At 43.4% G+C, this 67,672-nt stretch overlaps 2 protein-coding genes across 3 annotated transcripts; both read right to left on the bottom strand.

Moving 5' to 3' along the window:
* Nucleotides 1-7,009: 7,009 nt before the first annotated feature.
* On the bottom strand, nt 7,010-34,841 carry slc25a11 (solute carrier family 25 member 11). Of its 2 annotated transcripts, none has more exons than XM_046319356.1 (7): nt 34,653-34,840; nt 27,143-27,295; nt 23,366-23,572; nt 19,198-19,288; nt 10,522-10,612; nt 9,717-9,868; nt 7,010-7,578 (listed from the first exon to the last, which is right to left on the bottom strand). In XM_046319356.1, the coding sequence occupies exons 1-7, from the start codon at nt 34,718-34,720 to the stop codon at nt 7,426-7,428; spliced, it is 915 nt and encodes a 304-aa protein (XP_046175312.1). In that variant the 5' UTR covers nt 34,721-34,840; the 3' UTR covers nt 7,010-7,425. The 2 variants fall into 2 exon arrangements, with proteins under 2 accessions (XP_046175312.1, XP_046175313.1); XM_046319357.1 differs by lacking the exon at nt 7,010-7,578 and adding an exon at nt 7,946-8,026 and having other exon boundaries at nt 34,653-34,841.
* An 11,274-nt stretch (nt 34,842-46,115) lies between these two features.
* trappc1 (trafficking protein particle complex subunit 1) lies at nt 46,116-56,750 on the bottom strand. Its single transcript, XM_046320124.1, has 5 exons — nt 56,533-56,750; nt 56,045-56,143; nt 49,427-49,497; nt 48,358-48,496; nt 46,116-46,361 (listed from the first exon to the last, which is right to left on the bottom strand). Exons 2-5 carry the CDS (start codon nt 56,141-56,143, stop codon nt 46,233-46,235), a joined length of 438 nt encoding a protein of 145 aa, XP_046176080.1. The 5' UTR covers nt 56,533-56,750; the 3' UTR covers nt 46,116-46,232.
* Nucleotides 56,751-67,672: the final 10,922 nt, after the last annotated feature.

Raw genomic sequence — 67,672 nt, 5'->3', positions numbered from 1 at the left:
TGTCTCTGTCAGCTACGGCCTGCGCCTACCCGAAGCGACCTGCAGTCTGTGGCCGCTTATCCTGTTGTTCCCCTCTACAAACTAGAGGATTTATGTTATTCCCCGTTTGGACATTTCCTGTTAAGGATTCAGGATTTGTTATTTTCTGTTTGGACTTGAATAAACTCTGTTTCTGTTAAGTCGCTTTTGGGTCCTCACTCACCTGCATAACAAACATCTGCATTGCTTGCTGTTTGGGGTTTTAGGCTGGGTTTCTGAACAGCACTTTGAGATATCAGCTGATGTACGAAGGGCTATATTAATAAATTTGATTTGATAGTCAATCGATCAATAATATAATAATACTTTTAGCAAAAAATGGTTCTTTAATTTACAATCTGTAGAAACTATGTGAATAGAAAGCTTCAGAGCACAGTTAAAATATAAAATAGAAATGGCAAATAGAAGCTGAAGGACCAAAAACAAACTAAATCTAACTATTGTAAAATAGACTTGTCTGTTAAATGTATATACACTGCTCAAAAAAATAAAGGGAACACTAAAATAACACATCCTAGATCTGAATGAATGAAATATTATTATTAAATACTTTTTTCTTTACATAGTTGAATGTGCTGACATCAAAAATCACACAAAAATGAGCAATGGAAATCAAATTTATCAACCCATGGAGGTCTGGATTTGGAGTCATACGCAAAATTAAAGTGGAAAACCATACTACAGGCTGATCCAACTTTGATGTAATGTCCTTAAAACAAGTCAAAATGAGGCTCAGTAGTGTGTGTGTGGCCTCCACGTGCCTGTATGACCTCCCTAAAACGCCTGGGCATGCTCCTGATGAGGTGGCGGATGGTCTCCTGAGGGATCTCCTCCCAGACCTGGACTAAAGCATCCGCCAACTCCTGGACAGTCTGTGGTGCAATGTGGCGTTGGTGGATGGAGCGAGACATGATGTCCCAGATGTGCTCAATTGGATTCAGGTCTGGGGAACGGGCAGGCCAGTCCATAGCATCAATGCCTTCCTCTTGCAGGAACTGCTGACACACTCCAGCCACATGAGGTCCAGCATTGTCTTGCATTAGGAGGAACCCAGGGCCAACCGCACCAGCATATGGTCTCACAAGGGGTCTGAGGATCTCATCTCGGTACCTAATGGCAGTCAGGCTACCTCTGGCGAGCACATGCAGGGCTGTGCGGCCCCCCAAAGAAATGCCACCCCACACCATGACTGACCCACCGCCAAACCGGTCGTGCTGGAGGATGTTGCAGGCAGCAGAACGTTCTCCATGGCATCTCCAGACTCTGTCACGTCTGTCACATGTGCTCAGTGTGAACCTGCTTTCATCTGTGAAGAGCACAGGGCGCCAGTGACGAATTTGCCAATCTTTGTGTTCTCTGGCAAATGTCAAACGTCCTGCACGGTGTTGGGCTGTAAGCACAACCCCCACATGTGGACGTTGGGCCCTCATACCACCCTCATGGAGTCTGTTTCTGACAGTTTGAGCAGACACATGCACATTTGTGGCCTGTTGGAGGTCATTTTGCAGGGCTCTGGCAGTGCTCCTCCTTGCACAAAGGCGGAGGTAGCAGTCCTGCTGCTGGGTTGATGCCCTCCTACGGCCTCCTCCACGTCTCCTGATGTACTTACCTGTCTCCTGGTAGCGTCTCCATGCTCTGGACACTACGCTGACAGACACAGGAAACCTTCTTGCCACATCTCGCATTGATGTACCATCCTGGATGTGCTGCACTACCTGAGCCACTTGTGTGGGTTGTAGACTCCGTCTCATGCTACCACTAGAGTGAAAGCACCGCCAGCATTCAAAAGTGACCAAAACATCAGCCAGGAAGCATAGGAACTGAGAAGTGGTCTGTGGTTATCACCTGCAGAACCACTCCTTTATTGGGGGTGTCTTGCTAATTGCCTATAATTTCCACCTGGTGTCTATTCCATTTGCACAACAGCATGTGGAATTTATTGTCAATCAGTGGTGCTTCCTAAGTGGACAGTTTGATTTCACAGAAGTGTGATTGACTTGGAGTTACATTGTGTTGTTTAAGTGTTCCCTTTATTTTTTTGAGCAGTGTAGTATGTATAAACTGGAAGTAGAGGCCTAAGTTTTGTTGTTCATTAGTTTACTCCAATTAGGGGAGGGGTTGTAGGGTTAGGGGAAATATTATATATATATATATATATATATATATATATATATATATATATTTACCCCCAGAAAATATATGAGGATTGGAAATGATGCAATTACATTGATGGAAACCATATGGAAACATGTAGATTTCCATCTAAATAGACGTACCCAAAAGTACCTGCTATTCATGTGTAATTACATGATTCTGACATGCCTGAATTGGTATACTTGGAAAGACGACATCTGGGAGATAATGAGGAAATTCTCAGAAGATAGGCGTTACATAGTTCAGAATACACAAGATCAAGCACACAGAAAACTGTTTTGTCAAAATGTTTATTTTATACTCTCGGGGCTGGTGATTAATAACAGGCAGATAAATAAGACATCGTCATGATCTGTGTCGTTGCGTGTGTATCAACGCATTCCGTGTTTATTTCGTCTAACTTCACAACGCTAACCGGAATGTAGGTAGCAGCCATCTTGAAATGACGGTCATCGGCTCGGCCTGCCGTCATCAATCTGTATGGCCATATATGGTAGTAAATCCTACCAAAGATTTTAAGGCTCCGGTCAATAGCCAAGATACTGAGCTTTCCGCAGACATCTTGCTTTTGCAGATAGGGGCTTCCGTTCTGGAATTTTTGTTTTACATTTAAGATTAAAGCTGATCTTCCAAAAAAATAAAACGCTTTGCGTCATCAGCCCCTTCATTTGAGGAAGACAACCAATGAAATATTTGATTAAATGTTTGTGTTAAAAAAATGTGATCCCAACTTTCCCCATTTTCGGATGGAGTTGCACCCCAATATGAAGGTGTTCCTAATGTTTGGTATAGTCAATGTAGCATATTGAAGATCGGAGTCTGCACTTTGATCCCCCAAAAAATTTAAAACGTTTTGGAACATAAAGATCAAAAATGTGGGAAGCATTGGACCCTATATCATGATATATCATGAGATCCTATGTAAAACATTATCTAGATCTATATCATGAGATCCTATATTATGATATATCATGAGATCCTATGTAAAACATTATCTAGATCTATATCATGAGATCCTATGTAAAACATTATCTAGACCTATATCATGAGATTCTATATCATGAGATCCTATGTAAAACATTTATTTAGATCTATATCATGAGATCCTATATCATGATATATCATGAGATCCTATATCATGATATATCATGAGATCCTATGTAAAACATTATCTAGATCTATATCATGAGATCCTATATTATGATATATCATGAGATCCTATGTAAAACATTATCTAGATCTATATCATGAGATCCTATGTAAAACATTATCTAGACCTATATCATGAGATTCTATATCATGAGATCCTATGTAAAACATTTATTTAGAGCTATATCATGAGATCCTATATCATGAGATCCTATGTAAAACATTATTTAGAGCTATATCATGAGATCCTATATCATGAGATGCTATGTAAAACATTATTTAGAGCTATATCATGAGATCCTATGTAAAACATTATTTAGAGCTATATCATGAGATGCTATGTAAAACATTATTGAGACCTATATCATGAGATCCTATGTAAAACATTATTGAGACCTATATCATGAGATCCTATGTAAAACATTATTGAGACCTATATCATGAGATCCTATGTAAAACACTATTTAGACCTATTTTTTTTTTTTACCTTTATTTAACTAGGCAAGTCAGTTAAGAACAAATTCTCATTGACAGGAACAGTGGGTTAACTGGTCTAGGAACAGTGGGTTAACTGGTCTAGGAACAGTGGGTTAACTGGTCTAGGAACAGTGGGTTAACTGGTCTAGGAACAGTGGGTTAACTGGTCTAGGAACAGTGGGTTAACTGGTCTAGGAACAGTGGGTTAACTGGTCTAGGAACAGTGGGTTAACTGGTCTAGGAACAGTGGGTTAACTGGTCTAGGAACAGTGGGTTAACTGCCTGTTCAGGGGCAGAACGACGGCAGCTCGGGGGTTTGAACTTGCAACCTTCCGGTTACTAGTCCAACGCTCTAACCACTAGGCTACCCTATCATGAGATCCTATGTAAAACACTATTTAGACCTATATCATCAAATCAAATGTATTTTATGCGAGTGTAGCGAAATGCTTGTGCTTCTAGTTCCGACAATGCAGTAATAACCAATAAGTAATCTAACTAACAATTCCAAAACTACTGTCTTATACACAGTGTACGGGGATAAAGAATATGTACATAAGGATATATAAATGAGTGATGGTACAGAGCAGCATACAGTAGATGGTATCGAGTACAGTATATACATATGAGATCAGTATGTAGACAAACTAAACAAAGTGGCATAGTTAAAGTGGCTAGTGATACATGTGTTACATAAGGATGCAGTCGATGATGTAGAGTACAGTATATACATATGCATATGAGATGAATAATGTAGGGTAAGTAACATTATATAAGGTAGCATTGTTTAAAGTGGCTAGTGATATATTTACATCATTTCCCATCAATTCCCATTATTAAAGTGACTGGAGTTGAGTCAGTGTGTTGGCAGCAGCCACTCAATGTTAGTGGTGGCTGTTTAACAGTCTGATGGCCTTGAGATAGAAGCTGTTTTTCAGTCTCTCGGTCCCAGCTTTGATGCACCTGTACTGACCTCGCCTTCTGGATGATAGCGGGGTGAACAGGCAGTGGCTCGGGTGGTTGTTGTCCTTGATGATCTTTATGGCCTTCCTGTAACATCGGGTGGTGTAGGTGTCCTGGAGGGCAGGTAGTTTGCCTCCGGTGATGCGTTGTGCAGACCTCACTACCCTCTGGAGAGCCTTACGGTTGTGGGCAGAGCAGTTGCCGTACCAGGCGGTGATACAGCCCGCCAGGATGCTCTCGATTGTGCATCTGTAGAAGTTTGTGAGTGCTTTTGGTGACAAGCTGAATTTCTTCAGCCTCCCGAGGTTGAAGAGGCGCTGCTGCGCCTTCTTCACGATGCTGTCTGTGTGGGTGGACCAATTCAGTTTGTCTATGATGTGTATGCCGAGGAACTTCTTACTACCCTCTCCACTACTGTTCCATCGATGTGGATAGAGGGGGGTGTTCCCTCTGCTGTTTCCTGAAGTCCACAATCATCTCCTTAGTTTTGTTGACGTTGAGTGTGAGGTCATTTTCCTGACACCACACTCCGAGGGCCCTCACCTCCTCCCTGTAGGCCGTCTCGTCGTTGTTGGTAATCAAGCCTACCACTGTTGTGTCGTCCACAAAGTTGATGATTGAGTTGGAGGCGTGCGTGGCCACGAAGTCGTGGGTGAACAGGGAGTACAGGAGAGGGCTCAGAACGCACCCTTGTGGGGCCCCAGTGTAGAGGATCAGCGGGGTGGAGATGTTGTTGCCTACCCTCATCACCTGGGGGCGGCCCGTCAGGAAGTCCAGTACCCAGTTGCACAGGGCGGGTTCGAGACCCAGGGTCTCGAGCTTGATGACGAGCTTGGAGGGTACTATGGTGTTGAATGCCGAGCTGTAGTCGATGAACAGCATTCTCACATAGGTATTCCTCTTGTCCAGGTGGGTTATGGCAGTGTGCAGTGTGGTTGAGATTGCATCGTCTGTGGACCTATTTGGGCGGTAAGCAAATTGGAGTGGGTCTAGGGTGTCAGGTAGGGTGGAGGTGATATGGTCCTTGACTAGTCTCTCAAAGCACTTCATGATGACGGGAAGTGAGTGCTACGGGGCGGTAGTCGTTTAGATCAGTTACCTTAGCTTTCTTGGGAACAGGAACAATGGTGGCCCTCTTGAAGCATGTGGGAACAGCAGACTGGGATAGGGATTGATTGAATATGTCCGTAAACACACCAGCCAGCTGGTCTGAACATGCTCTGAGGGAGCGGCTGGGGATGCCGTCTGGGCCTGCAGCCTTGCGAGGGTTAACACGTTTAAATGTTTTACTCACCTCGGCTGCAGTGAAGGAGAGACCGCATGTTTTGGTTGCAGGACGTGTCAGTGGCACTGTATTGTCCTCGAAGCGGGGAAAAAAGTTATTTAGTCTGCCTGGGAGCAAGACATCCTGGTCCGTGACTGGGCTGGTTTTCTTTTTGTAATCCGTGATTGACTGTAGACCCTGCCACATGCCTCGTGTCTGAGCCGTTGAATTGAGATTCTACTTTGTCTCTATACTGAGATCCTATGTAAAACACTATCTAGACCTATAACATGAGATCCTATATCATGAGATCCTATGTAAAGTATTATCTAGACCTATATCATGAGATCCTATGTAAAACACTATTTAGACCTATATCGCGACATCCTATACCGCGACATCCTATACCGCGACATCCTATACCGCGACATCCTATATCGCGAGATCCTATATCGCGAGATCCTATATCGCGAGATCCTATATCGCGAGATCCTATATCGTGAGATCCTATATCGCGAGATCCTATATCGTGAGATCCTTATGAACTAACTCAGTAAATTCTTTGAAATTGTTTTATGTCGTGTTGATATTTTTGTTCAGTGAGAGTCGGGTTAAAAGAACTATTCCTTTTAAATCATTTTTTAAAAACCAGTGTAAAAGCAGGTGTGAGCTGGTTCTTTCCGGCAATTATCTGGTGGTAAAATCCCTGTTGAATCCATCCACTAATCTCCAAGATCAGCTTTTCCCAACCTCGGTCCTGGGGACCCCAAGAGGTGCACATTTTGTTTTTTCACCCTCGCACTACACAGCTGATTCAACTACTCATCAAGCTTTGATCATTTGAAATCAGCTGTGTGGTGTTTAGGTAAAACCCCAACCTGAGGACAGAGCGCGGGAAAAGCTGATATAGGAGATTCTGAAAATTGTTATCAACAGCAGGTGATATAAACAAAAAACAAAACCTTGTTTTTCAGAAATCAGTTTTTAATCTGTTTGTCATCATCAAGGTTTTCCAGCCAGCCATCTGTTCCATAGTGGGGGGAGGGGACGACTGTACCAAGTGTCAATATGCCCTGTGCAGGGGGGGGGAGGCTGAGATGGTACATTCTGAGGTTCTGAGTCATTCAGTAAAAATAACAGAACATACACAATGGGGTCAGGTCACATGACAGAGGTTAAAGGTCACTCACATGACACATGAGGGAGTGTCTGTCCGTGTGTGTAGTGTGCACCTGCTTCAGTCTGTGTGTGTGTGTGTGTGTGTGTGTGTGTGTGTGTGTGTGTGTGTGTGTGTGTGTGTGTGTGTGTGTGTTGCTCCGGGGTGAAGTTTCCCAGAGAACTAGGATCAGCTTCCCTTCCTCCCAAAACATCTCCTGTCTCTAATCCAGGAAGTAGACTTTATAAGCCTTGTTCATCTGTTCCAGGAAGATGAATGTGAGGACGGTGTGAGGTCCCAGTCTGGCGTAGTATGGAGTGAAACCCTTCCACAGAGAGAAGAACCCTTCATTACGGATCACCCTCGCCAACACGTCCTGTAGGGGGAGACAGAGAGAAACCCTTCATTAAGGATCACCCTCGCCAACACGTCCTGTAGGGGGAGACAGAGAGAAACCCTTCATTAAGGATCACCCTCGCCAACACGTCCTGTAGGGGGAGACAGAGAGAAACCCTTCATTAAGGATCACCCTCGCCAACACGTCCTGTAGGGGGAGACAGAGAGAAACCCTTCATTAAGGATCACCCTGGTCAACACGTCCTGTAGGGGGAGACAGAGAGAAACCCTTCATTAAGGATCACCCTGGTCAACACGTCCTGTAGGGGGAGACAGAGAGAAACCCTTCATTAAGGATCACCCTCGCCAACACGTCCTGTAGGGGGAGACAGAGAGAAACCCTTCATTAAGGATCACCCTGGTCAACACGTCCTGTAGGGGGAGACAGAGAGAAACCCTTCATTAAGGATCACCCTCGCCAACACGTCCTGTAGGGGGAGACAGAGAGAAACCCTTCATTAAGGATCACCCTGGTCAACATGTCCTGTAGGGGGAGACAGAGAGAAACCCTTCATTAAGGATCACCCTGGTCAACACGTCCTGTAGGGGGAGACAGAGAGAAACCCTTCATTAAGGATCACCCTCGCCAACATGTCCTGTAGGGGGAGACAGAGAGAAACCCTTCATTAAGGATCACCCTGGTCAACATGTCCTGTAGGGGGAGACAGAGAGAAACCCTTCATTAAGGATCACCCTGGTCAACACGTCCTGTAGGGGGAGACAGAGAGAAACCCTTCATTAAGGATCACCCTGGTCAACACGTCCTGTAGGGGAGACAGAGAGAAACCCTTCATTAAGGATCACCCTGGTCAACACGTCCTGTAGGGGGAGACAGAGAGAAACCCTTCATTAAGGATCACCCTGGTCAACACGTCCTGTAGGGGGAGACAGAGAGAAACCCTTCATTAAGGATCACCCTGGTCAACACGTCCTGTAGGGGGAGACAGAGAGAAACCCTTCATTAAGGATCACCCTGGTCAACACGTCCTGTAGGGGGAGACAGAGAGAAACCCTTCATTAAGGATCACCCAGGTGTGCTTCATGAGGTAGTCACCTAGAATGCATTAACAGGTGTGCTTCATGAGGTAGTCACCTAGAATGCATTAACAGGTGTTAATTCCTTCTTAAAAGTTCATTTGTGGAATGAGTTGGACTGCAGAGTGAAGAAAAAGCAGCCAACAAGTGCTCAGCATATGTGGGAACTCCTTCAAGACTGTTGGAAAAGCATTCCAGGTGAAGCTGGTTGAGAGAAGGCCAAGAGTGTGCAAAGCTGTCATCAAGGCAAAGGGTGGCTACTTTGAAGAATCTCAAATATATTTTGATTTGTTTAATACTTTTGTGGTTACTACATGATTCCATGTGTGTTATTTCATAGTTTTGATGTCTTAACTATTATTCTAGTAGTCAAAATAAAAACCATGGAATGAGTAGGTGTCCAAACTTTAGACTGGTGCTGTATATGAATATATATATATATCTTATATATGAAGTGATAATGCCCGAGAAGTCGGTGTTTGGAGGATATATTGCCAATGTTGTTAGCCCCGAGACAAAGTCCGCTTCACTTTTATACAACATATTACCAACATATTCAAATAATGGACGTTTTCATTAGAAACGTTATTTTGAAGAATTTATTCATACTATTTCATCCAGTTGGTCTTTCGTTCTATTGGTCGGTGGCCAGAGACTTGACCCAAGTCGTTCAGTCTTTTTGTTCTGGCCCATTGTTGACTCCAACGCTTCTCACTGTTGTGTCAAGTTGTCTGGATGTTCTTTGGGTGGTGGACCATTCTAGATACACACAGGAAACTGTTGAGCGTGAAAAACCCAGCAGCGCTGCAGTTCTTGACACAAACCTGGAACCTACTACCATACCCCGTTCAAAGGAAGGTAAATATTTAGTCTTGCCCATTCACCCTTCGAATGGCACACACACACACAATCTAATGTCCACAAAAATCCTCCTTTAACCCAGTCTCCTCCCCTTCATTTACACTGACTGAAGTAGATTTAATAAGTGGCCTCAATAAGGGATCATAGATTTCACCTGGTCAGTCTGTCATGGAAAGAGCAGCTGTTCTTAATGAATGTTGACTCAGTGTAGTTATAACTTACCAGGCCATTCTTAAACTCTGGTTTTCCATCTATCATTCTCATGTTCTGAATTCTGGTCTTGACGATGTCGACGGGCATGGACGCTGCCGTGGTTACCAGGCCGCTGATCATACTGGCACAGAAATGGAGAAAGATACCGTCCACAAAATACCCTGGGGGCGGAAGAGAAGTTATTCAAAATGAATGGATTTCTGTAGGAAACACACCCTAACCCATCTAGGAGAACCACACCCTAACCCATCTAGGAGAACCACACCCTAACCCATCTAGGAGAACCACACCCTAACCCATCTAGGAGAACCACACCCTAACCCATCTATGAGAACCACACCCTAACCCATCTATGAGAACCACACCCTAACCCATCTATGAGAACCACACCCTAACCCATCTATGAGAACCACACCCTAACCCATCTAGGAGAACCACACCCTAACCCATCTAGGAGAACCACACCCTAACCCATCTAGGAGAACCACACCCTAACCCATCTAGGTGAACCACACCCTAACCCATCTAGGTGAACCACACCCTAACCCATCTAGGTGAACCACACCCTAACCCAACTAGGAGAACCACACCCTAACCCATCTAGGAGAACCACACCCTAACCCATCTAGGAGAACCACACCCTAACCCATCTAGGAGAACCACACCATAACCCAACTAGGAGAACCACACCCTAACCCATCTAGGAGAACCACACCCTAACCCATCTAGGAGAACCACACCCTAACCAGCTTATAACTAAACCATCGGTTGTTGGGGACTCAGAAGAGGGTTAGAATTAGAGGTCAGGGGTTACCTGTCTCTATAAGAGCCTGTTTGCTCTGAGAGTAGGAGGCCAGCTGGGCAGCGTTGACCACTACAGCACGGGCCATGGTGGGAATACAACCCTGGAGGAACACACACACGGTTACTGTTTTTGTTAAGCTCAGCAGTCTCTCAGAGGTCTGTACTGGAAAATAATATCAGCGGTACAGTGGTAGTATAGTAGCAGTGGTACAGTGGTAGTATAGCGGCAGTGGTACAGTGGTAGTATAGTAGCAGTGGTAGTATAGTAGCAGTGGTACAGTGGTAGTATAGTAGCAGTGGTAGTATAGTAGCAGTGGTAGTATAGTAGCAGTGGTAGTATAGTAGCAGTGGTACAGTGGTAGTATAGTAGCAGTGGTACAGTGGTAGTATAGTAGCAGTGGTACAGTGGTAGTATAGTAGCAGTGGTAGTATAGTAGCAGTGGTAGTATAGTAGCAGTGGTACAGTGGTAGTATAGTAGCAGTGGTAGTATAGTAGCAGTGGTAGTATAGTAAGCAGTGGTAGTATATTAGCAGTGGTATAGTGGCAGTATAGTAGCAGTGGTACAGTGGTAGTATAGTACCAGTGGTAGTATAGTACCAGTGGTAGTATAGTACCAGTGGTAGTATAGCAGCAGTGGTATAGTGGTAGTATAGTAGCAGTGGTAGTATAGTAGCAGTGGTACAGTGGTAGTATAGTAGCAGTGGTATAGTGGTAGTATAGTACCAGTGGTAGTATAGTACCAGTGGTAGTATAGCGGCAGTGATACAGTGGTAGTATAGTAGCAGTGGTAGTATAGTAGCAGTGGTACAGTGGTAGTATAGTAGCAGTGGTATAGTGGTAGTATAGTAGCAGTGGTATAGTGGTAGTATAGCGGCAGTGGTACAGTGGTAGTATAGTAGCGGTGGTATGGTGGTAGTATAGTAGCAGTGGTAGTATAGTAGCAGTGGTATAGTGGTAGTATAGTACCAGTGGTAGTATAGTACCAGTGGTAGTATAGTACCAGTGGTAGTATAGTACCAGTGGTAGTATAGTACCAGTGGTAGTATAGCAGCAGTGGTATAGTGGTAGTATAGTAGCAGTGGTAGTATAGTAGCAGTGGTACAGTGGTAGTATAGTAGCAGTGGTATAGTGGTAGTATAGTACCAGTGGTAGTATAGTACCAGTGGTAGTATACCAGTGGTAGTATAGCGGCAGTGGTACAGTGGTAGTATAGTAGCAGTGGTATAGTGGTAGTATAGCGGCAGTGGTACAGTGGTAGTATAGTAGCAGTGGTAGTATAGTAGCAGTGGTATGGTGGTAGTATAGTAGCAGTGGTAGTATAGTAACAGTGGTATAGTGGTAGTATAGTAGCAGTGGTAGTATAGTACCAGTGGTAGTATAGTACCAGTGGTAGTATAGTACCAGTGGTAGTATAGTACCAGTGGTAGTATAGTAGCAGTGGTATAGTGGTAGTATAGTAGCAGTGGTATAGTGGTAGTATAGTAGCAGTGGTAGTATAGTAGCAGTGGTATAGTGGTAGTATAGTAGGAGTGGTAGTATAGTAGCAGTGGTAGTATAGTGGTAGTATAGTAGCAGTGGTAGTATAGTAGCAGTGGTAGTATAGTGGTAGTATAGTAGCAGTGGTAGTATAGTAACAGTGGTAGTGTTGTAATAGTATAGTAATAGTACAGTAGTAGTGTTGTAATAGTATAGTAATAGTACAGTAGTAGTGTAGTAATAGTACAGTAATAGTACAGTAGTAGTGTAGTAATAGTACAGTAATAGTACAGTAATAGTACAGTAATAGTACAGTAATAGTATAGTAATAGTACAGTAGTGGTGTAGTAATAGTATAGTAATAGTACAGTAGTAGTGTAGTAATAGTATAGTAATAGTACAGTAGTAGTGTAGTAATAGTATAGTAATAGTACAGTAGTAGTGTAGTAATAGTATAGTAATAGTACAGTAGTAGTATAGTAATAGTATAGTAATAGTACAGTAGTATAGTAGTAGTATAGTAGCCGTGGTACAGTGGTAGTATAGTAGCAGTGGTAGTATAGTAGCAGTGGTAGTATAGTGGTAGTATAATAGCAGTGGTATAGTGGTAGTATAGTAGCAATGGTAGTATAGTAACGGTGGTATAGTGGTAGTATAGTAGCAGTGGCCGGAGAGTATAGTCATTTTAAGTATAGTAATAGTATATTTATTAGTAATATAGTATATGTATTAATAGTATAGTAATAGTAGTGTATCCATTAGTAGTGTAGTATATGTATAAGTAGTATAGTAGTGTAGAAATAGTATATTAGTAGTATAGAAATAGTATAGTAGTCGTGTAGAAATAGTATAGTAGTCATGTAGAAATAGTATATTAGTAGTAGTGTTGTAATAGTATAGTAATAGTACAGTAGTAGTGTAGTAATAGTACAGTAGTAGTACAGTAGTAGTGTAGTAATAGTATAGTAATAGTATAGTAATAGTACAGTAGTAGTAGTATAGTAATAGTACAGTAGTAGTGTAGTAATAGTATAGTAGTAGTGTTGTAATAGTATAGTAATAGTACAGTAGTAGTGTAGTAATAGTATAGTAATAGTACAGTAGTAGTATAGTAATAGTATAGTAATAGTACAGTAGTCGTGTTGTAATAGTATAGTAATAGTACAGTAGTCGTGTAGAAATAGTAGAAATAGTATAGTAATAGTACAGTAGTATAGTAATAGTATAGTAATAGTACAGTAGTAGTGTTGTAATAGTACAGTAGTAGTGTTGTAATAGTACAGTAGTAGTGTTGTAATAGTACAGTAGTAGTGTAGTAATAGTACAGTAGTAGTAGTACAGTAATAGTAGTAGTAGTAATAGTACAGTAATAGTGTTGTAATAGTACAGTAATAGTGTAGTAATAGTACAGTAGTAGTGTAGTAATAGTACAGTAGTAGTGTTGTAATAGTATAGTAGTCAGTGTAGTAATAGTATTAGTAGTAGTGTTGTAGTAATAGTACAGTAGTAGTGTTGTAATAGTATAGTAATAGTACAGTAGTAGTGTTGTAATAGTATAGTAGTAGTGTAGAAATAGTATAGTAGTCAGTGTAGTAATAGTGTAGTCATAGTATAGAAATAGTATAGTAGTAGTGTTGTAATAGTATAGTATAGTGTAGTAGTAGTGTAGTAATAGTATAGTAATAGTATAGTAGTAGTGTAGTAATAGTATAGTAATAGTACAGTATAGTGTAGAAATAGTATAGTAGTCAGTGTAGTAATAGTATAGTAGTCATGTAGAAATAGTATATTAGTAGTATAGTAATAGTAATAGTACAGTAGTAGTGTTGTAATAGTATAGTAATAGTATAGTAGTGTTAGAAATAGTATAGTAGTCAGTGTAGAAATAGTATAGTAGTCATGTAGAAATAGTAATAGTATGTAGTAGTAGTGTTGTAGAAATAGTATATTAGTAGTAGTGTTGTAATAGTATAGTAATAGTACAGTAGTAGTACAGTAATAGTATAGTAATAGTACAGTAGTAGTGTTGTAATAGTATAGTAGTCATGTAGAAATAGTATATTAGTAGTATAGTAACAGTATTGTAATAGTACAGTAGTAGTGTTGTAATAGTACAGTAGTAGTGTTGTAATAGTACAGTAGTAGTGTTGTAATAGTACAGTAGTAGTGTTGTAATAGTACAGTAGTAGTGTTGTAATAGTACAGTAGTAGTGTTGTAATAGTACAGTAGTAGTGTTGTAATAGTACAGTAGTAGTGTTGTAATAGTACAGTAGTAGTGTTGTAATAGTACAGTAGTAGTGTTGTAATAGTACAGTAGTAGTGTTGTAATAGTACAGTAGTAGTGTTGTAATAGTACAGTAGTAGTGTTGTAATAGTACAGTAGTAGTGTTGTAATAGTACAGTAATAGTGTTGTAATAGTACAGTAGTAGTGTTGTAATAGTACAGTAGTAGTGTTGTAATAGTACAGTAGTAGTGTTGTAATAGTACAGTAGTAGTGTTGTAATAGTACAGTAGTAGTGTTGTAATAGTACAGTAATAGTACAGTAGTAGTGTTGTAATAGTACAGTAGTAGTGTTGTAATAGTACAGTAGTAGTGTTGTAATAGTACAGTAGTAGTGTTGTAATAGTACAGTAGTAGTGTTGTAATAGTATAGTAATAGTGTTAGTAATAGTGCAGTAATAGTATAGTAATAGTACAGTAGTAGTGTTGTAATAGTATAGTAGTAGTAGAAAGTAGTAGTAGTCATGTAAGAAAGTATAGTAGTCAGTGTAGTAATAGTATATTAGTAGTAGTGTAGTAATAGTATAGTAATAGTACAGTAGTAGTGTAGTAATAGTATAGTAATAGTACAGTAGTAGTGTAGAAATAGTATAGTAGTCATGTAGAAATAGTATAGTAGTCATGTAGAAATAGTATAGTAGTAGTGTAGAAATAGTATATACAGTAGTAGTGTTGTAATAGTAGTAGTAGTAATAGTACAGTAGTAGTAGTATAGTAATAGTACAGTAGTAGTGTTGTAATAGTACAGTAGTAGTGTTGTAATAGTATAGTAGTAGTGTAGTAATAGTACAGTAGTAGTGTAGTAATAGTACAGTAGTAGTGTAGTAATAGTACAGTAGTAGTGTAGAAATAGTATACAGTAGTAGTGTTGTAATAGTATAGTAATAGTACAGTAGTAGTGTTGTAATAGTATAGTAATAGTGTAGTAGTAGTATAGTAATAGTGTAGTAATAGTATAGTAATAGTATAGTAATAGTAGTAGTAGTAATAGTAGTAATAGTATAGTAGTAGTGTAGAAATAGTATAGTAGTAGTGTAGAAATAGTATAGTAGTCATGTAGAAATAGTATAGTAGTCATGTAGAAATAGTATATTAGTAGTAGTGTTGTAATAGTATAGTAATAGTACAGTAGTAGTGTAGTAATAGTATAGTAATAGTACAGTAGTAGTGTTGTAATAGTATAGTAATAGTATTGTAATAGTACAGTAGTATGTAGAAATAGTATAGTAGTCAGTAGAAATAGTATGTAGTAGTAGTGTAGTAATAGTATAGTAATAGTACAGTAGTAGTGTTGTAATAGTACAGTAGTAGTAGAAATAGTATAGTAATAGTATAGTAATAGTATAGTAGTAGTGTAGTAATAGTATAGTAATAGTACAGTAGTAGTGTTGTAATAGTAGTAGTGTAGAAATAGTATAGTAGTCATGTAGAAAGTATATTAGTAGTAGTGTAGTAATAGTACAGTAGTGTTGTAATAGTACAGTAGTAGTGTTGTAATAGTACAGTAGTAGTGTTGTAATAGTACAGTAGTAGTGTAGTAATAGTATAGTAATAGTACAGTAGTAGTGTTGTAATAGTATAGTAGTAGTGTAGTAATAGTATAGTAATAGTGTAGTAATAGTATAGAAATAGTATAGTAGTCAGTGTAGAAATAGTATAGTAATAGTCATGTAGTAATAGTATATTAGTAGTAGTGTTGTAGAAAGTATAGTAGTCATGTAGAAAGTATAGTAGTCATGTAGAAATAGTATATTAGTAGTAGTGTAGTAATAGTATAGTAATAGTACAGTAGTAGTGTTAGTAATAGTATAGTAATAGTAAAGTAGTAGTGTTGTAATAGTATAGTAATAGTATAGTAGTCGTGTAGAAATAGTATAGTAGTCATGTAGAAATAGTATAGTAGTCATGTAGAAATAGTATATTAGTAGTAGTGTTGTAATAGTATAGTAGTATAGTAACAGTAGTAGTGTTGTAATAGTACAGTAGTCATGTAGAAATAGTATAGTAGTCATGTAGAAATAGTATATTAGTAGTGTAGTAATAGTATAGTAATAGTACAGTAGTAGTGTTGTAATAGTACAGTAGTCGTGTAGAAATAGTATAGTAGTCATGTAGAAATAGTATATTAGTAGTAGTAGTAATAGTACAGTAATAGTATAGTAATAGTACAGTATAGTAACAGTGTTGTAATAGTACAGTAGTCATGTAGAAATAGTATAGTAGTCATGTAGAAATAGTATATTAGTAGTAGTGTAGTAATAGTATAGTAATAGTACAGTAGTAGTGTAGTAATAGTACAGTAGTAGTGTAGAAATAGTATAGTAGTAGTGTAGTAATAGTACAGTAGTAGTGTAGTAATAGTAGTAGTAGTAAGTAGTAGTATAGTAATAGTACAGTAGTAGTGTAGTAATAGTACAGTAGTAGTGTAGTAATAGTACAGTAGTAGTGTAGTAATAGTACAGTAGTAGTGTAGTAATAGTACAGTAGTAGTGTAGTAATAGTAGTAGTAGTGTAGTAAGTAGTAGTGTAGTAATAGTACAGTAGTAGTGTAGTAATAGTATAGTAATAGTAGTAATAGTACAGTAGTAGTGTAGTAATAGTACAGTAGTAGTGTAGTAATAGTACAGTAGTAGTGTAGTAATAGTACAGTAGTAGTGTAGTAATAGTACAGTAGTAGTAGTAGTAATAGTAGTAGTAGTAGTAATAGTACAGTAATAGTACAGTAGTAGTGTAGTAATAGTACAGTAGTAGTGTAGTAATAGTACAGTAGTAGTGTAGTAATAGTACAGTAGTAGTGTAGTAATAGTACAGTAGTAGTGTAGTAATAGTACAGTAGTAGTGTAGTAATAGTACAGTAGTAGTGTAGTAATAGTACAGTAGTAGTGTAGTAATAGTACAGTAGTAGTGTAGTAATAGTACAGTAGTAGTGTAGTAATAGTACAGTAGTAGTGTAGTAATAGTACAGTAGTAGTGTAGTAATAGTATATTAGTAGTAGTGTAGTAATAGTATAGTAATAGTACAGTAGTAGTGTAGTAATAGTATAGTAATAGTACAGTAGTAGTGTAGTAATAGTATAGTAATAGTAGTAACAGTAGTAGTAGTGTAGTAATAGTATAGTAATAGTACAGTAGTAGTATAGTAATAGTATAGTAATAGTACAGTAGTATAGTAATAGTATAGTAATAGTACAGTAGTAGTGTTGTAATAGTATAGTAATAGTATAGTAGTAGTGTTGTAATAGTACAGTAGTAGTGTTGTAATAGTGTTGTAATAGTACAGTAGTAGTGTTGTAATAGTACAGTAGTAGTGTTGTAATAGTATAGTAATAGTACAGTAGTAGTGTTGTAATAGTACAGTAGTAGTGTTGTAATAGTACAGTAGTAGTGTTGTAATAGTACAGTAGTAGTGTTGTAATAGTACAGTAGTAGTGTTGTAATAGTACAGTAGTAGTGTTGTAATAGTATAGTAATAGTACAGTAGTAGTGTTGTAATAGTATAGTAATAGTACAGTAGTAGTGTTGTAATAGTATAGTAATAGTATAGTAGTCGTGTTGTAATAGTATAGTAGTAGTATAGTAATAGTACAGTAGTAGTGTTGTAATAGTATAGTAGTAGTGTTGTAATAGTATAGTAATAGTATAGTAGTAGTGTTGTAATAGTACAGTAGTAGTGGTGTAATAGTGTAGTAATAGTACAGTAGTAGTGGTGTAATAGTGTAGTAATAGTACAGTAGTAGTGTTGTAATAGTACAGTAGTAGTGTTGTAATAGTACAGTAGTAGTTGTAATGTAATAGTAGTGTTGTAATAGTACAGTAGTAGTGTTGTAATAGTACAGTAGTAGTGTTGTAATAGTACAGTAGTAGTGTTGTAATAGTACAGTAGTAGTGGTGTAGTAGTATAGTAATAGTATAGTAGTAGTGTAGTAATAGTATAGTAATAGTACAGTAGTAGTGTTGTAATAGTATAGTAATAGTACAGTAGTAGTGTTGTAATAGTATAGTAGTAGTGGTGTAATAGTATAGTAATAGTACAGTAGTAGTGTTGTAATAGTATAGTAATAGTACAGTAGTAGTGTAGTAATAGTATAGTAATAGTACAGTAGTAGTGTAGTAATAGTATCTTAGTATAGTAGGTGTATAGTAGTTCTATAGTAGTAATGGTATCTTACCCTCCATAGTGTGGTGACCCCCCCTCTTTAGTGATGCTGTAGTATAGTAGTAGGTGTATAGTAGTTCTATAGTAGTAATGGTATCTTACCCTCCATAGTGTGGTGACCCCCCCTCTTTAGTGATGCTGTAGTATAGAAGTAGGTGTATAGTAGTTCTATAGTAGTAGTAGTAATGGTATCTTACCCTCCATAGTGTGGTGACCCCCCCTCTTTAGTGATGCTGTAGTATAGTAGTAGGTGTATAGTAGTTCTATAGTAGTAATAGTAATATAGTAGTAATAGTATCTTACCCTCCATAGTGTGGTGACCCCCTCTTTAGTGAGCTGTAGTATAGTAGGTGTATAGTAGTAGTAGTTAGTAGTAGTAATATAGTAGTAGTAATAGTCCATCTACCCCCTCTTTAGTATGCTGTAGTATAGTAGTTCTATAGTAGTGTAGTAGTAGTTATATAGTAGTAGTGACACCCTCTTCTTTAGTGATGCTGTAGTATAGTAGTTCTATAGTAGTAGAGTAGTAGTAATATAGTAGAAATAGTATCTTACCCTCCATAGTGTGGTGACCCCCTCTTTAGTGATGCTGTAGTATAGTAGGTGTATAGTAGTTCTATAGTAGTAGAGTAGTAGTAATATAGTAGTAGTAATAGTATCTTACCCTCCATAGCGTGGTGACCCCCTCTTTAGTGATGCTGTAGTATAGTAGGTGTATAGTAGTTCTATAGTAGTAGAGTAGTAGTAATATAGTAGAAATAGTATCTTACCCTCCATAGTGTGGTGACACCCTCTTCTTTAGTGATTCTGGCCAGAGCATTGAACACATTAGAATATCCTCTCTTCTGGTCTGCAGGGAGACTGGGGGAGAGAAAGAGAGCGAGGAGAGGGGGAGAGAAAGAGAGCGGGGGGAGAGAAAGAGAGAGAGGGAGAGAAAGAGAGCGGGGAGAGAAAGAGAGCGAGGGAGAGAAAGAGAGCGAGGGAGAGAAAGAGAGCGAAAGAGAGCGAGGGAGAGAAAGAGAGAGAAAGAGAGCGAGGGAGAGAAAGAGAGCGAGGGAGAGAAAGAGAGCGAGGGAGGGGGAGAGAAAGAGAGAGAGGAGGGGGGGAGAGAAAGAGAGAGAGGGAGAGAAAGAGAGCGAGGGAGTAAAAGAGAGAGAAAGAGAGCGGAGAGAGAAAGAGAGCGGGGGAGAGAAAGAGAGCGGGGGGAGAGAAAGAGAGCGGGGAGAGAAAGTAAGAGAAAGAGAGCGAGGGAGAGAAAGAGAGCGAGGAGAGAAAGAGAGAGAAAGAGAGCGAGGAGAGAAAAGAGAGCGAGGGAGGGGAGAGAAAGAGAGAGAGGGAGGGGGGAGAGAAAGAGAGAGAGGGAGAGAAAGAGAGAGAGGGAGAGAAAGAGAGAGAAAGAGAGCGGGGGAGAGAAAGAGAGCGGGGAGAGAAAGAGAGCGGGGAGAGAAAGAGAGAGAAAGAGAGCGAGGAGAGAAAGAGAGAGAAAGAGAGCGAGGGAGAGAAAGAGAGCGAGGGAGAGAAAGAGAGCGAGGGAGGGGGGAGAGAAAGAGAGAGAGGGAGGGGGGGAGAGAAAGAGAGAGAGGGAGAGAAAGAGAGCGAGGGAGAGAAAGAGAGCGAGGGAGAGAAAGAGAGCGAGGGAGAGAAAGAGAGCGAGGGAGAGAAAGAGAGCGAGGGAGAGAAAGAGAGCGAGGGAGGGGGGGAGAGAAAGAGAGAGAGGGAGAGAAAGAGAGCGAGGGAGAGAAAGAGAGCGAGGGAGAGAAAGAGAGCGAGGAGAGAAAGAGAGAGAAAGAGAGCGAGGGAGAGAAAGAGAGAGAAAGAGAGCGAGGAGAGAAAGAGAGCGAGGAGGGGGAGAGAAAGAGAGAGAGGGAGAGGGAGAGAAAGAGAGCGAGGGAGGGGGAGAGAAAGAGAGCGAGGGAGGGGGAGAGAAAGAGAGAGAGGGAGGGGGGGGAGAGAAAGAGAGCGAGGGAGGGGGAGAGAAAGAGAGAGAGGGAGGGGGAGAGAAAGAGAGAGAGGGAGAGAAAGAGAGCGAGGGAGAGAAAGAGAGCGAGGGAGAGAAAGAAGCGAGGAGAGAAAGAGAGAGAAAGAGAGCGAGGGAGAGAAAGAGAAAAGAGAGCGAGGGAGAGAAAGAGAGCGAGGGAAGAGAGAAAGAGAGAGAGGGAGGGGGAGAGAAAGAGAGAGAGGGAGAGAAAGATAGCGTAGGGAGAGAAAGAGAGCGAGGGAGAGAAAGAGAGCGAGGGAGAGAAAAGAGAGAGGAGAGAAAGAGAGAGAAAGAGAGCGAGGGAGAGAAAGAGAGCGAGGAGAGAAAGAGAGAGAAAGAGAGCGAGGAGAGAAAGAGAGAGAAAGAGAGTAGGGAGAATAGAGAGCGAGGGAGAGAAAGAGAGTGAAAGAGTATAGGGAGAGAAAGAGTAGCGAGGGAGGGGGAGAGAAAGAGAGAGTAGGGGGAGAGATAGTAGAGAGGGAGAGAGTAAGAGAGAGAAAGAGAGCTCCATAGGGGAGAAAGAGAGCGAGGGAGAGAAAGAGAGAGAAAGTAGCGAGGGAGAGAAAGAGTTCGAGGGAGTAGTAGAGAGAGAGGGAGGGGGACCCCTCTTTAGAGATGGGAGAGAAAGAAGCGAGGGGAGAGAAAGAGAGCGAGGGAGAGAAAGAGAGCGAGGGAGAGAAAGAGAGCGAGGGAGAGAAAGAGAGAGAGGGAGAGAAAGAGAGCGAGGGAGAGAAAGAGAGCGAGGGAGAGAAAGAGAGCGAGGGAGAGAAAGAGATAGGGAGAGAAAGAGAGCGAGGAGAGAAAGAGAGCGAGGGAGAGAAAGAGAGAGAGGGAGAGAAAGAGAGAGAGGGAGAGAAAGAGAGCGAGGGAGAGAAAGAGAGAGAGGGAGAGAAAGAGAGCGAGGGAGGGGGAGAGAAAGAGAGAGTAGAGAGAGTAAGAGAGTAGGGAATAGAGAAAGAGAGCGAGGGAGAGAAAGAGAGCTTTAGGGATGGGGGAGAGAAAGAGAGAGAGGGAGGGGGAGAGTAGAGAGAGAGTAGAGGGGGGGGAGATAAAGAGAGAGAGGGAGAGAAAGAGAGCCATAGGGGGGAGAGAAAGAGAGAGAGGGATGGGGGAGAGAAAGAGAGAGAGGGAGGGGGGGAGAGAAAGAGAGAGAGGGAGAGAGAGAAAGAGAGCGAGGGAGAGAAAGAGAGCGAGGGAGGGGGGAGAAAGAGAGAGAGGGAGGGGGAGAGAAAGAGAGAGAGGGAGGGGGGGAGAGAAAGAGAGAGAGGGAGGGGGGAGAGAAAGAGAGAGAGGGAGAGAAAGAGAGCGAGGGAGGGGGGAGAGAAAGAGAGAGAGGGAGGGGGAGAGAAAGAGAGAGAGGGAGGGGGAGAGAAAGAGAGAGAGGGAGGGTGGGAGAGAAAGAGAGAGAGGGAGGGTGAGAAAGAGAGCAAGGGAGGGAAATTACACAATTAAACATAATTTAACTCCTGTTACCCCCCTCCCTCGCTCTCCCTCCCTCTCACTGTCCGTCAGCGGTCACCCTCCCTCTCACTGTCCATCAGCGGTCTCCCTCCCTCCCTCTCACTGTCCATCAGCGGTCTCCCTCCCTCCCTCCGTCCGTCAGCGGTCTCCCTCCCTCCCACCGTCCGTCAGCGGTCTCCCTCCCTCCCTCCGTCCGTCAGCGGTCTCCCTCCCTCCCTCCGTCCGTCAGCGGTCTCCCTCCCTCTCTCTCTCCCTCCCTCCCTCTCACTGTCAGTCAGCGGTCTCCCTCCCTCCCTCCCATCCTCCCTCTCACCCTCCCTCAGCGGTCTCCCACCCTCCCTCCCTCCCACCCTCCCTCTCACCGTCAGTCAGCGGTCTCTCTCCCTCCCTCCCTCCCACTGTCAGTCAGCGGTCTCCCTCTCTCCCTCCCTCTCACCCTCCCTCAGCGGTCTCCCACCCTCCCTCCCTCCCACCCTCCCTCTCACCGTCCGTCAGCGGTCTCTCTCCCACCCTCCCTCCCTCCCTCTCACCGTCCGTCAGCGTTCTCCCTCCCTCTCACCGTCTCCCTCCCTCCCCTCCCTCCCTCCCTCCCTCTCTCTCTCCCTCAGTCAGCTGTCTCCATCCCTCCCTCATCCCTCCCTCCCTCAGCGGTCTCTCTCCCTCCCTCCCTCCCTCAGTCAGCGGTCTCTCTCCCTCCCTCCCTCCCTCAGTCAGCGGTCTCTCTCCCTCCCTCCCTCCCTCCCTCAGTCAGCGGTCTCCCTCTCCCTCCCTCCCTCCCTCCCTCAGTCAGCGGTCTCCCTCCCTCCCTCCCTCCGGTCTCCCTCCCTCCCTCCCTCCCTCAGCGGTCTCCCTCCCTCAGCGGTCTCCCTCCCTCCCTCCGTCAGCGGTCTCCCTCCCCCTCTCCCTCCCTCCCTCCCTCCCTCAGCGGTCTCACTCTCTCCCTCCCTCAGCGGTCTCCCTCCCTCTCACCGTCCGTCAGCGGTCTCCCTCCCTCTCACCGTCCGTCAGCGGTCTCCCTCCCTCTCACCGTCCGTCAGCGGTCTCCCTCCCTCTCACCGTCCGTCAGCGGTCTCCCTCCCCTCTCCCTCCCTCAGCGGTCTCTCTCTCTCCCTCCCTCAGCGGTCTCTCTCCCTCCCTCCCTCAGCGGTCTCCCTCCCTCCCGTCAGCGGTCTCCCTCCCTCCCTCAGCGGTCTCCCTCCCTCCCGTCAGCGGTCTCCCTCCCTCCCTCAGCGGTCTCCCTCCCTCCCGTCAGCGGTCTCCCTCCCTCCCTCTCTCCGTCAGCGGTCTCCCTCCCTCCCTCTCTCCGTCAGCGGTCTCCCTCCCTCCCTCTCTCCGTCAGCGGTCTCCCTCCCTCCCTCTCTCCGTCAGCGGTCTCCCTCCCTCCCTCTCTCCCCGGTCTCCCTCCCTCTCTCCCTCCCTCTTTCCGTCAGCGGTCTCCCTCCCTCCCTCCGTCAGCGGTCTCCCTCCCTCCCTCCGTCAGCGGTCTCCCTCCCTCTCACCGTCCGTCAGCAGTCATCCTGATCAAGGCGACTTCAGCAGGTGTTCCTACGAAGGCTCCGGTTGCTCCAGCCGTCATACCAATCAGAGCCTTCATGAGGAAGTTGGGCGGAGTCCCGTCCTGTCCCGTCATCTTCTCAAACAACACCGTGTAGATACCTAACCTCGTTGTGGTGTAGGTAGCCTGGCGGAGTAGACCTGCTGACAGACTGGAAACAACAACATGATGTAGATACCTAACCCACACCATGTTGGTAGCCTGGTGGACTGAATTAGTATAATAGTAGAGTAGTATTATCATCATAGTATTAGTAGTATTGTAACAGTATAGTAATATTGGATGATAACTTGTTTTGAACTAGGACAGAGGAATTTATAACAGACTGTTTCCGGACATAACTTAGGTAAAGGAGATCCCTTGATTGTATGGGACACTTTTAAATGTGCCTTTAGATGCAATTCTCTAAAACAAAAGCCATTTATGTTAAAAGGGTGCATGTAAACAAAGGAAATTGAAGGACTAAGAGTACATATCCATTTCAAGTCGGAACTTTACATACACTTAGGTTGGAGTCATTAAAACTCGTTTTTCAACCACTCCACAAATTTCTTGTAAAAAACCTTGTTGGACTAGGTGGCAGAATTTTGACGTCTGGATGAAAATCGTGCCCAAAGTAAACCACCTGTTACTCAGGCCCAGAAGCTAGGATATGCATATTATTAGTAGGTTTGGATAGAAACTCTAAAGTTTCCAAAACTGTTCAAATAATGTCTTTGAATAACAGAACTGATATGGCAGACAAAAACCCAAGGAAAATCCATCCAGGAAGTGCCACTATGTTTTTCCATTGAAAGCCTATCCACCATATAAAAGGATATGACCCAGATTACATTCCATATGGCTTCCACTAGATGTCAACAGTCTTTAGACATTGTTTCAGGCTTTTATTCTGTAAAATTGGAGTTACAGAGTTACAGAACTTTCAATCAGTGGCCAGTGGATGCTGTCCCCTACCCTAGTGAAGTTAACAAACTATAGTTTGGCAAATCAGTTAGGACACCTACGTTGTGCATAACAAGTAATTTTTCCAACAACTGTTTACAGACAGATTATTTCACTGTATCCCAACTCCAGTGAGTCAGAAGTTTACATACACTAAGTTGACTATGGCTTTAAACAGCTTGGAAAATTCCAGAAAATGTGAGGGCTTTAGAAGATTATGTTAGGCGAATTAACATAATTTGAGTCAATTGGAGGTGTACCTGTGGATGTATTTCAAGGCCGACCTTCAAACTCAGTGCCTCTTTGCTTGACATCATGGGAAAAATCAAAAGAAATCAGCAAAGACCTCAGAAAAAAAATTGTAGACCTCCACAAGTCTGGTTCATCATTGGGAGTCATTTCCAAACGCCTGAAGGTACCATGTTCATCTGTACAAACAATAGTACGCAAGTATAAACACCATGGGACCACACAGCTGTCATACCGCTCAGGAAGGAGATGTGTTCTGTCTCCTAGAGATGAATGTACTTTGGTGTGAAAAGTGCAAATCAATCCCAGGACAACAGCAAAGGACCTTGTGAAGATGCTGGGGGAAACAGGTACAAAAGTATCTATATCCACAGTAAAACTAAGTCCTATATCAACATAAGCTGAAATGCCGCTGGGCAAGGAAGAAGCCACTGCTCCAAAACCGCAATAAAAAAGCCAGACTATGGTTTGCAACTGCACATGGGGACAAAGATGGTACTTTTTGGAGAAATGTCCTCTGGTTTGATGAAACAAAAATGGAACAGTTTGGCCGTAATGACCATCATTATGAAAGGAGGAAAAGGGGGAGGCTTGCAAGCCGAAGAACACCACTCCAACCGTGAAGCACGGGGGTGGCAGCATCATGTTGTGGGGGTGCTTTGCTGCAGGAGGGACTGGTGCACTTCACAAAATAGATGGCTTCATGAGGAAAGGAAATGTATGTGGATATATTGAAGCAACATCTCAAGACATCAGCCAGAAAGTTAAAGCTTGGTCGCAAATGGGTCTTCCAAATGGATAATGACCCCAAGCATACTTCCAGTTGTGGAAAAATGGCTTAAGGACAACAAATCAATGTATTGTGAGTGGCCATCACAAAGCGGGAGGGAGGGAGGGAGGCCAGGAAATCTCCAGGGCTGAATGGTTGTTGATCTACTCAGAGGACCGTTATTAGCATGTTTGAACCACTCCTATATAAATGGTAGATTATCAGATAACTCAACAAGAAGGTCTGATTTCATTATTACTGAAACGGGATCTAAGTGGTAAATATAAAGAACATTTAAAAACATGGAGGCCCTTTACACTCTAGTGATCAAAAATTATAGCAAAACAAAATAGCGCATAGAATTTAAAAAGTATTGTTGGATATTATTCATCCTAATCAGACAGCTTTTTTAAATGGACAATACATTGGAGATAATATAATTTATTGGAGATAATATAATTTATTGGAGATAATATAAGTACTGGAAACAATAGAACACTATGAAAAATCTGGGAAACCAGGCCTGGTATTCATAGCTGACTTTGAAAAGGCTTTTGATCAAGTATGACTGGAATTTATATACAAATTCCTGGAATATTTCAATTTAGGAGAGTCTCTTATACAATGGGTTAAAGTTTTGTATAGTAAACCCCGGGTGTAAAATAGTAAATAATGCCAACTTCTCAGAAAGTATTCAACTGTCTAGAGGAGTAAAACAAGGTTGTCCCCTATCAGCGTATCTATTTATTATGGCCACAGAAATGTTAGCTGTTAAAAATCAGATACAACAATAATCAAGGGATTAGAAATCCAGGGTTTAAAAACAAAGATGTCATTGTACTCGATGATTCATGTTGTTTTCTTTTAAATCCACAATTAGAATCCCTCCACAGGACTCATAGAGGATCTAGATACTTTTAGAATCTGAATCCCTCCACGGCCTCATAGAGGATCTAGATACTGTTAGAATCTGAATCCCTCCACGGCCTCATAGAGGATCTAGATACTGTTAGAATCTGAATCCCTCCATGACCTCATAGAGGATCTAGATACTTTTAGAATCTGAATCCCTCCATGACCTCATAGAGGATCTAGATACTTTTAGAATCTGAATCCCTCCATGACCTCATAGATGATCTAGATACTTTTAGAATCTGAATCTCTCCATGACCTCATAGAGGATCTAGATACATTTAGAATCTGAATCCCTCCACAGCTTCAGAGGATCTAGATACTAAGTAAGTATTAGCAGCATAGCAATAGTATGGTAAATAGTATTAGTAGTACAGTAATGGTATAGTAGTAGTATATAATAGCATAGTAACAGTATGGTAAGTAGTATATAATATCATAGTAACAGTATGGTAAGTAGTATATAATATCATAGTAACAGTATGGTAAGTAGTATTAGTAGTATTAGTAGTACAGTAATGATATAGTAGTAGTATATAATATCATAGTAACAGTATGGTAGTAGTATATAATAGCATAGTAGTACTAACCCAGTGTAGATTTAGCAGCATAGTAACAGTATAGTAGTAGTATATAATAGCATAGCAGTGCTAACCCAGTGTAGATTTAGCAGCATAGTAACAGTATAGTAGTAGTATATAATAGCATAGCAGTGCTAACCCAGTGTAGATTTAGCAGCATAGTAACAGTATAGTAGTAGTATATAATAATAATAATAATATATGCCATTTAGCAGACGCTTTTATCCAAAGCGACTTACATATATAATAGCATAGTAGTACTAACCCAGTGTAGATGCCTCCTAGTCCTTCATTCTTCAGTATAGATGCCAGAGCATGGAAGCTGGTCTTGTATTCCCGGGCCTTTCCTCCCTGACCACTCAGCTGCATCCTGTTCTTCACTAGATCTAGAGGCTGGACGAACACTGTCGCTCCCATCCTGGAGAAGGGACACAGAGAGAGAATCCATCTGTTATTTCATAGTGTTGATGTCTTCACTATTATTCTACAATGTAGAAAATAACAAAAAATAAGAACCCTTGAATGAGAAGGTGTGTCCAAACTACTGACCGTTACTGTATAGATCGATGTTTTATCTAGATGTGTTGTATATTGACAGGTACTGTACTGTCTGTCTACGTGTGTGTGTGTGTGTGTGTGTATGTACAGTGCCTTGCGAAAGTATTCGGCCCCCTTGAACTTTGCGACCTTTTGCCACATTTCAGGCTTCAAACATAAAGATATAAAACTGTATTTTTTGTGAAGAATCAACAACAAGTGGGACACAATCATGAAGTGGAACGACATTTATTGGATATTTCAAACTTTTTTAACAAATCAAAAACTGAAAAATTGGGCGTGCAAAATTATTCAGCCCCCTTAAGTTAATACTTTGTAGCGCCACCTTTTGCTGCGATTACAGCTGTAAGTCGCTTGGGGTATGTCTCTATCAGTTTTGCACATCGAGAGACTGACATTTTTTCCCATTCCTCCTTTCAAAACAGCTCGAGCTCAGTGAGGTTGGATGGAGAGCATTTGTGAACAGCAGTTTTCAGTTCTTTCCACAGATTCTCGATTGGATTCAGGTCTGGACTTTGACTTGGCCATTCTAACACCTGGATATGTTTATTTTTGAACCATTCCATTGTAGATTTTGCTTTATGTTTTGGATCATTGTCTTGTTGGAAGACAAAATCTCCGTCCCAGTCTCAGGTCTTTTGCAGACTCCATCAGGTTCTTCCAGAATGGTCCTGTATTTGGCTCCATCCATCTTCCCATCAATTTTAACCATCTTCCCTGCCCAAACCATGATGCTGCCACCACCATGTTTGATAGTGGGGATGGTGTGTTCAGGGTGATGAGCTGTGTTGCTTTTACGCCAAACATAACATTTTGCATTGTTGCCAAAAAGTTCAATTTTGGTTTCATCTGACCAGAGCACATTCTTCCACATGTTTGGTGTGTCTCCCAGGTGGCTTGTGGCAAACTTTAAACGACACTTTTTATGGATATCTTTAAGAAATGGCTTTCTTCTTGCCACTCTTGCATAAAGGCCAGATTTGTGCAATATACGACTGATTGTTGTCCTATGGACAGAGTCTCCCACCTCAGCTGTAGATCTCTGCAGTTCATCCAGAGTGATCATGGGCCTCTTGGCTGTATCTCTGATCAGTCTTCTCCTTGTATGAGCTGAAAGTTTAGAGGGACGGCCAGGTCTTGGTAGATTTGCAGTGGTCTGATACTCCTTCCATTTCAATATTATAGCTTGCACAGTGCTCCTTGGGATGTTTAAAGCTTGGGAAATCTTTTTGTATCCAAATCCGGCTTTAAACTTCTTCACAACAGTATATCGGACCTGCCTGGTGTGTTCCTTGTTCTTCATGATGCTCTCTGCTCTTTTAACGGACCTCTGAGACTATCACAGTGCAGGTGCATTTATACGGAGACTTGATTACACACAGGTGGATTGTATTTATCATCATTAGTCATTTAGGTCAACATTGGATCATTCAGAGATCCTCACTGAACTTCTGGAGAGAGTTTGCTGCACTGAAAGTAAAGGGGCTGAATAATTTTGCACACCCAATTTTTCAGTTTTTGATTTGTTAAAAATTTTGAAATATTCAAGAAATATCGTTCCACTTCATGATTGTGTCCCACTTGTTGTTGATTCTTCACAAAAAATACAGTTTTATATCTTTATGTTTGAAGCCTGAAATGTGGCAAAAGGTCGCAAAGTTCAAGGGGGCCGAATACTTTCGCAAGGCACTGTATGTATGTATGTATGTATGTATGTATGTATGTATGTATGTATGTATGTATGTATGTATGTATGTATGTATGTATGTATGTATGTATGTATGTATGTATGTATGTATGTATGTATGTATGTATGTAGTGGGGCAAAAAAGTATTTAGTCAGCCACCAATTGTGCAAGTTCTCCCACTTTCTCTGTCATAGTTGAAGTGTACCTATGATGAAAATTACAGGCCTCTCATCTTTTAAGTGGGAGAACTTGCACAATTGGTGGCTGACTAAATACTTTTTTTTGCCCCACTGTATGTATATAAATGAGTAGGTGTGTCCATACGATTGACTGGCACTGCAGACAGACGTTGTTTTATCTAGATTTGGACAATAACCTAAACCACAAGGCCAAATATACACTGGAGTTGCCAACCAAGATGACACTGAATGTTCCTGAGAGGCCGAGTTACAGTTTGGACTTAAATCTGTTTTTAAATCTGTAAAGATTTGAAAATTGCTGTATAGCCATGATCCCCACCACCTTGACAGTGTTTGAAGAATATATTTTTTTTTCAAGGGTCAAATACAGTCTGGTACAATCCATATGTGAAAAGCTCATAGACTCAAGAAGACTCACAGCTCTTATAGACTTATTACTCAAGAAGACTCATAGCTCTTATAGACTTATTACTCAAGAAGACTCACAGCTCTTATAGACTCAAGAAGACTCATAGCTCTTATAGACTTATTACTCAAGAAGACTCACAGCTCTTATAGACTTTACTCAAGAAGACTCACAGCTCTTATAGACTCAAGAAGACTCATAGCTCTTATAGACTTATTACTCAAGAAGACTCACAGCTCTTATAGACTTATTACTCAAGAAGACTCACAGCTCTTATAGACTCAAGAAGACTCATAGCTCTTATAGACTTATTACTCAAGAAGACTCACAGCTCTCAGACTCAAGAAGACTCACAGCTCTTAGACTCAAGAAGACTCACAGCTCTCAGACTCAAGAAGACTCACAGCTCTCAGACTCAAGAAGACTCACAGCTCTCAGACTCAAGAAGACTCACAGCTCTCAGACTCAAGAAGACTCACAGCTCTCAGACTCAAGAAGACTCACAGCTCTCAGACTCAAGAAGACTCACAGCTCTCAGACTCAAGAAGACTCACAGCTCTCAGACTCAAGAAGACTCACAGCTCTCAGACTCAAGAAGACTCACAGCTCTCAGACTCAAGAAGACTCACAGCTCTCAGACTCAAAAAGACTCACAGCTCTCAGACTCAGACTCAAAAGACTCACAGCTCTCAGACTCAAAAGACTCACAGCCCTCAGACTCAGAAAAAGACTCACAGCTGTCATCGAGGCCAGATGTGTTTCTAACATGTATTGACTCACGGAGCTGAATACTTATGCTCACGACAACCATATTTTAACTTTTTTTTTTTTTTTATTAAACAATCTTTAAAAAAAATATCCCACTTTGACAGAGAATTTTGTGCAGATTGTTGATGGAAAATTACAATTTAATCCACTTGGTTAAACAATAAAATGTGAAGAAAGCATTGGGGTCTGAAAACTTTGGCAAGGCACTGTAGTCTTCAAGTTGGAATCCACTGCAGTGAAACTGCCACATCTGTTTGTGATATTACAACAACAAAGACAACTTCAAACAAACACTATTTAAGAGTAGAAGAGCAGAGAAGAAGAGCAGAGAAGAAGAGCAGAGAAGAGCAGAGAAGAAGAGCAGAGAAGAAGAGCAGAGAAGAAGAGCAGAGAAGAAGAGCAGAGAAGAAGAGCAGAGAAGAGGAGCAGAGAAGAAGGAGAGAATAAGAGCAGAGAAAAGCAGAGAAGAAGAGCAGAGAATAAGAGCAGAGAATAAGAGCAGAGAATAAGAGCAGAGAATAAGAGCAGAGAAAAGCAGAGTAGAAGAGCAGAGAAGAGCAGAGAAAAGCAGAGAAGAGCAGAGAAAAGAAGAGCAGAGAAGAGCAGAGTAGAAGAGCAGAGAATAAGAGCAGAGAAAAGCAGAGAATAAGAGCAGAGTAGAAGACCAGAGAACAGCAGAGAAGAAGAGCAGAGTAGAACAGCAGATATCAGCTCTGCATGCGTGCGAGGAGACATAAGGGCCTTCAGTGTTATGCCCACAGCACAGACAGAAATACACCAACATCACCATACACAGCCAACCTACTGTCATCACACCACTACAGTACGGGTACTCCCACTATACTGAGAAGAGACCATTCTGAAAAGCACTACTAGCAGTAAAGCAAATATGACCCTCTCTACACTGATAGCGCACTTGGTGTAAACTCTACCTCAAACACCCTTTTGATAGATCAGAGGCTATACTTGACAGGCTAGGGTCCCAGGTCTCTCTCTCTCTCTCTCTGAGAGAACAGGCTAGGGTCCCAGGTCTCTCTCTCTCTCTCTCTGAGAGAACAGGCTAGGGTCCCAGGTCTCTCTCTCTGAGAGAACAGGCTAGGGTCCCAGGTCTCCCTCTCTCTGAGAGAACAGGCTAGGGTCCCAGGTCTCCCTCTCTCTGAGAGAACAGGCTAGGGTCCCAGGTCTCCCTCTCTCTGAGAGAACAGGCTAGGGTCCCAGGTCTCCCTCTCTCTGAGAGAACAGGCTAGGGTCCCAGGTCTCCCTCTCTCTGAGAGAACAGGCTAGGGTCCCAGGTCTCTCTCTCTCTGAGAGAACAGGCTAGGGTCCCAGGTCTCTCTCTCTCTGAGAGAACAGGCTAGGGTCCCAGGTCTCTCTCTCTCTGAGAGAACAGGCTAGGGTCCCAGGTCTCCCTCTCTGAGAGAACAGGCTAGGGTCCCAGGTCTCTCTCTCTGAGAGAACAGGCTAGGGTCCCAGGTCTCTCTCTCTGAGAGAACAGGCTAGGGTCCCAGGTCTCTCTCTCTGAGAGAACAGGCTAGGGTCCCAGGTCTCTCTGAGAGAACAGGCTAGGGTCCCAGGTCTCTCTGAGAGAACAGGCTAGGGTCCCAGGTCTCTCTCTCTGAGAGAACAGGATAGGGTCCCAGGTCTCTCTCTCTGAGAGAACAGGATAGGGTCCCAGGTCTCCCCTCTCTCTGAGAGAACAGGATAGGGTCCCAGGTCTCCCTCTCTCTCTGAGAGAACAGGATAGGGTCCCAGGTCTCCCTCTCTCTCTGAGAGAACAGGCTAGGGTCCCAGGTCTCCCTCTCTCTCTGAGAGAACAGGCTAGGGTCCCAGGTCTCCCTCTCTCTCTGAGAGAACAGGCTAGGGTCCCAGGTCTCCCTCTCTCTCTCTGAGAGAACAGGCTAGGGTCCCAGGTCTCTCTCTCTCTCTCTGAGAGAACAGGCTAGGGTCCCAGGTCTCCCTCTCTGAGAGAACAGGCTAGAGTCCCAGGTCTCCCTCTCTGAGAGAACAGGCTAGGGTCCCAGGTCTCTCTCTCTCTGAGAGAACAGGCTAGGGTCCCAGGTCTCTCTCTCTCTGAGAGAACAGGCTAGGGTCCCAGGTCTCTCTCTCTCTGAGAGAACAGGCTAGGGTCCCAGGTCTCCCTCTCTGAGAGAACAGGCTAGGGTCCCAGGTCTCCCTCTCTGAGAGAACAGGCTAGGGTCCCAGGTCTCTCTCTCTGAGAGAACAGGCTAGGGTCCCAGGTCTCTCTCTCTGAGAGAACAGGCTAGGGTCCCAGGTCTCTCTCTCTGAGAGAACAGGCTAGGGTCCCAGGTCTCTCTCTCTGAGAGAACAGGCTAGGGTCCCAGGTCTCTCTGAGAGAACAGGCTAGGGTCCCAGGTCTCTCTCTCTGAGAGAACAGGATAGGGTCCCAGGTCTCTCTCTCTGAGAGAACAGGATAGGGTCCCAGGTCTCCCTCTCTCTCTGAGAGAACAGGATAGGGTCCCAGGTCTCCCTCTCTCTCTGAGAGAACAGGATAGGGTCCCAGGTCTCCCTCTGAGAGAACAGGCTAGGGTCCCAGGTCTCCCTCTCTCTCTGAGAGAACAGGCTAGGGTCCCAGGTCTCCCTCTCTCTCTGAGAGAACAGGCTAGGGTCCCAGGTCTCCCTCTCTCTCTGAGAGAACAGGCTAGGGTCCCAGGTCTCCCTCTCTCTCTGAGAGAACAGGCTAGGGTCCCAGGTCTCCCTCTCTCTCTGAGAGAACAGGCTAGGGTCCCAGGTCTCCCTCTCTCTCTCTGAGAGAACAGGCTAGGGTCCCAGGTCTCTCTCTCTCTCTCTGAGAGAACAGGCTAGGGTCCCAGGTCTCCCTCTCTGAGAGAACAGGCTAGAGTCCCAGGTCTCCCTCTCTGAGAGAACAGGCTAGAGTCCCAGGTCTCCCTCTCTCTCTGAGAGAACAGGCTAGGGTCCCAGGTCTCCTCTCTCTCTGAGAGAACAGGCTAGGGTCCCAGGTCTCCCTCTCTCTGAGAGAACAGGCTAGGGTCCCAGGTCTCCCTCTCTCTCTCTGAGAGAACAGGCTAGGGTCCCAGGTCTCTCTCTCTCTCTCTGAGAGAACAGGCTAGGGTCCCAGGTCTCTCTCTCTGAGAGAACAGGCTAGGGTCCCAGGTCTCTCTCTCTGAGAGAACAGGCTAGGGTCCCAGGTCTCTCTCTCTCTCTCTCTGAGAGAACAGGCTAGGGTCCCAGGTCTCCCTCTCTGAGAGAACAGGCTAGAGTACCAGGTCTCTCTCTCTCTGAAAGAACAGGGTAGGTTAACAGGCCCATATCTGGGAGGTTATTTGTATTTATTAGGGTAAGGGGCTGAGGGAATTTCTTTGTCTTTGAGGTCTTGACATTTAATAAGACTGGAACAGTACGTGCATGACTGATACGCGACACATTCAGACAGTCATCCTATTAATGTTGGGACTATATACGTAGTACGCAGACAGAGCAACACAAGACAAGTAACACGTAGTACGCAGACAGAGCAACACAAGACAAGTAACACGTAGTACGCAGACAGAGGAACACAAGACAAGTAACACGTAGTACGCAGACAGAGCAATACAAGACAAGTAACACGTAGTACGCAGACAGAGCAACACAAGACAAGTAACACGTAGTACGCAGACAGAGCAACACAAGACAAGTAACACGTAGTACGCAGACAGAGCAACACAAGACAAGTAACACGTAGTACGCAGACAATAATCAAAAGACATAAACGCAACAGTGTTTCCACACCTCACAAGCTACAGACAGCATGGAAAGCGGCAGCACACAGCTAGGGGTTATGTTGGTGGTCATAGAGCTTGAACGTAACCGGAGGCATCGACATACAGTTGTCTGGGCCTAACTAGCGGTCAGTGCGTCTGTAGACAGACCCAAATGTCAATGCGTGTGTGCGAAGGTTGACGCCATTATGCCGGGATAGTAACATCTACCGGGCTGTCAACATGCACCGGAAACACACACGAGCTTATCACTTAATGATTACATTAATTCATTACTAAACACATGTTATTCTCGGTTTCTAACTCCCTCTCTAATTGAGTATGCTGTGCCCCTGACCGGTAACCGAGCACCGCTGTCAGCGGGGCTGCTGTGTGAGTGTGACCGCTAAGAGCGGCCTATAGCCCGGGTACCTACCCTGCCAGTCCCCCAAAGAGGAACTTAATGGCCTTGGGAGAGGTCTTCGGTTTGGAGGCTTCCGACATTTTCTCTTCGGCTCTTTTCAAACCGGACGACAGTCCCTCGGTAAAGGCCTTGATTATGGTCGGTGCTTTACCTCTAGCGATGGAGCAAGGTGACACACGGGGGCGCGCACGCACAGACGAAAGGGGAAGTAGGTGGACCAATGGGGAGGGGCGAAGAGGATGACAGAGAACGAGCACGCTGGGGTTTCAATAAAGCTTCGTAGTTGAAAATAAACTTCCAATGTAATTAATTAAGAGATCAAATAAATTAGATCTGTCGACAACAAAATATTTCTTCTTCATCCAGTTGTTTCAAGAATGAATGATCAAATAGGACACGACAAGACAGGGTCACAGGGGACAGTTGAGTATCTTAGCACCATTAGAATATCTTTGATAAAGACCAATCAAACCAATCAGTGGATAGAAAAGGCGGGCTTTGGTGCTGTCACGGTACAAAACGTAAACAGGGACGAAACACTCCGACGGACTAGAGAAATGACTTGAGAGTCTACGTTGATTGGTTTATCTTGTTAGAGGGCGGGTTCTGAAGTTCTGCCGCGTTCAAGTGCTATTGGAAACTTCGCAACTTCCCGAGTTAAACAGAACATATGTTATTGGCGAAGAGCTATCTATTGATTGATTCTTATACTTCTCAAGAGGGAAATACAGGATCATCTTTCACCAATGATTTAGAAAGTCAGACGGGAAGATTGCGGAAGCTGGTGTTCTGTTTGAAACAGATGGCGTATCGAGTGGAGATGAGAAGGATTGGTTTTCGGTGGTGAATATAAGGACACAAAATAAATCATGTGGTAGTGGACTCTAGTAAATCCAATATAAATTCGGTTTATATTTTGGTCGGAGTGAGGGTTTTGAATCAATGTTGTTACCTGGGAGATCCGTTTGAATTGTGTATGAAAATCGTGTATGCATTAGATGCGGTGGCATCGGTGAGAGTAACGAGGAAGTGAGCTTGTTATGGTTTTCTGTGTATCCGTGAAACGGAAGGAGCGTACTCTGCGCCTCAAGAAGATATCGGATTGGAATGTGTCGTGTGGATCTTCGAAGCAGCACACCTTTTAAGGGGCTTATCTCTTATCTCTCTCTCTTATCTTATTTAAGGGTGGCGCTAAAAGTCAATGCCAAGGAAATGGTTGGTGCACACCGATTGGTCGATGGGTCCTTTCATTTGTTTTTTGAAGAAGAGTCTCTCCCTTCACACATGTGCTTGGGTTCTGTGATATAAATTGCCAGCAGATCCAACTCGCTTTCTTAAAGTTGTACTAGGATCAGACCACATTCTTGTGTAGTTTATAGGTGGCTAAAAGCTCCGTCAACCGATGTGCGTGCAAGGGCGGAGACTGTTTTATTGAGGCAGCTTGCGCTTTTGTCCACGTCGTTGTTGCGTTCCACCCAGAGTAGAAAGTCGCCTTGTGTGGTTTATATCCACTAGGGGGCTGGAGGAGCCAGAGTAGCTTACCAAGCAAGAGCATGCATGGACCAACTGGCAAGTGTCTTCACTGACATATTCAACCTCTCCCTGACCGAGTCTGTAATACCTACATGTTTCAAACAGACCACCATAGTCCCTGTGCCCAAGGAAGTGAAGGTAACCTGCCTAAATGATTACCACCCCGTAGCACTCACGTCGGTAGCCATGAAGTGCTTTGAAAGGCTGGTCATGGCTCACATCAACACCATCATCCCGAAAACCCTAGACCCACTCCAATTCGAAATCCACCCCAACAGGGGTTCCAAGTGGCGCAGCAGTCTAAGCCACTGCGTCTCAGTGCTAGAGGCGCCACTACAGACCCTGGTTCGAATCCAGGCTGTAACACAACTTACCGTGATTGGGAGTCCCATAGGGCGGCACACAATTGGCCCAGCGTCGACCGGGTTTGGCAAGTTAGGACATCATTGTAAATAAGAATTTGTTCATTAACTGACTTGCCTGGTTAAAAAAACATTTACATTTTTTTTTTAAACTGGTCTACAGATGATGGCATTTCTATTCACTCCACACTGCCCTTTCCCACCTGGACAAAAGGAACACCTACGTGAGAATGCTATTCATTGACTACAGCTCAGCGTTCAACATCATAGTGCCCTCAAAGCTCATCACTAAACTAAGGACCCTGGGACTAAACACCTCCCTCTGCAACTGGATCCTGGACTTCATGACGGGCCGCCCCCAGGTGGTGAGGGTAGGTAACAACACATCTGCCATGCTGATCCTCAATACTAGAGCCCCTCAGGGGTGCTTTGTTGACGACATAACTATGGTGGGTCTGATCACCGACAACAATGAGACAGCCTATAGGGAGGAGGTCAGAGAACTGGCAGTGTGGTGCCAGGACACCAACCTCCCCATCAAAGTGATGAAGACGAAGGAGCTGATCGTGGACTACAGGATAAGGAGGAACACGCCCCCGTTAACGGGCTGTAGTGAAGCGAGTCGAGAGTTTCAAGGTCATTGGTGTCCACATCACCAACAAGCTATTGTGGTCCAAACACATCAAGAAAGTCGAGAAGAACGACAAAACCTTTTTCCTTTCAGGAGACCGAAAAGATTTGGCATGGGTCTCCAGATCCTCAAAACGTTCTACAGCTGCACCATCGAGAGCATCCAGACCGGTTGCATCACTGCCCGGTATGGCAACTGCTTAGCATCTGACCATAAGGCACTACAGAGGGTAGTGCGTACGGCCCAGTACATCATTGGGGCCACGCTTCCTGCCATCCAGGAACTACAGTGGCAAGAAAAAAATATGTGAACCATTTGGATTTACCTGGATTTCTGCATAAATTGGTCATCAAAATGGATCTGATCTTCATCAAGTCACAACAGACAAACACAGTGTGCTTCAACTAATAACACACAAATGATTGTATTTTTCTTGTCTATATTGAATACATAATTTAAACATTCACAGTTTTGGTTAGAAAAGGTATGTGAACCCCCTAGGCTAATGACTTCTCCAAAAGCTAATTGGAGTCAAGAGTCAGTTAACCTGGAGTCCAATCAATGAGACGAGATTGGAGATGTTGGTTAGAGCTGCCCTGCCCAATTAAAAAACACTCACATTTGAATTTGCTATTCACAAGAAGCATTTCCCGATGTGAACCATGCCTCGGACATAAAGCTGGAAAGGGTTGCAAAAGTATCTCTAAAAGCCTTGATGTTCATCAGTCAACCGTAAGACATATGGTCTATAAATGGAGAAAGTTCAGCACTGTTGCTACTCTCCCTAGGAGTAGCCGTCCTGCAAAGAGGACTGCATGCGCACAGCGCAGAATGCTCAATGAGGTTAAGAAGAATCCTAGAGTGTCAGCTAAAGACTTACAGCAATTTTTAGTTGAGTTGTTTGCAAGGAACACACAACACTATTTGTAGAGAAACAAAAGGCACAGTAACATCAAAACCTCATCCCAACTGCAATGTCTGGTGGAGGGAGCATCATGGTTTGGGGCTGCTTTGCTGCCTCAAGGCCTGGACAGCTTGCTATCATCGATGGAAAAACAAATTCCAAAGTTTATTAAGATATTTTGCAGGAGAATGTAAGGCCACCTGTCTGCCAATTGAAGCTCAACAGAAGATGGGTGATGCAACAAGACAACAGAAGAAAATACGTCTTCTGCAGTGGCCCAGTCAGAGTCCTGACAATACGTCTTCTGCAGTGGCCCAGTCAGAGTCCTGACAATACGTCTTCTGCAGTGGCCCAGTCAGAGTCCTGACAATACGTCTTCTGCAGTGGCCCAGTCAGAGTCCTGACAATACGTCTTCTGCAGTGGCCCAATCAGAGTCCTGACCCGAACCCGATTGAGATGCTGTGGCATGACCTCAAGAGAGCAGTTCACACCAGACACCCCAAGAATATTGCTGAACTGAAACAGTTTTGTAAAGAGGAGTGGTCCAAAATTCCTCCTGACCGTTGTGCAGGTCTGATCCGCAACTACAGAAAACGTTTGGTTGAGGTTATTGCTGCCAAAGGAGGGTCAACCGGTTATTAAATCCAAGAAGACATGAAAACGTCTGGTTGTTTGTGATTTATTAGTATAACTGTGTTTGTCTCTTGATGTGATTTAGATTTATTTTAAATTTTATGACCATTTAATGCAGAAATTAAGGTAATTCCAAAGGGTTCACGTACTTTTTCTTGCCACTGTACCGGTACCTCCTGTATATACTAGGTGGTGTCAGAGGACTCTACCGGTACCTCCTGTATATACTACGTGGTGTCAGAGGACTCTACCAGTACCTCCTGTATATACTAGGTGGTGTCAGAGTACTCTACCGGTACCTCCTGTATATACTAGGTGGTGTCAGAGGACTCTACCGGTACCTCCTATATATACTAGGTGGTGTCAGAGGACTCTACCGGTACCTCCTGTATATACTAGGTGGTGTCAGAGGACTCTACCGGTACCTCCTGTATATACTAGGTGGTGTCAGAGGACTCTACCGGTACCTCCTGTATATACTAGGTGGTGTCAGAGGACTCTACCGGTACCTCCTGTATATACTAGGTGGTGTCAGAGGACCCTACCGGTACCTCCTGTATATACTAGGTGGTGTCAGAGGACCCTACCGGTACCTCCTGTATATACTAGGTGGTGTCAGAGTACTCTACCGGTACCTCCTGTATATACTAGGTGGTGTCAGAGGACTCTACCGGTACCTCCTGTATATACTAGGTGGTGTCAGAGGACTCTACCGGTACCTCCTGTATATACTAGGTGGTGTCAGAGGACTCTGTATTGATTCCTATATTGATGATGTAAATAATATGTGCTGGTCCGTGGTGTGTAATGAGGAGATCAACCAGACGCTGCTGGTCTGTGGTGTGTAATGAGGAGCAACCAGACGCAGCTGGTCTGTGGTGTGTAATGAGGAGCAACCAGACGCTGCTGGTCTGTGGTGTGTAATGAGGAGCAACCAGACGCTGCTGGTCCGTGGTGTGTAATGAGGAGCAACCAGACGCTGCTGGTCTGTGGTGTGTAACGAGGAGCAACCAGACGCTGTTGGTCTGTGGTGTGTAATGAGGAGCAACCAGACGCTGCTGGTCCGTGGTGTGTAATGAGGAGCAACCAGACGCTGCTGGTCTGTGGTGTGTAATGAGGAGCAACCAGATGCTGCTGGTCTGTGGTGTGTAATGAGGAGCAAATAGACGCTGCTGGTCTGTGGTGTGTAATGAGGAGCAACCAGACGCTGCTGGTCTGTGGTGTGTAATGAGGAGCAACCAGACGCTGCTGGTCTGTGGTGTGTAATGAGGAGCAACCAGACGCTGCTGGTCTGTGGTGTGTAATGAGGAGCAACCAGACGCTGCTGGTCTGTGGTGTGTAATGAGGAGCAACCAGACGCTGCTGGTCTGTGGTGTGTAATGAGGAGCAACCAGACGCTGCACTTGACACATTTATGAAATAGTTTATCCCAGTTACTAATAAGTACCCATTAAGAAAATGACTGTAAAAACGGTTAAATCCCTGTGGATTGATGAGGAATTGAAAAAGCACTTTTTGACCAAGAAGCTGAGTGATGGAGTGCTGCATCAGATGACCTGGCCTCCACAATGTAGAAAATAGTCAAAAGAAAAAACCCTTGAATGAGTAGGGTAAAACTCTGGACCGGTAGTGTATATATAAACACAATGCATTCAGAAAGCATTCAGACCCATTGACTTTTTACACATTTTATTTACGTTACAACCTTATTCTAAAATTGATTAAATTTGTTTTTTTTCCCCCTCATCAATCTACACACAATACCCCATAATGACATCACAATACCCCATAATGACATCACAATACCCCATAATGACATCAGAATACCCCATAATGACATCAACATACCCCATAATGACATCACAATACCCCATAGTGACATCACTATACTCCACAATGACAAAGCAAAAACTGTTTTTTAGAATTTTTTGCTAATATATTAAAAATTGAAAACGGAAATATCACATTTGCATAAGTATTCAGACCCTTTGGCTCAGTACTTTGTTGAAGCACCTTTGGCAGCGATTATAGCCTCAAATCTTCTTGGGTATGACGCTACAAGCTTGGCACACCTGTATTTTGTGAGTTTCTCCCATTCTTCTCTGCAGATCCTCTCAAGCTCTGTCAGGTTGGATGGGGAGTGTCGCTGCACAGCTATTTTCAAGTCTCTCCAGAGATGTTTGGTCAGGTTCAAGTCCGGGTTCTGGCTGGGTCACTCAAGGACATTTAGAGACTTGTCGCCAAGCCACTCCTGCATTGTCTTGGCTGTGTGCTGTGATAGAAACATTACATATTTACCTGGTTTGTTTGATCATTAATAGTTAGCAATTAATACTTAACAAATAGGACATTTCAGTTCTGTTTAATTCTGTGTTTCTGTAAAGAGAAGGTTTCCACTCTAGCTTCCTGCAGTTAGTCTGGGCGTAAGGTCAAGGAAAAATTGGTTTTGCTGGAGATAGTTTGAGCTGACAATGACTTGGTGATAATTACCTACAGCTGGCATTCCATAGACAAGATGTGGTGTGACCCAGATAGAGAGAGCCTGGTTTAGAACAATGCCTTATTGTTTCAACTTCCTGGCATCTGGGAAACTGAGCCGGGTGTAGATAACCAAGGTGGCTTATGGGAAGGTTAGAAATGACTGACTAAGCATTTTTTAGGGCCTACATAACATGTTTTTTTCATTTTCAATTGGGTTCTCAGCCTAACAGTCAAAACTGTTGGGTTGACGATTTGATTATTTTCAATAATGAATTGATATTAAATAAAGATGATTGTTTGAAGAAATTACCAAGTCTCTCAGTACTGAATTTCCATGACGTAATACTATCATCCGCATGGACACATACACAAGTATATTACGTTGTCTTGTGCTTAGGGTCGTTGTCCTGTTGGAAGGTGAACCTTCGCACCAGTCTGAGGTCCTGAGCCCTCTGGAGCAAGTTTTCATCAAGGATCTCTCTGTGCTTTTCTCTGTTCATCTTTCCCTCGATCCTGACTAGTCTCCTGGTCCCTGCCACTGAAAAACATCCCCACAGCATGATGCTGCCACCACCATGCTTCACAGTAGGGATGGTGCCAGGTTTCCTCCAGACGTGATGCTTGGCATTCAGGCCAAAGCGTTCAATCTTTGTTTTCATCAGACCAGAGAATCTTGTTTCTCATGGTCTGAGAGTCTTTAGGGGCCTTTTGGCAAACTCTAAGCGGGCTGTCATGTGCCCTTTTACTAAGGAGCGGCTTCCGTCTGGACACTCATAAAGGTCTGATTGGTGCAGAGATGGTTGTCTTTCTGGAAGGTTCTCCCATCTCCAGATGAACTCTGGAGCTTTGTCAGAGTGACCATCGGGTTCCTGGTCACCTCCCTGACCAAGGCCCTTCTCCCCCGATTGCTCAGTTTGGCCAGGCGGCCAGCTCTAGGAAGAGTCTTGGTGGTTCCAAACTTAATCCATTTAAGAATGATGGAGGCCACTGTGTTCTTGGGGACCTTCAATGCTGCAGAATGATGGAGGCCACAGTGTTCTTGGGGACCTTCAATGCTGCAGAATGATGGAGGCCACTGTGTTCTTGGGGACCTTCAATGCTGCAGAATGATGGAGGCCACTGTGTTCTTAGGGACCTTCAATGCTGCAGAATGATGGAGGCCACTGTGTTCTTGGGGACCTTCAATGCTGCAGAATGATGGAGGCCACTGTGTTCTTGGGGACCTTCAATGCTGCAGATGATGGAGGCCACTGTTCCTTCAATGCTGCAGAATGATGGAGGCCACTGTGTTCTTGGGGACCTTCAATGCTGCAGAATGATGGAGGCCACTGTTCCTTCAATGCTGCAGAATGATGGAGGCCACTGTGTTCTTGGGGACCTTCAACACTGCAGAATGATGGAGGCCACTGTGTTCTTGGGGACCTTCAATGCTGCAGAATGATGGAGGCCACTGTGTTCTTGGGGACCTTCAATGCTGCAGACATTGTTTTGGTACCCGTCTCCAGATCTGTGCCTCGACACCATCCTGTCTCGGACCTCTACAGACAATTCCTTCGACCTCATGACTTGGTTTTTGCTCTGACATGCACTGTCAACTGTGGGACCTTATATAGACAGGTGTTTGCATTTCCAAATCATGTCCAATAAATAGAATTTACCACAGGTGGACTCCAATCAAGTTATATAAACATCACAAGGATGATCAATGGAAACAGGATGCACCTGAGCTCAATTTCGAGTCTCATAGCAAAGGGTCTGAATACTTATGTAAATTAATCTAAAAACCTCTTTTTGCTTTGTCATTCTGGGGTATTGTGTGTAGATTGATTATGAAAACTTGTAATTTAATCAATTTTAGAATAAGTCTGTAACGTAACAAAATGTGGAATAAGAGGAGGAAGGGGAGGACCATCCTCAGTGAATTTCATAAAAATGTGGTGAATAGTTGACTCAGAGAAAGACAATAGTTGAACAGTTTTGAACAAAATAATAAAATAAAAAGATTAGCAAGTCATTTTTTTTCCACTTTCAGTTTCATTAACTTAGCTAGCACATGCAGCTAGCTAGCTTAGCCTACTCAGAGGGATGCTATGTTAGCTAGCTGGTTATAACAGAGGGATGCTATGATAGCTAGCTGGCTATAACAGAGGGATGCTATGATAGCTAGTTGGCTATAACAGAGGGATGCTATGATAGCTAGTTGGCTATAACAGGGGGATGCTATGTTAGCTAGTTGGCTATAACAGAGGGATGCTATGTTAGCTAGCTGGCTATAACAGAGGGATGCTATGATAGCTAGCTGGCTATAACAGAGGGATGCTATGTTAGCTAGCTGGCTATGACAGAGGGATGCTATCTTAGCTAGCTGGCTATAACAGAGGGATGCTATGTTAGCTAGTTGGCTATAACAGAGGGATGCTATGTTAGCTAGCTGGCTATGACAGAGGGATGCTATATTAGCTAGCTTAGCCTACTGAGAGGGATGCTATGTTAGCTAGCTTAGCCTACTCAGAAAGATGTTATGTTAGCTAGCTGGCTATGACTATCCAACACAACACTGGAACCCTTCCAAGTCAAGGTGTGCTTTTTGTTTTATTCATTTATTGCCAGCGGGTTTACTAACACGTTAGTTCTATTAGCTATTTTGACTATGCAGTTACTTTAGCTAATAATGTGACAACTAATTGCTGTGTGTAGCAATTATGACATGGTTTGGCATGGAAAGATTTTTTCTCCTGGCCACATACGGCTGATGTGTTGTGCATTGAAGTCCACAAGAGAAGGGAAAAGGTGAGAGGAGAACGTATAGATGTGAGAAGCAATACAACGTGGCTGCTATGAAAGTGAACTGTATTTCACACGTGATCAGGGGTGTATTCATTTAGACGATTCTGTTACGTTTCTTAAACGGAAACAAAACGGGGATAAACATGCCTGAATTTGTCCAATGGAAACTCTCGTTTGCAACTGTTGCACTAATGATTAACACCCTAGATCAACTAGATGCAGGCTAGAGTGTGAAAGGTCACTGTCACCTCAAATATTTATCTTGTCCTGCGTTGTTGTAAATAAATAAATATGTTGTAAATAAATCGTCCTCCCTCGTCATAAACGGCACTGACCGCCACAGATATATATTCCGGGGGATTAAAGTGATATCCCATTATACGCCCCCTGATCACCACGGTAACACGTCCTGTTACCCAGAACTCCCAAGGTCAGAGGTCAACAGTGACGGTGTTATCACCCTTAATCAGCCAATCAATGACCTGATTTTGACCTGTGTGTGTGTTTGTGTGTGTGTGTTTAGTGTGTGTGTGTTTAGTGTGTGTGTGTTTAGTGTGTGTGTGTGTGTGTGTGTTTAGTGTGTGTGTGTGTTTAGTGTGTGTGTGTGTTTAGTGTGTTTAGTGTGTGTGTGTGTGTTTAGTGTGTGTGTTTAGTGTGTGTGTGTGTTTAGTGTGTGTGTGTGTCTAGTGTGTGTGTGTCTAGTGTGTGTGTGTGTTTAGTGTGTGTGTGTGTGTTTAGTGTGTGTGTGTGTGTTTAGTGTGTGTGTGTGTTTAGTGTGTGTGTGTGTTTAGTGTGTGTGTGTCTAGTGTGTGTGTGTGTCTAGTGTGTGTGTGTTTAGTGTGTGTCTAGTGTGTGTGTGTGTCTAGTGTGTGTGTGTGTCTAGTGTGTGTGTGTGTCTAGTGTGTGTGTGTGTGTTTAGTGTGTGTGTGTCTAGTGTGTGTTTAGTGTGTGTGTGTGTGTGTTTAGTGTGTGTGTGTGTTTAGTGTGTGTGTGTGTTAGTGTGTGTGTGTGTGTTTAGTGTGTGTGTGTTTAGTGTGTGTGTGTGTGTGTGTTTAGTGTGTGTGTGTCTAGTGTGTGTGTGTTTAGTGTGTGTGTGTGTCTAGTGTGTGTGTGTGTGTGTCTAGTGTGTGTGTGTGTGTGTCTAGTGTGTGTGTGTGTCTAGTGTGTGTGTGTGTGTTTAGTGTGTGTGTGTGTGTGTGTTTAGTGTGTGTGTGTCTAGTGTGTGTGTTTAGTGTGTGTGTGTGTGTGTTTAGTGTGTGTGTGTGTTTAGTGTGTGTTTAGTGTGTGTGTGTGTTTAGTGTGTGTGTGTGTCTAGTGTGTGTGTGTGTGTGTCTAGTGTGTGTGTGTGTCTAGTGTGTGTGTGTGTCTAGTGTGTGTGTGTGTGTGTGTGTGTCTAGTGTGTGTGTGTCTAGTGTGTGTGTGTTTAGTGTGTGTGTGTCTAGTGTGTGTGTGTGTCTAGTGTGTGTGTGTGTCTAGTGTGTGTGTGTGTCTAGTGTGTGTGTCTAGTGTGTGTGTGTGTGTGTCTAGTGTGTGTGTGTGTTTAGTGTGTGTGTGTGTCTAGTGTGTGTGTGTGTCTAGTGTGTGTGTGTCTAGTGTGTGTGTGTGTCTAGTGTGTGTGTGTGTGTCTAGTGTGTGTGTGTGTCTAGTGTGTGTGTGTGTCTAGTGTGTGTGTGTGTCTAGTGTGTGTGTGTCTAGTGTGTGTGTGTGTGTCTAGTGTGTGTGTGTGTGTCTAGTGTGTGTGTGTGTCTAGTGTGTGTGTGTGTCTAGTGTGTGTGTGTGTCTAGTGTGTGTGTGTCTAGTGTGTGTGTGTGTGTCTAGTGTGTGTGTGTGTGTCTAGTGTGTGTGTGTGTCTAGTGTGTGTGTGTGTGTCTAGTGCTCCTCACAGAACAGAAACATGTCATCACGTTGTTCAGGTTTACTGAGATGGTTTTATTTAATACAACAACAACCATTCTGTTACTAACAAATAAATACATCATTACACCCCTCACAACCCCAGACAACCCCACCCCCAAATGATTACACCCCTCACAACCCCAACCCCAAATGATTACACCCCTCACAACCCCAGACAACCCCACCCCCAAATGGGTGCGTGTTTGGTTTGCGTGCGGTGTGTGTGTGCGATGCGTGCATGTTTGTCTCCTCTGTGTGTGTGTGTGTGTGTGTGTGTGTGTGTGTGTGTGTGTGTGTGTGTGTGTGTGTGTGTGTGTGTGTGTGTGTGTGTGTGTGTGTGTGTGTGTGTGTGTGTGTGTGTGTGTTATGCAGCGCGGGGGCTGAAGAAGGGCAGGGCTCGGATGTAGAGGTCCAGTCTTGTAGAGAAGAGGTCAGAGGACAGCTGCTCCCCCAGAACACACAAAGGATTCTTCACTATGTACTCTACATACAGCTGGAATAGAGACAGACAGAGGTTATAACACTACATACAGCTGGAATAGAGACAGAGGTTATAATACTACATACAGCTGGAATAGAGACAGAGGTTATAATACTACTGGAATACAGCTGGAATAGAGACAGACAGAGGTTATAATACTACATACAGCTGGAATAGAGACAGAGATTATAATACTACATACAGCTAGAATAGAGACAGACAGAGGTTATAATACTACATACAGCTGGAATAGAGACAGAGGTTATAATACTACATACAGCTGGAATAGAGACAGAGGTTATAATACTACATACAGCTGGAATAGAGACAGACAGAGGTTATAATACTACATACAGCTAGAATAGAGACCGACAGAGGTTATAATACTACATACAGCTGGAATAGAGACAGAGATTATAATACTACATACAGCTAGAATAGAGACAGAGATTATAATACTACATACAGCTGGAATAGAGACAGAGATTATAATACTACATACAGCTGGAATAGAGACAGACAGAGGTTATAACACTACATACAGCTGGAATAGAGACAGAGATTATAATACTACATACAGCTGGAATAGAGACAGAGGTTATAATACTACATACAGCTGGAATAGAGACAGAGATTATAATACTACATACAGCTGGAATAGAGACAGAGGTTATAATACTACATACAGCTGGAATAGAGACAGAGATTATAATACTACATACAGCTGGAATAGAGACAGAGGTTATAATACTACATACAGCTGGAATAGAGACAGAGATTATAATACCACATACAGCTGGAATAGAGACAGAGGTTATAATACTACATACAGCTGGAATAGAGACAGAGGTTATAATACTACATACAGCTGGAATAGAGACAGAGGTTATAATACTACATACAGCTGGAATAGAGACAGAGGTTATAATACTACATACAGCTGGAATAGAGACAGAGGTTATAATACTACATACAGCTGGAATAGAGAGAACAGCTGGTTATAATACTACATACAGCTGGAATAGAGACAGAGGTTATAATACTACATACAGCTGGAATAGAGACAGAGGTTATAATACTACATACAGCTAGAATAGAGACAGACAGAGGTTATAATACTACATACAGCTGGAATAGAGACAGAGGTTATAATACTACATACAGCTAGAATAGAGACAGACAGAGGTTATAATACTACATACAGCTGGAATAGAGACAGAGATTATAATACTACATACAGCTGGAATAGAGACAGAGATTATAATACTACATACAGCTGGAATAGAGACAGAGGTTATAATACTACATACAGCTAGAATAGAGACAGACAGAGGTTATAATACTACATACAGCTGGAATAGACAGACAGAGGTTATAATACTACATACAGCTGGAATAGAGACAGAGGTTATAATACTACATACAGCTGGAATAGAGACAGAGATTATAATACTACATACAGCTGGAATAGAGACAGAGATTATAATACTACATACAGCTGGAATAGAGACAGACAGAGGTTATAATACTACATACAGCTGGAATAGAGACAGAGATTATAATACTACATACAGCTGGAATAGAGACAGACAGAGGTTATAATACTACATACAGCTGGAATAGAGACAGAGATTATAATACTACATACAGCTGGAATAGAGACAGAGGTTATAATACTACATACAGCTGGAATAGAGACAGAGATTATAATACTACATACAGCTGGAATAGAGACAGAGATTATAATACTACATACAGCTGGAATAGAGACAGAGGTTATAATACTACATACAGCTAGAATAGAGAGAGACAGAGGTTATAACACTACATACAGCTAGAATAGAGAGAAAGTACTCTACATACAGTGAGAGTGGGAGAGAGAAAGAGAGAGAGAGAAGAGGGGGGAGAGAGAGAGAGAGAAGAAAAGAAAAGAGAAGAAAAGAAAAGAGAGGGGCAGAGAGAAAAGAGAGGGAGAGAGGGATACTGGGTTACGCCCCCCCATGCTTACCGTGCTGTATATCTGGTGCAGTATATCTTTCGCGTTGGGAACTCCCAGGTCTGTGTTCATGATGATCTTGATGCCAGTAGCTGTCTCATAGTAGTGCAGTTTATACTTGCTGGTCTGAAAGGTCAAGAAACCATCCTTCCTGTGGAGGGGTTAAGGGTAAACAACAGAAGCTGCATCGGCTACTAAACCTTCATATGACTACTCATAGCAAATCTGAAGACTTCCAATCGTTGAATATACGATTCAGGAGGATGACCACGCAAGACTGATGTTAACACATACCATACCCATACCACCCACCCACCCACCCATACCACCCATCCATCCATACCCATACCACCCATACCACCCACCCATTACCACCCATCCATCCATACCCATACCACCCATACCACCCACCCATACCACCCATCCATCCATACCCATACCACATCCATCCATACCACCCACCCATCCATACCACCCACCCATCCATACCACCCACCCACCCATCCATACCACCCACCCATACCACCCACCCATCCATCCATCCACACCACCCACCCATACCACCCACCCATCCATACCACCCACCCACCCCATCCATCCATACCACCCACCCATCCATACCACCCCACCCATCCATACATACCACCCACCCATCCATACATACCACCCCACCCATCCATACCACCCACCCACCCATCCATCCATACCACCCACCCATCCATACCACCCACCCATCCATACCACCCACCCCACCCATCCATACCACCCATCCATACCACCCACCCCACCCATCCATACCACCCACCCACACCACCCATCCATCCATACCACCCACCCACCCATACCACCCACACCACCCATCCATACCACCCACCCCACCCATACATACCACCCATCCATACCACCCACCCATCCACCACCACCCATCCACCCATCCATCCATACCACCCACCCATCCATCCATCCATACCACCCACACCATCCATCCATACCACCCACACCATCCATCCATACCACCCACACCATCCATCCATACCACCCACACCATCCATCCATACCACCCATCCACTCTGAAGGATACATATCCAGGGGAGACATCTTGCTGCAGAAGGATCTAATGGAGAACAGCATCCCATACATCAGCTTAAACTCCTGGGAGAGAGAGAGACATGAGGGAGAGAGAGAGACATGAGGGAGAGAGAGAGACATGAGGGAGAGAGAGAGACATGAGGGAGAGAGAGAGACATGAGGGAGAGAGAGAGACATGAGGGAGAGAGAGAGACATGAGGGAGAGAGAGAGACATGAGGGAGAGAGAGAGACAAGAGGGAGAGAGAGAGACATGAGAGACAAGAGGGAGAGAGAGAGAGACATGAGGGAGAGAGAGAGACAAGAGGGAGAGAGAGAGACATGAGGGAGAGAGAGAGACATGAGGGAGAGAGAGAGAGGGAGAGAGAGAGAGACATGAGGGAGAGAGAGAGAGACATGAGGGAGAGAGAGAGACATGAGGGAGAGAGAGAGACATGAGGGAGAGAGAGAGACAAGAGGGAGAGAGAGAGACATGAGGGAGAGAGAGAGAGACATGAGGGAGAGAGAGAGACATGAGGGAGAGAGAGAGACATGAGGGGAGAGAGAGACATGAGGGGAGAGAGAGACATGAGGGAGAGAGAGAGACATGAGGGAGAGAGAGAGACATGAGACATGAGGGAGAGAGAGACAGAGAGAGAGAGAGACATGAGGGAGAGAGAGAGACATGAGGGAGAGAGAGAGAGACATGAGGGAGAGAGAGAGAGACATGAGGGAGAGAGAGAGAGAGACATGAGGGAGAGAGAGAGACATGAGGGGAGAGAGAGAGACATGAGGGAGAGAGAGACAGAGACATGAGGGAGAGAGAGAGAGACATGAGGGAGAGAGAGACATGAGGGAGAGAGAGAGAGACATGAGGGAGAGAGAGAGACATGAGGGAGAGAGAGACAGACATGAGGGAGAGAGAGACAGACATGAGGGAGAGAGAGACAGACATGAGGGAGAGAGAGACAGACATGAGGGAGAGAGAGAGAGAGAAACATGAGGGAGAGAGAGAGAGAGAAACATGAGGGAGAGAGAGAGACATGAGGGAGAGAGAGAGAGACATGAGGGAGAGAGAGAGAGACATGAGGGAGAGAGAGAGACATGAGGGAGAGAGAGAGACATGAGGGAGAGAGAGAGAGACATGAGGGAGAGAGAGAGACATGAGGGAGAGAGAGACAGACATGAGGGAGAGAGAGACAGACATGAGGGAGAGAGAGAGAGACATGAGGGAGAGAGAGAGAGAGAGAGAGACATGAGGGAGAGAGAGAGACATGAGGGAGAGAGAGAGACATGAGGGAGAGAGAGAGAGACATGAGGGAGAGAGAGACAGACATGAGGGAGAGAGAGAGAGAGAGAAACATGAGGGAGAGAGAGAGAGAGAAACATGAGGGAGAGAGAGAGACATGAGGGGAGAGAGAGAGACATGAGGGAGAGAGAGAGAGACATGAGGGGGAGAGAGAGAGACATGAGGGGAGAGAGAGAGAGACATGAGAGGAGAGAGAGAGAGAGAGAAACATGAGGGAGGAGAGAGAGAGAGACATGAGGGGGGAGAGAGAGAGACATGAGGGGGAGAGAGAGAGACATGAGGGGAGAGAGAGAGACATGAGGGGAGAGAGAGAGACATGAGAGAGAGAGAGAGAGAGAAACATGAGGGAGAGAGAGAGACATGAGGAGAGAGAGAGACATGAGGAGAGAGAGAGAGAGAGAAACATGAGGGGAGAGAGAGAGACATGAGGGAGGAGAGAGAGAGAGAAACATGAGGGAGAGAGAGAGACATGAGGGAGAGAGAGAGAGACATGAGGGAGAGAGAGAGACATGAGGGAGAGAGAGAGACATGAGGGAGAGAGAGAGAGACATGAGGGAGAGAGAGAGAGACATGAGGGAGAGAGAGAGAGACATGAGGGAGAGAGAGAGACATGAGGGAGAGAGACAGACATGAGGGAGAGAGAGAGAAACATGAGGGAGAGAGAGAGAGAGAGAAACATGAGGGAGAGAGAGAGACATGAGGGAGAGAGAGAGACATGAGGGAGAGAGAGAGACATGAGGGAGAGAGAGAGACATGAGGGAGAGAGAGAGAGAGAGACATGAGGGAGAGAGAGAGAGACATGAGGGAGAGAGAGAGACATGAGGGAGAGAGAGAGACATGAGGGAGAGAGACAGACATGAGGGAGAGAGAGAGAGAGAGAGACATGAGGGAGAGAGAGAGACATGAGGGAGAGAGAGAGACATGAGGGAGAGAGAGAGAGAGAGAGACATGAGGGAGAGAGAGAGACATGAGGGAGAGAGAGAGACATGAGGGAGAGAGGGAGAGAGAGAGACATGAGGGAGAGAGAGAGACATGAGGGAGAGAGAGAGACATGAGGGAGAGAGAGAGAGAGAGACATGAGGGAGAGAGAGAGACATGAGGGAGAGAGAGAGACATGAGGGAGAGAGAGAGACATGAGGGAGAGAGAGAGAGACATGAGGGAGAGAGAGAGACATGAGGGAGAGAGAGAGAGACATGAGGGAGAGAGAGAGACATGAGGGAGAGAGAGAGAACATGAGGGAGAGAGAGAGAGAGAGAAACATGAGGGAGAGAGAGAGAGAGAGACATGAGGGAGAGAGAGAGACATGAGGGAGAGAGGGAGAGAGAGAGACATGAGGGAGAGAGAGAGACATGAGGGAGAGAGAGAGACATGAGGGAGAGAGGGAGAGAGAGAGACATGAGGGAGAGAGAGAGACATGAGGGAGAGAGAGAGACATGAGGGAGAGAGAGAGACATGAGGGAGAGAGACAGACATGAGGGAGAGAGAGAGAGAGACAGACATGAGGGAGAGAGAGACAGACATGAGGGAGAGAGAGACAGACATGAGGGAGAGAGAGACAGACATGAGGGAGAGAGAGAGAGAGAGAAACATGAGGGAGAGAGAGAGAGAGAAACATGAGGGAGAGAGAGAGACATGAGGGAGAGAGAGAGAGACATGAGGGAGAGAGAGAGAGACATGAGGGAGAGAGAGAGAGAGAGACATGAGGGAGAGAGAGAGAGACATGAGGGAGAGAGAGAGAGAGAAACATGAGGGAGAGAGAGAGAGAGAGAAACATGAGGGAGGGAGAGAGAGAGACATGAGGGAGAGAGAGAGACATGAGGGAGAGAGAGAGAGAGAGAAACATGAGGGAGAGAGAGAGACATGAGGGAGAGAGAGAGACATGAGGGAGAGAGAGAGAGAGAGAAACATGAGGGAGAGAGAGAGACATGAGGGAGAGAGAGAGAGAGAAACATGAGGGAGAGAGAGAGAGAGAGAAACATGAGGGAGAGAGAGAGAGAGAGAAACATGAGGGAGAGAGAGAGACATGAGGGAGAGAGAGAGACATGAGGGAGAGAGAGACAGACATGAGGGAGAGAGAGAGAGAGAGACATGAGGGAGAGAGAGAGACATGAGGGAGAGAGAGAGACATGAGGGAGAGAGAGACAGACATGAGGGAGAGAGAGAGAGAGAGACATGAGGGAGAGAGAGAGAGACATGAGGGAGAGAGAGAGACATGAGGGAGAGAGACAGACATGAGGGAGAGAGAGAGAGAGAGAGACATGAGGAGAGAGAGAGAGACATGAGGGAGAGAGAGAGACATGAGGGAGAGAGAGAGAGAGAGACATGAGGGAGAGAGAGAGACATGAGGGAGAGAGAGAGACATGAGGGAGAGAGAGAGAGAGAGACATGAGGGAGAGAGAGAGAGACATGAGGGAGAGAGAGAGACATGAGGGAGAGAGAGAGAGAGAGACATGAGGGAGAGAGAGAGACATGAGGGAGAGAGAGAGAGAGACATGAGGGAGAGAGAGAGACATGAGGGAGAGAGAGAGAGACATGAGGGGGAGAGAGAGAGAGACATGAGGGAGAGAGAGAGAGAGAGAGAGACATGAGGGAGAGAGAGAGACATGAGGGAGAGAGAGAAACATGAGGGAGAGAGAGAGAGAGAGAAACATGAGGGAGAGAGAGAGACATGAGGGAGAGAGAGAGAGACATGAGGGAGAGAGAGAGAGAGAGACATGAGGGAGAGAGAGAGACATGAGGGAGAGAGAGAGACATGAGGGAGAGAGAGAGAGACATGAGGGAGAGAGAGAGAGACATGAGGGAGAGAGAGAGACATGAGGGAGAGAGAGAGACATGAGGGAGAGAGAGAGACATGAGGGGGAGAGAGAGAGACATGAGGGAGAGAGAGAGACATGAGAGAGAGAGAGAGACATGAGGGAGAGAGAGAGAGACATGAGGGAGAGAGAGAGAGAGAGAGACATGAGGGAGAGAGAGAGAGACATGAGGGAGAGAGGGAGAGAGAGAGACATGAGGGAGAGAGAGAAACATGAGGGAGAGAGAGAGAGAGAGAAACATGAGGGAGAGAGAGAGAGAGAGACATGAGGGAGAGAGAGAGTTTTGAGGGAGAGAGAGAGAAACATGAGGGAGAGAGAGAGACATGAGGGAGAGAGAGAGACATGAGGGAGAGAGAGAGAGACATGAGGGAGAGAGAGAGAGACATGAGGGAGAGCGAGAGACATGAGGGAGAGAGAGACATGAGGGAGAGAGAGAGACATGAGGGAGAGAGAGAGAGACATGAGGGAGAGAGAGAGAGACATGAGGGAGAGAGAGAGAGATGAGGGAGAGAGAGAGAGAGAGACATGAGGGAGAGAGAGAGAGACATGAGGGAGAGAGAGAGAGACATGAGGGAGAGAGAGAGACATGAGGGAGAGAGAGAGACAAGAGGGAGAGAGAGAGAGACATGAGGGAGAGAGAGAGACATGAGGGAGAGAGAGAGACATGAGGGAGAGAGAGAGACATGAGGGAGAGAGAGAGAGACATGAGGGAGAGAGAGAGACATGAGGGAGAGAGAGAGAGACATGAGGAGAGAGAGAGAGACATGAGGGGAGAGAGAGAGACATGAGGGAGAGAGAGAGAGACATGAGGGAGAGAGAGAGAGACATGAGGGGAGAGAGAGACATGAGGGAGAGAGAGAGAGACATGAGGGAGAGAGAGACATGAGGGAGAGAGAGAGACATGAGGGAGAGAGAGAGACATGAGGGAGAGAGAGAGACATGAGGGAGAGAGAGAGAGACATGAGGGAGAGAGAGAGACAAGAGAGAGAGAGAGAGAGACATGAGAGAGAGAGAGAGAGAGAGAGAGACATGAGGGAGAGAGAGAGACATGAGGGAGAGCGAGAGAGACATGAGGGAGAGAGAGACATGAGAGAGAGAGAGAGAGAGACATGAGGGAGAGAGAGACATGAGAGAGAGAGAGAGACATGAGGGAGAGAGAGAGAGACATGAGGGAGAGAGAGAGAGACATGAGAGAGAGAGAGAGAGACATGAGGGAGAGAGACATGAGGGAGAGAGAGAGAGAGAGACATGAGGGAGAGAGAGAGAGACATGAGGGAGAGAGAGAGAGACATGAGAGAGAGAGAGAGACATGAGGGAGAGAGAGAGAGACATGAGGGAGAGAGAGAGACATGAGGGAGAGAGAGAGACATGAGGGAGAGAGAGAGACATGAGGGAGAGAGAGAGACATGAGGGAGAGAGAGAGACATGAGGGAGAGAGAGAGACATGAGGGAGAGAGAGAGACATGAGGGAGAGAGAGAGACATGAGGGAGAGAGAGAGACATGAGGGAGAGAGAGAGACATGAGGGAGAGAGAGAGACATGAGGGAGAGAGAGAGACATGAGGGAGAGAGAGAGACATGAGGGAGAGAGAGACAGACATGAGGGAGAGAGAGACATGAGGGAGAGAGAGAGACATGAGAGAGAGAGAGAGAGACATGAGGGAGAGAGAGACATGAGGGAGAGAGAGAGAGAGAGAGAGACATGAGGGAGAGAGAGAGACATGAGGGAGAGAGAGAGACATGAGGGAGAGAGAGAGACATGAGGGAGAGAGAGACAGACATGAGGGAGAGAGAGACATGAGGGAGAGCGAGAGAGACATGAGGGAGAGAGAGACATGAGAGAGAGAGAGAGACATGAGGGAGAGCGAGAGAGACATGAGGGAGAGAGAGAGACATGAGGGAGAGAGAGAGACATGAGGGAGAGAGAGAGACATGAGGGAGAGAGAGACATGAGGGAGAGAGAGACATGAGAGAGAGAGAGAGAGAGAGACATGAGAGAGAGAGAGAGACATGAGGGAGAGAGAGAGACATGAGGGAGAGCGAGAGAGACATGAGGGAGAGAGAGACATGAGGGAGAGAGAGAGACATGAGGGAGAGAGAGAGAGACATGAGGGAGAGAGAGACATGAGAGAGAGAGAGAGAGACATGAGGGAGAGAGAGAGACATGAGGGAGAGAGAGAGACATGAGGAGAGAGAGAGACATGAGGGAGAGAGAGAGACATGAGGGAGAGAGAGAGACATGAGGGAGAGAGAAACCAGTCTAGACAATTGTATCACTTATGTTATAATAAGGTCTGTATGAAACAAACGTGTATGGGTGGTTTTGAAGATGGGTGGTATGTATGTATGGGTGGGTGGTATGAAAAACTATGTAGTCTATACGAAACACTATGAAGCCTGTATGGATGGTTATGAAGATGGGTGGTATGGGTGGGTGGGTAGTATGAAAAACTATGAAGCATGAATGAAGCGTTATGAAGCCTGAATGTCACGTTATGCCTCCTGTCTCACCTCTTCCTTGGAGATGCCAGCCTGTTTCTTGCGGTTCCACTCCCCATAGTGCAAACAGCTTCCGTTACGATCAAAGATGTACAGGTTATGAACCGTCATCTATACAGGGGTCAGAGGTTAAAGGTCAGGGTTCACTTCGACCACAACTGGTGACATTGTGAATCCTTCATATTGCCTTTTTAGTCATGTGATGGCTAACCATGAAACTACCCCTATTATGAAGTGCAAGACAGAGCGAGGAATTACTACTTCAATCTTTGTCATTATTTTTGGACTCTCCCTTACTAAATATTCGCCTTGCAACTAACTACAATATAAACGAGTGTGTGTGATGTTGCTATTGAGCTAACGTTGGCTTGGTAGCTAAACATTCAATATCTAGTTACACTGCGCAATCTGTGTCGTTTACTAGCATTCTCTAACTCCGAAAATAACTAACAAATAACTATTAATAAAGAGAATTAGTCGAGAATCAAAAAACTGTTCACCTTTCTCTTCCTGTTTCTTACAGAAAAACACCCCAAAAGAGACGCCTCTTCTACTGCCTGACGATAAATAGTCCGGGTATGAAATTAATGATTGGAAGGAGAGCAAAATACTATTAGAATAGAATAGTATGTCTGTTTTGTGCTACTATTTTACACACCAAGATAGAATTTGTTCGATAATTTTTAGAAAGGCATACGCATAAACTGCGTTGTTTTTGTCAGGCTACGTGAGGAGATGCGCTACTTGCGTACAAGTGCTCCAACTCGACTATTTCTTCCGTATCTTTGGTATCCACATAGACCCGTACGCCGGGTTGCCATGTTGGCGATTTTCCTGGTTTACTTAGAAGATGATGTCGGGGGTGAAGATGTAATGGAGCAGGTTTAGGGTTTTTGGGCTAGTTTTAAATTGCACCTTTACCTAACAAAAATATAAACGCAATCATTTCAACGATTTTACTGAGTTACAGTTTATATGAGGAAATCAGTCAATTCATTAGGTCCTAATGTATGGAATTTCACTGGGGGTTCAGCAAGGTGGGCATGGGCCCACCCACAGGGGAGCCAGGCCCAGCCAATCAGAATGAGTTTTCACCACAAAAAGGGCTTTATTCCAGATAGAAATACACCTCAGTTTCATCAGCTGTCTGGTCTCAGACGGTCCCGCAGGTGAAGAATTTTATTTTTATTTTTTATTTAACCTTTATTTAACCAGGTAGGCCAGTTGAGAAAAAGTTCTCATTTACAACTGCGACCTGGCCAAGATAAAGCAAAGCAGTGCGACACAAACAACAACACAGAGTTACACATGGAATAAACAAACATACAGTCAATAACACAATAGAAAAGTCTATGCAGTGTGTGCAAGTGAGGTAAGATTAGGGAGATAAGGCAATAAATAGGCCATAGTGGTGAAGTAATTACAATTTAGCAGATTAACACTGGAGTGATAGATGTATAGGAGATGAATGTGCAAGTAGAGATACTGGGGTGCAAAGGAGAAGAAAACTATGGGGATGAGGTAGTTGGGTGGGCTATTTACAGACAGGCTGTGTATAGGTGCAATGATCTGTAAGCTGCTCTGACAGCTGATGCTTAAAGTTAGTGATGGAGATATGAGTCTCCAGCTTCAGTGATTTTTGCCATTCGTTCCAGTCATTGGCAGCAGAGAACTGGAAGGAAGGTGGCCAAAGTTGGAATTGGCTTTGGGGATGACCAGTGAAATATACCTGCTGGAGCGCGTGCTACGGGTGGGAGTTTCTATGGTGACCAGTGAAATATACCTGCTGGAGCGCGTGCTACGGGTGGGAGTTTCTATGGTGACCAGTGAAATATACCTGCTGGAGCGTGTGCTACGAGTGGGAGTTTCTATGGTGACCAGTGAAATATACCTGCTGGAGCGCGTGCTACGGGTGGGAGTTTCTATGGTGACCAGTGAGCTGAGATAAGGCAGGGCTTTACCTAGCAAAGACTTATAGACGACCTGGAGCTAGTGGGTTTGGTGACGAATATGAAGCGAGGGCCAGTCAACGAGAGCATAGAGGTCGCAGTGGTGGGTAGTATATGGGGCTTTGGTGACAAAATGGATGGCACTGTGATAGACTGCATCCAATTTGCTGTGTTGAAGGCTATTGTGTAAATGACATCGCCAAAGTCAAGGATCGGTAGGATAGTCAATTTGGCAGCATGAGTGAAGGGGGCTTTCTTGCGAAATAGGAAGCCGATTCTAGATTTAATTTTGGATGGGAGATGCTTAATGTGAGTCTGGAAGGAGAGTTTACAGTCTAACCAGACACCTAGGTATTTGTAGTTGTCCACATATTCTAGGTCAGAACCGTCCAGAGTAGTGATGCTAGTTGGGCCGGCAGGTGCGGGCAGCAATCGGTTGAAGAGCATGCACTTAGTTTTACTAGCATTTAAAAGCAGTTGGAGGCCACGGAAGGAGTGTTGTATGGCGTTGAAACTCGTTTGGAGGTTAGATAGCACAGTGTCCAAAGAAGGGCCAGATGTATACAGAATGGTGTCGTCTGCGTGGAGGTGGATCAGAGACTCACCAGCAGCAAGAGCGACATCGTTGATATATACAGAGAAAAGAGTCTGCCTGAGAATTGAACCCTGTGGCACCCCCATAGAGACTGCCAGAGGTCCGGACAACAGGCCCTCCGATTTGACACACTGAACTCTGTCTGAGAAGTAGTTGGTGAACCAGGTGAGACAGTCATTTGAGAAACCAAGGCTGCTGAGTCTGCCAATATGAATGCGTGATTGACAGAGTCGAAAGCCTTGGCCAGGTCGATGAATACGGCTGCACAGTAATGTCTCCTATCGATGACGGTTATGATGTCGTTTAGGAGCTTGAGTGTGGCTGAGGTGCACCCGTGGCCAGCTCTGAAACCAGATTGCATAGCGGAGAAGGTACGGTGGGATTCAAAATGGTCGGTGATCTGTTTGTTAACTTGGCTTTCAAAGATCTTAGAAAGGCAGGGCAGGATGGATATAGGTCTGTAACAGTTTGGGTCTAGAGTGTCATCCCCTTTGAAGACGGGGATGACCGCGGTAGCTTTCCAATCTTTAGGGATCTCGGACGATATGAAAGAGAGGTTGAACAGGCTAGTAATAGGAGCTGCAACAATTGCGGATAAATTTAGAAAGAGAGGGTCCAGATTGTCTAGCCCAGCTGATTTGTAGGAGTCCAGATTTTGCAGCTCTTTCAGAACTTTAGCTATCCGGGTTTGGGTGAAGTTGACCGGGGTTGGGGTAGCCAGGTGGAAAGCATGGCCAGCCGTAGAAAAATGCTTCTTGAAATTCTCGATTATCGTTGTGGATTTTAATCATTGTGGAATCTGAAAAGACATCTCGAAAGCATTATGGTATACTTACTATACTAACATACATGCTATGTTAACTTACATGCTAAAAGAAAGGAATGAGGTGGGTAAGCAAAGTATTTATAAACAAAATATCTGATCTCTTAAATGTTTTGTTAATTTTTGTTCTATTATCTATACATTAGCCCTGGTATATTCCCACATTCAGGGAGCTTTTCATTTTGATTGGGATATTTTACCTAAAAACCTTTAAGGCCTAGAAAAATAAGAAACAGCTCTGCATCTCTCCCCAGCAGGACAAGAGTGGCCAAACGGGTGTTTAACTTCCCCAGTGCCTCTGCATCTCTCCCCAGCAGGACAAGAGTGGCCAAACGGGTGTTTAACTTCCCCAGTGCCTCTGCATCTCTCCCCAGCAGGACAAGAGTGGCCAAACGGGTGTTTAACTTCCCCAGTGCCTCTGCATCTCTCCCCAGCAGGACAAGAGTGGCCAAACGGGTGTTTAACTTCCCCAGTGTCTCTGCATCTCTCCCCAGCAGGACAAGAGTGGCCAAACGGGTGTTTAGCTTCCCCAGTGCCTCTGCAAGTGAGGAGAGGATATTCTCAGCTGCTGGCTGGCTCTCCAGAAACCATGCATTAGCCTGAAGCCACAGAGTGGCCAAACTCATGTTTCTAAAAATGAATTTAAAAAATAAATTGAAGGGCAATAATAGAGTAATTTTTAAAATTTAATTTGTATTTCATTCTAAGTGTATCACAGCATATATGGGGCGGCAGCATAGCCTAGTGGTTAGAGCGTTGGACTAGTAACCGGAAGGTTGCGAGTTCAAACCCCCGAGCTGACAAGGTCTGTAAACCATACCAAGGTCACATCTGTCGTTCTGCCCCTGAACAGGCAGTTAACCCACTGTTCCCAGGCCGTCATTGAAAATAAGAATATGTTCTTAACTGACTTGCCTGGTTAAATAAAGGATAAATTAAATTAAATTAAATATGCTCAATTCTCAACCAGCTGCTATTGTCACGACTTCCTCCTTTGTCATGGTCTGACTTTGTTCTTTGTTTTTGTATGGTTGGGGTGAACAGTCTATGTTCCTTTTTCTATAATTTGGGATTTCTGTGTTTGGCCTGGTATGGTTCTCAATCAGAGGCAGCTGTCAATTGTTGTCTCTGATTGAGAACCAGACTTACAGCCTGGTTGTCCCTGATTGAGAACCATACTTAGGGAGCCTGGTTGTCCCTGATTGAGAACCATACTTACAGCCTGGTTGTCCCTGATTGAGACCCATACTTACAGCCTGGTTGTCCCTGATTGAGAATCATACTTAGGTAGCCTGGTTGTCCTTGATTGAGACCCATACTTACAGCCTGGTTGTCCCTGATTGAGAACCACACTTACAGCCTGGTTGTCCCTGATTGAGAACCACACTTACAGCCTGGTTGTCCCTGATTGAGAACCACACTTACAGCCTGGTTGTCCCTGATTGAGAACCATACTTACAGCCTGGTTGTCCCTGATTGAGAACCATACTTAGGGAGCCTGGTTGTCCCTGATTGAGAACCACACTTACAGCCTGGTTGTCTCTGATTGAGAACCATACTTACAGCCTGGTTGTCCCTGATTGAGAACCATACTTAGGCAGCCTGGTTGTCCCTGATTGAGAACCATACTTAGGTAGCCTGGTTGTCCCTGATTGAGAACCATACTTACAGCCTGGTTGTCCCTGATTGAGAACCATACTTAGGGAGCCTGGTTGTCCCTGATTGAGAATCATACTTACAGCCTGGTTGTCCCTGATTGAGAACCATACAGCATGGTTGTCCCTGATTGAGAACCATACTTACAGCCTGGTTGTCCCTGATTGAGAACCATACTTACAGCCTGGTTGTCCCTGATTGAGAACCATACTTACAGCCTGGTTGTCCCTGAGTGAGAACCATACTTACAGCCTGGTTGTCCCTGATTGAGAACCATACTTACAGCCTGGTTGTCCCTGATTGAGAACCATACTTACAGCCTGGTTGTCCCTGATTGAGAACCACACTTAGGGATTGAGGGGTGATTATTTTCCGTGTTTGTGCCACACGGGGACTGTAAACCATATCAACTGCTTATAGTAAACCATACCAACTGCTTATAGTAAACCATATCAACTGCTTATAGTAAACCATATCAACTGCTTATAGTAAACCATACCAACTGCTTATAGTAAACCATATCAACTGCTTATAGTAAACCATACCAACTGCTTATAGTGAACCATACCAACTGCTTATAGTGAACCATACCAACTGCTTATAGTAAACCATACCAACTGCTTATAGTAAACCATACCAACTGCTTATAGTAAACCATACCAACTGCTTATAGTAAACCATATCAACTGCTTATAGTAAACCATACCAACTGCTTATAGTAAACCATACCAACTGCTTATAGTGCTAAACCATACCAACTGCTTATAGTAAACCATACCAACTGCTTATAGTAAACCATACCTTATAGTAAACCTGCTTATAGTAAACCATACCAACTTATAGCTTATAGTAAACCATACCAACTGCTTATAGTAAACCATACCAACTGCTTATAGTAAACCATACCAACTGCTTATAGTAAACCATACCAACTGCTTATAGTAAACCATACCAACTGCTTATAGTAAACCATACCAACTGCTTATAGTAAACCATACCAACTGCTTATAGTAAACCATACCAACTGCTTATAGTAAACCATACCAACTGCTTATAGTAAACCATACCAACTGCTTATAGTAAACCATACCAACTGCTTATAGTAAACCATACCAACTGCTTATAGTAAACCATACCAACTGCTTATAGTAAACCATACCAACTGCTTATAGTAAACCATATCAACTGCTTATAGTAAACCATACCAACTGCTTATAGTAAACCATACCAACTGCTTATAGTAAACCATACCAACTGCTTATAGTAAACCATACCAACTGCTTATAGTAAACCATACCAACTGCTTATAGTAAACCATACCAACTGCTTATAGTAAACCATACCAACTGCTTATAGTAAACCATACCAACTGCTTATAGTAAACCATACCAACTGCTTATAGTAAACCATACCAACTGCTTATAGTAAACCATACCAACTGCTTATAGTAAACCATACCAACTGCTTATAGTAAACCATACCAACTTATAGTAAACCATACCAACTGCTTATAGTAAACCATACCAACTGCTTATAGTAAACCATATCAACTGCTTATAGTAAACCATACCAACTTATAGTAAACCATACCAACTGCTTATAGTAAACCATATCAACTGCTTATAGTAAACCATACCAACTGCTTATAGTAAACCATACCAACTGCTTATAGTAAACCATACCAACTGCTTATAGTAAACCATATCAACTGCTTATAGTAAACCATACCAACTGCTTATAGTAAACCATACCAACTGCTTATAGTAAACCATACCAACTGCTTATAGTAAACCATACCAACTGCTTATAGTAAACCATACCAACTGCTTATAGTAAACTGCTTATAGTAAACCATACCAACTTATAGTAAACCATATCAACTGCTTATAGTAAACCATAAACCATATCAACTGCTTATAGTAAACCATATCAACTGCTTATAGTAAACCATACCAACTAGCATATCAACTGCTTATAGTAAACCATACCAACTGCTTATAGTAAACCATACCAACTGCTTATAGTAAACCATACCAACTGCTTATAGAAACCATACCAACTGCTTATAGTAAACCATATCAACTGCTTATAGTAAACCATACCAACTGCTTATAGTAAACCATACCAACTGCTTATCAACTGCTTATAGTAAACCATACCAACTGCTTATAGTAAACCATACCAACTGCTTATAGTAAACCATATCAACTGCTTATAGTAAACCATACCAACTGCTTATAGTAAACCATACCAACTGCTTATAGTAAACCATACCAACTGCTTATAGTAAACCATACCAACTGCTTATAGTAAACCATACCAACTGCTTATAGTAAACCATATCAACTGCTTATAGTAAACCATACCAACTGCTTATAGTAAACCATACCAACTGCTTATAGTAAATCATACCAACTGCTTATAGTAAACCATACCAACTGCTTATAGTAAACCATACCAACTGCTTATAGTAAATCATACCAACTGCTTATAGTAAACCATACCAACCGCTTATAGTAAACCATACCAACTGCTTATAGTAAACCATATCAACTGCTTATAGTAAACCATATCAACTGCTTATAGTAAACCATACCAACTGCTTATAGTGAACCATACCAACTGCTTATAGTGAACCATACCAACTGCTTATAGTGAACCATACCAACTGCTTATAGTGAACCATACCAACTGCTTATAGTAAACCATAGACACATTTCCATCTGTTGGCCATTAATTAGCCTATTACTTTCTATGACAATGTAGGCTCCTGTAGCCTACCGTTTTATAGGCTACGATAAATATGTTGAAATGACGATACCACTGGAGTCAGTGCAAATCAATTTGTGCCACTTGTGTAGCTTACCTGAAGCTGTCAAACTGATTTAATAAATAGCCTGTAACTTCAGTTTATGGTTTGTGTCATTATGCAGTTCTTAATGACCATGTTTAGTTCATGAAATGGGAAGTTATCAATTGGTGATCACAGTCACAGTTTTATCGCAATTGTCGATCAGCTGTTAATCAAATCAAATCAAATTTATTAATATAGCCCTTCGTACATCAGCTGATATCTCAAAGTGTTGTACAGAAACCCAGCCTAAAACCCCAAACAGCAAGCAATGCAGGTGTAGAAGCACGTTAGAATGCATTAGATTGAAGGTAATAGTCAGTTAGATTAGGCAACAGGTAAAATAAACCAAAAAAAACACTGGCTGTTGTTGACAAGCATAGACCTATTCTGTTCAAATCCATATCATTAATATTTCATTCGGTGTTTGAAATTATGACCCCATCCCCAGTAGCCTATTCTAGTAACATTCGTTTTTTAAAGTTCAATAAGGGCAAATTATATGTTCTCTTGCGACATTCAAATACATTAGCTAGCAATAATTATTATTTTGATGGAAAACTGAATTTAGCTTCAAAGGTCGTTAGAAGTTAAATCGAGATTCCTTCTTAATTCGCTCGATAACGTTATAGAAAATGGGTTTATTGACGAAATGTGTCAACCCATCTCTTGCTGTTAAAAAAAATCACAATGTAGGCTCCTATTCAGACCTTGTGTGCAGCACTGTGAGATATCAGCTGATGTAAGAAGGGCTTTATAAATACATTTGATTTGAGTGCGGGTTTTGAGTAGTCAGAGGGGAAAGCACATTTGATCTCGACCTGGCAACCCTGGACGTTTCACTCAATAAGTGGTTTCAAAATGGCGGCAGCGACGGCGATGCGGTTCGGTCAGCTCTCCTCCGGTAGCGACATGGCACCGGACTGGACCACGAAGGAAGTCAGCACCGGGGTAAGTGGTCCGCATGGTGTGGCTGAAACCGGTCCAGATAGGTTGTACCAGTGCAAAGTTAGCAAAGTTAGCCAGAACTTTGTTACCCACGTTGAATGAGACAGCACTTCTGGCGACAGTCATTGTTAGCTAAATTACTAATGATAGCCATCAAACCCAAGTTTATTCATTATCATTTCTAGCCATCTCATACAACTCATTTAGTTAAGTTGAGACCGTTGGCTAATTATTTTTGATTAGTTACCTTTGAACAAAACTTAACCAATTGTTTTATAAGTAAACCATGACAGACCACAGCCTGTCGTTTCTAATGGAAACAAGTCAGTCATAGTGGGCAGGGCCAAGCACCAGGTAGTGAGATCCTATTGGCCTGTTTTGACAGACATCTGCATATGTCCGTTCGGGAACGCCTACTCTGTGAAGTGCGCATGTGCACGAACTATTCGCCTTTGCGTACCTTCTAAACAACGCGATTTTAAAAATATTTTTGGGAAGGGTAAAGTCTACAAGTCTTAGGGCGCTCTTTTCATTACACATTTTAGTTTTGGGAACAGAGGAGAGAAATGTTTCATAGACGTGAAGAATGTCGGCCAAAAGCCCTGGTAGTGTCGTTCAGATCACATCAAAGCCCTGGTAGTGTCGTTCAGATCACCTCAAAGCCCTGGTAGTGTCGTTCAGATCACCTCAAAGCCCTGGTAGTGTCGTTCAGATCACCTCAAAGCCCTGGTAGTGTCGTTCAGATCACCTCAAAGCCCTGGTAGTGTGTTCAGATCACCTCAAAGCCCTGGTAGTGTCGTTCAGATCACCTTCTCAAAGCCCTGGTAGTGTCGTTCAGATCACCTTCTCAAAGCCCTGGTAGTGTCGTTCAGATCACCTTCTCAAAGCCCTGGTAGTGTCGTTCAGATCACCTTCTCAAAGCCCTGGTAGTGTCGTTCAGATCACCTTCTCAAAGCCCTGGTAGTGTCGTTCAGATCACCTTCTCAAAGCCCTGGTAGTGTCGTTCAGATCACCTCAAAGCCCTGGTAGTGTCGTTCAGATCACCTCAAAGCCCTGGTAGTGTGTTCAGATCACCTCAAAGCCCTGGTAGTGTCGTTCAGATCACCTCAAAGCCCTGGTAGTGTGTTCAGATCACCTCAAAGCCCTGGTAGTGTGTTCAGATCACCTTCTCAAAGCCCTGGTAGTGTCGTTCAGATTTCTATCACCAGAAGCATGTGAACAAGATGAAAACACACAGTGCATTCAGAAAGTTCTCTCTATGTTCTATATGTTAACCCTATATAACCCTATATATTCTATATGTTAACCCTATATAACCCTATATATTCTATATGTTATCTATATAACCCTATATATTCTATATGTTAACCCTATATATTCTATATGTTAACCCTATATATTCTATATGTTAACCCTATATAACCCTATATATTCTATATGTTAACCCTATATAACCCTATATATTCTATATGTTAACCCTATATAACCCTATACATTCTATATGTTAACCCTATATATTCTATATGTTAACCCTATATATTCTATATGTTAACCCTATATATTCTATATGTTAACCCTATATATTCTATATGTTATCTATATAACCCTATATATTCTATATGTTAACCCTATATAACCCTATATATTATGTATGGTAACCCTATATAACCCTATATATTCTATATGTTATCTATATAACCCTATATATTCTATATGTTAACCCTATATAACCCTATATATTCTACATGTTAACCCTGTATAACCCTATATATTATGTGTTAACCCTATATAACCCTATATATTCTACATGTTAACCCTATATATTATGTGTTAACCCTATATAACCATATATATTCTATATGTTATCTATATAACCCTATATATTCCAAATGTTAACCCTATATAACCCAATATATTATATATGTTAACCCTATATATTATATATGTTATCCCTATATATTCTATATGTTATCTATATAACCCTATATGTTATCTATATAACCCTATATATTCTATATGTTAACCCTATATTCTACATGTTATCTATATAACCCTATATATTCTATATGTTAACCCTATATAACCCTATATATTATATGTTAACCATATATAACCCTATATTTTCTCTATATAACCCTATATATGATATATGTTATCTATATAACCCTATATATTATATATGTTATCTATATAACCCTATATATTATATGTTATCTATATAACCCTATATATTATATATGTTATCTATATAACCCTATGTTATATGTTAACCATATATAACCCTATATGTTCTCTATATAACCCTATATATTATATATGTTATCTATATAACCCTATATACCCTATATATTATATATGTTAACCCTATATAACCCTATATATTCTATATGTTATCTATATAACCCTATATGTTGACCCTATATAACCCTATATATTCTATATGTTATCTATATAACCCTATATATCCTATATTATAACCCTATATATTCTATATGTTAACCCTATATAACCCTATATATTATGTGTTAACCCTATATAACCCTATATATTCTACATGTTAACCCTATATATTATATGTTAACCCTATATAACCCTATATGTTCTCTATATAACCCTATATATGATATATGTTAACCCTATATAACCCTATATATTATATATGTTATCTATATAACCCTATATATTATATATGTTATCTATATAACCCTATATATTATATATGCTATCTATATAACCCTATATATTCTATATGTTCATATATCTATATGTTCTCTATATAACCCTATATATTATATGTTATCTATATAATATATCTATA

The sequence above is a fragment of the Oncorhynchus gorbuscha genome, linkage group LG21, assembly GCF_021184085.1.
Source record: "Oncorhynchus gorbuscha isolate QuinsamMale2020 ecotype Even-year linkage group LG21, OgorEven_v1.0, whole genome shotgun sequence".
NCBI lineage: Eukaryota > Metazoa > Chordata > Actinopteri > Salmoniformes > Salmonidae > Oncorhynchus > Oncorhynchus gorbuscha.
The sequence above is the reverse complement of the archived record's forward strand: the minus strand, read 5'-3'. Positions and strand labels throughout refer to the sequence as shown.

Excerpts from the sequence above, each read along its gene's own strand:
- slc25a11 (XM_046319356.1), bottom strand. The coding sequence starts at position 34,720 with ATGTCGGAAGCCTCCAAACCGAAGACCTCTCCCAAGGCCATTAAGTTC. Across the intron at positions 19,289-23,365 it reads AGGATGACTGCTGACGGACG|TCTCCCTGCAGACCAGAAGA; the intron begins GTGAGAGGGAGG and ends TCTCTCCCCCAG. Across the intron at positions 10,613-19,197 it reads GTGTCACCACACTATGGAGG|GGTTGTATTCCCACCATGGC; the intron begins GTAAGATACTAT and ends GTGTTCCTCCAG.
- trappc1 (XM_046320124.1), bottom strand. The coding sequence starts at position 56,143 with ATGACGGTTCATAACCTGTACATCTTTGATCGTAACGGAAGCTGTTTG. Across the intron at positions 49,498-56,044 it reads CTGGCATCTCCAAGGAAGAG|GAGTTTAAGCTGATGTATGG; the intron begins GTGAGACAGGAG and ends TCTCTCTCCCAG. Across the intron at positions 46,362-48,357 it reads TGCACCAGATATACAGCACG|CTGTATGTAGAGTACATAGT; the intron begins GTAAGCATGGGG and ends TCTCTATTCCAG.